Below are 72,089 nucleotides of genomic sequence, written 5' to 3'. Positions count from 1 at the left end.
CATTATTCTATATGGAAGACTATCGAGTGCATTGTACTATATGGAGGACAATGGGGTGAATTATAATACCTCATGAAAGGCAATGTGGGGCCCATTATGCTGTATGGAGGACTATGGGGGATGCATAATACTATATGGATGGCTATGTGGAAGCCATTGTATTGTTTGGAGGGCTATGTGGAGGCCAATATACAATTTGGAGGGCTATGTAGAAGCCTTTATACTTTATGGAGGTTTATTTGAGGGTCATTATACTCTATGCAAGTAAGCAATTATACAGTGTGAAGGTTTATATAGGGTTCATTATACTGTGCGGTGGGCTGTGCTGGGTGCCACTATACTGCTTGGAGGGCTAGTGGGGGCCATTATACAGTGTGAAGAGGTGTGGGGGCCATTATACTGTATGTAGACCTTTTATACTGTATGGGAGCTAAGTGGAGGTCATAGTTGGGGATCATACTGTGTTGGCATTACCATACTTTGCCAAGGTAGTGGAGGGTGGGTACAATAGGGTCATCATGCTATACGTGTGGAGGGTACTATGAAGGTATTCACAGTGTGGGTATCATACAGTGTTTGTGGGCTGTCACTATGTAACTGTATGAAAGGGAGGGACAGTGCCTCCTCTGCTGTCCCTCACACTAGGTTATCTCTGACCTCAGGGTTACCCCTAAGGGTGCGTGCCCACAATCAGTCTTTACAGAGTTTTGGACGCAGCATGCTTCAGCTGCGTCCAAAATACTGCGTTGTACAGCACAAGCATAGTGGATGGGATTTCTAGAAATCCCGTGCTCACTAGACTTTTTTTCTGCAGCAAACACTGACCTGCGGTGCATCTTTCCAGACTGCAGCATGTTAATTGTTTGCTGCAGAATCGCATGCGTATCCGTAGGGAGAACACAAGTGAGAGACTGCAGCGCACTGAACCCTGATCGTGGGTACGGCCAGCTGAAGTCTCCTGCATTCTCCTGCGGAGGAGATGCGTGGCCCCGTAGGTTAGGGTCCACTGCGTCCAGGACATAGTAAGTCCTGATCATGGGCAAATACCCTAACAAACCTCCTTCCATGTTGGAAATCAAGACATCAAGGAATGGTAGGGAGATAGGGTTAGCCTTAAAGGTAAAACGTAGGCCAATGGAATTCAAACGCGCACATGGATTATGCACAATCTTCGTAGATTGTGCGGGGGACGCGGGTTGCATGCATTTACACTGCGGTGCAATACGCAGCGTAAATGCATGAAATTCGGCAACGTGCGCATGAGCCCTTAATTAGGTTTGGAGTTATCACTTTTCGTATGGTGTTATTTTAAAGGGAAGATGTCGCGTTTTTTATTTTTGTATTAAAAATAGTGATTATGAGGCGGTGTGGCTTGCTAATGGCCGGGTAAGAAGCTTGAGCCTGGAGCTCTCTGCAATCTGCTCTGATCTTATGGGCAGACCTCGGAAGCCCTTTACAACCGGCCAGACCGAAAATAAAGCACCGGCACGCATGTGTAACGGGGTGCCAGGGGTGCCTCCGGCCTTGTAGTCGTGGCCCTTGCTGACAGGCTTACCCCTGGCTCCGCCGTCACTATCGGGACGGGAGATGTCTTGGTGGGGCAGAGTGTGGTGGTGCAGGTGTTGTCCGGCGCACAAATACTCTTCAGGCATGGTTCAATGCAAATAACAAACATGTTTTATTCTTCGCAAGTCTCCACACGTGGCAGTAATAAAACACAGTGCTGTGGCGCTTCCTTTAGCTGAGGGAAAGCCTGCCCTAGCGTCCCCTCAAGTGGGTGACTTGCCTGACTACTCCTCTTCGCCCGGCTCCCACTTCTGGCTACCCACAGCCCGGACCCACACCGGGACTGCTTCGCACTATGAGGTTCCGCCCGCTCCTTTTCTCTCCGGCTTCCCTGTTCTTCCAGCTCCCTTCTTTCTTTCTTTCTGCCCACTCAGCTCCACACTCTGCCCCTGGCTGTTTCTTCTCTCCCGTCCCGGACACAACTCCCTTCAGCACACACTTCCTTTCCCCCTAAGCTGCCGGCTCCTCCTCCCTCCTGTACAGTTTCCATGGGGACAGCATTAACCACTTCAGAGAAAACCTGTGCTTCCTTGTAAGGGGTCTGCCCACCCCTTACACATGGAGCGTTTCTTAAATCATAGATCCCCGCTCACCTCACAGAAGACTCCCAGGTCAGTGAAGACAAAGATGGCACCGGCTTCCCATGCTGTGGAGAGTTCTCAGTGGGCACGGAGCAGTCCAGGCAGTATACCTCCAGAAGAATCTCAAGAGGGGCTCATGGAGGGGGCAGAAGACATGGCCCTGTCAGAGTTTAGCAAATATCTAAAATCACTCCCCACTAAGGAAGATCTGGAGGGCTGCATTGGCAGGCTAGAAGCTGCACACAGGAAGGAGCTGCAGTCTCTCACTGCTGCATTTACTGTGAGAGTGGAGGAAGTGGAAAAGACACAGAATGAGGTGCTGTGTGAACTGCAGGCACACAGAGAAGCCATTCTCAGTAACTCCAACAAGCTGGAAGAGCTGGCAGGGGGCCTAGACTAGAGGACATTGAAAACCGCAATAGGCGGAATAATATCCAGATAAGAGGGATACCTGAAACAGTGAGTAATGGTGAACTGGACTGTGTTGCGCAGAATTTATTTAAACAGCTACTGGGAGAGAGAGGGCCTCATTCAGTGGAGCTGGACAGAATACATCGAGCCCTTGGTCCTAGATCAGCTTCAGACTCCAGACCCCGCGACGTCATCAACCTGGTTCATTTTTTCAAAATAAAAGAGTCTATCATGCGTGCTGCACGTGACAATAGTCCAATCACCTTTATGGACACTCAGATCTCCCTCTTCCCAGATTTGGCCAGGCGTACTCTATTACAGAGAAGAGCTTTAAGATCCCTCCTGCACCAGCTGAAGGAAAGAGACATTCCATATACAGTGCCTACAAGTAGTCTTCAACCCCCTGCAGATTTAGCAGGTTTGATAAGATGCAAATAAGTTAGAGCCTGCAAACTTCAAACAAGAGCAGGATTTATTAACAGATGCATAAATCTTACAAACCAACAAGTTATGTTGCTCAGTTAAATTTTAATAAATTTTCAACATAAAAGTGTGGGTCGATTATTATTCAACCCCTAGGTTTAATATTTTGTGGAATAACCCTTGTTTGCAATTACAGCTAATAATCGTCTTTTATAAGACCTGATCAGGCCGGCACAGGTCTCTGGAGTTATCTTGCCCCACTCCTCCATGCAGATCTTCTCCAAGTTATCTAGGTTCTTTGGGTGTCTCATGTGGACTTTAATCTTGAGCTCCTTCCACAAGTTTTCAATTGGGTTAAGGTCAGGAGACTGACTAGGCCACTGCAACACCTTGATTTTTTCCCTCTTGAACCAGGCCTTGGTTTTCTTGGCTGTGTGCTTTGGGTCGTTGTCTTGTTGGAAGATGAAATGACGACCCATCTTAAGATCCTTGATGGAGGAGCGGAGGTTCTTGGCCAAAATCTCCAGGTAGGCCGTGCTATCCATCTTCCCATGGATGCGGACCAGATGGCCAGGCCCCTTGGCTGAGAAACAGCCCCACAGCATGATGCTGCCACCACCATGCTTGACTGTAGGGATGGTATTCTTGGGGTTGTATGCAGTGCCATCCAGTCTCCAAACGTCACGTGTGTGGTTGGCACCAAAGATCTCGATCTTGGTCTCATCAGACCAGAGAACCTTGAACCAGTCTGTCTCAGAGTCCTCCAAGTGATCGTGAGCAAACTGTAGACGAGCCTTGACATGACGCTTTGAAAGTAAAGGTACCTCACGGGTTTGTCTGGAACGGAGACCATTGCGGTGGAGTACGTTACTTATGGTATTGACTGAAACCAATGTCCCCACTGCCATGAGATCTTCCCAGAGCTCCTTCCTTGTTGTCCTTGGGTTAGCCTTGACTCTTTGGACAAGCCTGGCCTCGGCACGGGTGGAAACTTTCAAAGGCTGTCCAGGCCGTGGAAGGCTAACAGTGGTTCCATAAGCTTTCCACTTCCGGATGATGCTCCCAACAGTGGAGACAGGTAGGCCCAACTCCTTGGAAAGGGTTTTGTACCCCTTGCCAGCCTTGTGACCCTCCACGATCTTGTCTCTGAGTGCCTTGGAATGCTCCTTTGTCTTTCCCATGTTGACCAAGTATGAGTGCTGTTCACAAGTTTGGGGAGGGTCTTAATTAGTCAGAAAAGGCTGGAAAAAGAGATAATTAATCCAAACATGTGAAGCTCATTGTTCTTTATGCCTGAAATACTTCTTAATACTTTAGGGGAACCAAACAGAATTTTGGTGGTTTGAGGGGTTGAATAATAAATGACCCTCTAAATAAACTTTTCACAATTTAAAAAAAAAAAAAAAAGAAATAACATTCTTTTTTGCTGCAGTGCATTTCACACTTCCAGGCTGATCTACAGTCCAAATGTCACAATGCCAAGTTAATTCCGAATGTGTAAACCTGCTAAATCTGCAGGGGGTTGAATACTACTTGTAGGCACTGTAGGTGAGGGTTTCCATTCAACCTGACAGCCAGCAAGGAGAGGAAGAAGACTTCTTTCCGTTCGCTGAGTGACCTCGCCAACTTCCTGGGAACCTTTGAAATGTCGATGGTGGATCTCCCAGAGTGGCCCTCGGCTCCCGGGCTTCCTGCCTCCCCTCCAAGATGGATCATGGCTCATCGGAACAAGGAAAACAAGACCCGGACCCAAGCCGATGCGGCAAAAGACACCTGAGGTCTCCAGATCACGTTAGATAGGTATTGCTTAATGAGCGTCTGAGTTTGAATGTTTGATGCTCACCACCTGGTCAATGATGGAGCCCGTCGGGGCTGTAATGTTCGAGAGTGGTTGGGATTCCGGAGAGATCTGGATTGAGACTCTAAAGTTAATGTTATCTATAACTTTTCAAGAAATGTGTTCCTGACTAGTTACTCTAGTAGACTGAGACAGTAACTGTCTCTCCAGCGTTGTGCAGCTGGTCTAGTTCGAGTTTCTGAAATTAAGGTTGAACTGCTCTGTATATAGGTTCTTATTGTGTCAGTGATGATTCTTTCGTTAAACATAGCATAGTTATAATACATAGGCGGCAGAGGAGGGGGGGTGAAGAGCTCCCTAGGCCCTTGGCTTCCACTTCCTCCTTCTTTGGTGCAACAAGTGGCGATACGCCATCTAAACCCAGCACAAATGATTCACAGGGCTTGTCTAGCTTTTCTTTGCCCTGTCACAATCTTCTCTTTCTCTTGCTCTATCTTACTCTTTATCTTCGCTTTCTCTCCTCCATCCTTTCCCTGCGGGTGGCAGATAGCCCCTATTCTCCTAGGCTCAGTCCTGTTTCAGATAGACTATGGATAGGGTTAAATTCTGTTCTTACAATGTTAGAGGTCTGAATGTGCCCAAGAAGAGTCGACAAATAGTTTCTTCATGCCACAAGCAAAAAGTAGCGGTCCTGCTGTTGCAGGAAACTCATTTTCGGGCAGATTCGATCCCCAAATTAAGCACGAGGAATTATCCGACATAGTTCAATAGTACAAACCCAGAATCAAAATCCAGGGGTGTTTCAATAGCCTTCCACAGATCCTTTGTGCCAGAAGTCCTAAAATCTCTTATTGATCCCAAATGGAAGGTACGTCTTTCTCCAGGTGTCCTGGATGAATTCCAGATTTGTGATTGCTAATATATACAGCCCGAACCAAAGCCAGAGGCAATTCCATCTAAAATGTATGCATCTTCTCGAGGATTTTGCAGACTCCTCTCCGGTAATTATGGGAGGTGACTTTAATGCCCCTCTAAATCCAACCTTAGATGTCTCCTCGGGCAGCTCCTCGTATCCCCTCTCCATAAGTAGAGGTTTAAAAGCTTCAGCTCACAGCATGAGATTGGTTGAGGTGTGGAGGATACTCCACCCTGAGGATAAGGACTTCACTTTCTTTTCCCAGGTACATCAGACCTACAGTAGAATAGATTATTTTTTTATTTCTCATTCTCTGCTAGATTTCCAGGTTGAGGCGGAGATTGGATCTATCCTGTGGTCTGACCATGCGCCAGTATACCTGAGCTTGAATTTTGGGTCCCAGGGTGGGCAGGGCCTCACCTGGTGTTTGAATGAAAACCTGTTGCGAGACCCCTTGTGTCAGGCAGAGGTATCTCACGCTATACAAAATTTCATACTGGACCATGGGGGAGACCCTTCTTCGCCATCAATAAAATGAGAGGCATTGAAATGTGTGGTGAGGGGAATCTTTATCTCTCATGGCTCACGACTCAAAAGGGAGAGAGCTGGACAGATAAAGGACTTGTTGTGGTCCATAGCAAATTTAGAAAAAAAAACACAAACAAGGTCTATCGCCCCTGATTTTCAGTCAGCGCTCCACAGCACGTCAAAAACTGTTGAGCATTTTAGATCCGAAATCAAGAGCATGGCGAGATAGAATGAGAAGTAGGTTTTACCACATGGGGGATAGAAGCGGCAAATTACTAGCAAGAGCCCTCCACCCAAAAACAGCGACCACATCCCTTGTGTCAGCAGTGCGGGAGGTCCTAAGGTCCATAGTACAAAAGATATTGTATCTACCTTTACTTCTTACTACGAAGCTTTGTACAATATAAAAGGACATTATGCTGATCTGCCGACAGACATGCTAAAAAAGATAATTGAGGACTACCTCCGACTACATAGACTTTCGTCACTGCCGGCAGAAGTATGGTCTGACTTGGAAAGGGAATTTACCTTGGAGGAGGTAACCGCAGTTATAAAGGAAGCCAAAAAGGGAAAGAGATCTGGCCCAGATGGTTTTACTGCAGGCTATTATAAGGAATTCTCGGAGCTGCTGAGCCCATTATTCCTTACTATGTGTAATTTTGTGTCCTCCGGAGGTAGGTTCCCACAACAGGCTCTCAGAGCTCATATTACTGTAATCCATAAACCTGGGAAAGACCCTCTTCTCTGCAGTAACTATCGGCCGATTTCCCTCTTAAACACAGATATTAAGTTCTATGCAAAACTAACAGCTAATAGGTTGAAACCCATCCTTCCAGCACTGATCAACAACGACCAGGTGGGCTTCGTCTCGGGTAGAGAGGCAAGAGATAATATTATAAAGACGGTCTCTCTGATGGATTGGGCCCGGAGGAGGTGGATTCCTATGTGCGCCCTATCGATAGATGCGGAAAAGGCCTTCGACAGGGTGCATTGGGAGTTTATGTTCCTGGCACTTAAAAGTATTGGACTAGGGGAGAACATGTTAAAAAGAATCTCAGCATTATATGCCACACCAACTGCGCAGGTTAAAATAAATGGTTCCTTGTCTCAGCCTTTTTGCATTAGTAATGGGACAAGGCAGGGTTGTCCACTCTCACCACTGTTATATGTGTTGACCATGGAGTTCCTCGCTGAGGCGTTCAGATCTAACCAGTCTATCAGAGGACTGTCTGTTAGGGGTGTGGAGCATAAGTTGGCTCTTTTTGCTGATGACCTGCTCCTTTACATCACGTCCCCGGTCACCACCATACCAAATCTGAAATTGGAGTTTTCTGGCTTTGGTCGCCTCAGCAATTTCAAGGTGAATTCACATAAATCTGAAATCATTAATGTAACTATGCCGCCAATTGGTGTCGCAACTCCGTAGCTCATTACCATACAAATGGGCCGCGGAATCTCTTACCTATCTGGGTATTAAAATATCTAAGGACCTGGATAGTCTTCCGCGTCTGAACTTCCACAAGGCGATCCATTCTATTGAACTGTATACATCAAAATGGAACAAGCTGAACCTTTCCTGGTTTGGCAGGATCCATGCGGTCAAGATGGACCTTTTGCCCCATTTTTTATACTTTTTTCAGGCTCTTTTTATTTGCATTCCGGCCTCCTTCTTTTCCAGACTTAAGACTCTGATAAATAAATTTGTCTGGGCCAACAAAAGATCCCGCACCTCCTATCAAATTTTGCGTAGAACTAGACTAAATGGAGGGGCAGGTTTACCTGACTTCCGGCTCTACAGTTTTGCAGCCTTGGGAACCTGTATTTTGGATCTCTTCCATAACAGAGGAGATAAGTGTTGGGTGAATATCGAGTATAACAAGACAGACAATGGCCCATTGGCTAAGATTTGGTTGCCAGAAAGCATTCCTAACTCCGTGCGAGAGACATCGTTTCTGGTACAGAATTTGTCGAGGTGGGTCAGGAGAAATTTGGAGGCGATAAAGCTAACCACTATCCCTGGTCTGCACACTCCACTTTGCGGAAACCCGGGGTTTCCAGCTGGTGCATCTGGCCAATCCATATTGCACAAGAAGAAACAAGATCATCCCATGGTGAAAGACTACATAGACAACTCAAAGGTTAGATCTCTATCATCTCTTTTCCGAGAAGCACTGGTTCCTCTGAGGGCTTGGTTTTTATACGAGCAGGTGAAAAGCTATATTAGGTCTTTAACCCCAAGTGACAATCTTTTTAGACCTCCTACTGCTTTTGAACAGCTTTACTTGGATAGGTACCCTCCTGCCCATCCGGTCTCAATGCTGTACAACCTGTTTCTGGACACCGTGACTACTAGAGGTTCACAACTTCTTTGCTTCATCAAATGGGAAAAGGATCTGGGGAGACGCCTTTCTGAGGGTGACCATGCTAAGATTCTACTGTTCACTAAGCACTCTTCTATGTGTGCTCTGACACAGGAGAGAAACTATAAGGTCTTGATACGGTGGTATAGATGCCCGACGACAATTAAAGCTATGTTCCCTGGTTCATCGGACACCTGTTGGAGATGTCTGAGAGAAAGAGGCTCGTACATACATATCTGGTGGCAATGCCCCTCTATTAGGGCATTCTGGAGAGACGTATTCGTTCTATTTAACAAAGTTTTTGGAATGGGGATTCGGCCTACCCCTGAGCTTGCCCATTTGTCTCTAAATGAGCTCTCCATTGCTGAATACAAGAAGAGCATCCTTAGGCATTTTCTGGCAGCCGCCAGGAGGCTGATCCCCAGATGGTGGAAACAGGTAGTGACATCTTCTAAATCTGATCTGGTTTCAGAACTTAGAGATTTTTAGGACGGAGGAACTTATAGGACAGGCAACAGACACTTCAGAAAGGGTGCCGAAGGTGTGGACCCCCTGGATTATGTACCGAGAATCTGTGGAATTTGGACTGTGGATTGCAAGTTAGGCTACTTTCACACATCCGGTTTGAGCCCTGCGGCTCAATCCGGCTGTGAAAACTATGCAACGGATGCGGCGAAAACACCGCATCCTTTGCATAAGTTTTTACATGCGGCCCGCCCGTTTTTTTCCGGTTGCGGCATGCTACTGAGCATGCGCAGTGGAAAAAACCGCATGCGGCGACCGGATGCGGTTTTTTCCGCATCGCGCCGCATCCGGCCTCCATAGGTATGCATTGAAAAATGCGCCGCAGCGGCCGGATGCGGCGCGATGCGGTGTTTTTTGCCGGAGCAAAAAACGTTGCAGGGGACGTTCGATCCGGCCGCCGCATCAGCTAAATCTGCCGCATGCGGCCAAAACCGGACCGAACGCAAGCCCCTGCGGCACAATACGGCACTAATGTAAGTCTATGCAAAAAAAAAACGCCACCGGCGTTTCAAAAGCCGGTGGCGGTTTTTCTGCAGAACGCCGTATTGTGCCGCAGAGCAAAAATCCGGATGTGTGAAAGCACCCTTAGTGAACCATGTCTAGTATGGGGTGACAGAGAGAAGTGAGGCTTGAACCTCTAATGCAGGGCTCTGTTTTCTTTTTCCCTTTTTCCTTACTTAAGGTTTCTATTATATTATATTCTTTTTCTTCTTTTCGCTATTCCTACTAGCTCTTCGATAATGCTTTAATTTGAAAATAGATCAATATCACTGTTTTTACTCATATATTGAGATCCTTGTATGGTTTTACCTACTAGATATGTCATTCTCGGTTTCCTTTTTCTTGGATCTCTATAATAGCCTTATGTAATCACTTAAAAAATGTCTTTGAATGTTTTGTATTGACTACATTTTCTTCAATAAATCTTGATAGTGATTATGAAATGAAGTATTTTTAATACAAAATTAAATTCACTGTTTATTTAGTTTTTATTTAATTCTAATTTTACTGACACACTGGGCACTGCCATCTTGGATTTGCTGTGAGTAACAACAGTTACTCACTCTTTTATGGCAGCGTCCAGGGCACTGACTCTGATAGTCGGACTGCGACCCTATACTTAATACAGAAACAGCGTCTCCTGTGACCTAGGCGCACCACCTGGGCTGTCCAGATCACAGCAAAAGGAGATCAGCGTCATCTTTGTGGAGCACACAGCGTATGCTGTGTGTTCCACTTTCCCCCTGTCACCCGCCGGGATGGATGGGGTGAGTAACGGCGCCGGGCAACGGTGATTGCACCGTAACTGATCCTGCCGCTCACCCAATATATATGGGGGCGCGGGATACAGTGAGGCATTAGGAAACATCGGGGCATTGGGATATAGTCAGCGGGGCATAGAGAAACAGTCAGCAAGGCATAAGGACACAGTCAGCGAGCCATAGGGAAACAGTCAGCGAGGCATAGAGAAACAGTCAGCGAAGCATAGGGAAACAGTCAGCGAGGCATAGGGAAACAGCCAGCGAGGCATTGAGATACAGTGTGGTGCGGGATAGAGTGGAGCACTATGCAGCTGGCCTTAGTGACACTTTAGACATATTAGGATCACTCTGTGGCCACCAACAAAATGGCTCCGCACTGTGATCCTAAACTTCATCTTCCCTTATCCTTTTGGAAACACCCAGATTGGGAGGGGGAGACATGACATCACACATAGGAGAGCAGATTCCACCCACATTTACTGCAGTTGTAATATGAGCTAGTTCTACAGTAGCTCTGCAGCAGGATTTCAGCAGCTGCTCTCCCTAGTGTTTAAGAGTGGAAAATATCAAACTTTTACATTTTTTATTTATTTATTGTTATTGAAATTTATTTTTTACGACACCTTCCCTTCAAATAATTGTTCCAAAGTTATCAAGAGTATTTTATAAAGGAAGTAAATCCAATTTTTTACTGTAATCTACCTAATTTTACAGATTAAAACACAATTTTTAATAGTCTTATATTATAAAAACAAATACTATTACTCCACTCTTTAGACAATTACAAAAACACACAAAAAGGATCAATAGGATATCCTGTATACCCAACTATTAACAAAGGCTATTATCCCATGACAGAAATAGAGGGCAAGTTATTTGTCCCTAAGGGAACCTGTCCACTACCTGTCAATGGAGATATAACAATAAAGTTACACGCACCCTAGGGTTCAAGAGGTGCCCCATTCCACGACGGTTGTCCCTCAAATTACTCCTAAACTCCCTACCAAGTTATACAACCTTACTAGACCAATACAAATACATATATCCAGACAATTATTCAAGGTATGAGTCACTTATCTTATAGGAGTATTTTAGGGTATCATCATTGTGGTTATTTCTCCTTATTGGTGCTTAGTAACACCCGGACATAATATAGTCCTTAGTCAAAAAAAGGGATTATTCCAGGCTCGACGTGTTTCCCCCTAATTATATGTGCTAGGTTTCATCAGGAGACATGTGTGGCACAATCACCATTCCAATCTTAAACTACGCATATCGCAGGGCCTGTCCTCCAACCTGGTACATGTGGCAAGCCAGAGGTTGCGGACATAGGGGTCAGGGCTTCCTATGGTTGTCGGCCTTCTTTGCTAGGACTAGCAGATGAGCCCCTGGGTCAGGAGGCTCCGCCGCATCTGCCGGACAAATGCGAGAGTGTGAAGAAGGCTGATGGAAGGATGAATATGAGTGTATGCTTGAAGAGCACATCCTCCTCTGGAGAAGAGCATATGTCTGGGGGAGGGAAAAAGATTGCTGTCCAACTTGATCACCCATGATGGCGGTACTCATGCCATTGACACTGGCAACCATTAATGTTGCCTGCATAAATTCAGATATGGTTAGATTTACACCTTTCATTTTCTCAGCCATCTTGATGCCGACATTTTGTTTTGCAGGAGACCAGATTGCCTAACTCAACACTGTTGAGGAAGGCAAGAAAGGAGTGGTCGCAACACCTGCGTCAGCACAATACAACTAGAATAAACTTGAAAAATGCGCATGAAAACATCTTGACTAATATATTAGTAATAAAAAATTATCCTAATTAAAAAATGATTAAGTGGACATGAAATCAGCAATAGAAAAAGTAAGGACAAAAGAACACATAAGGGCAGGCATAAATTGATAGATGAAAAATCCATAGAAATAACATCATCACATGGAATCGTTATGAATGAACAAAATCATAATGAAACAGAAAAACCCCATAATACATAGAATTACATAACCAAGTGAGTAGTAAATGGGGTAATACTGCCACCAGATATACAGTTAGGTCCAGAAATATTTGGACAGTGACACAAGTTTTGTTATTTTAGCTGTTTACAAAAACATGTTCAGAAATACAATTATATATATAATATGGGCTGAAAGTGCACACTCCCAGCTGCAATATGAGAGTTTTCACATCCAAATCGGAGAAAGGGTTTAGGAATCATAGCTCTGTAATGCATAGCCTCCTCTTTTTAAAGGGACCAAAAGTAATTGGACAAGGGACTCTAAGGGCTGCAATTAACTCTGAAGGCGTCTCCCTCGTTAACCTGTAATCAATGAAGTAGTTAAAAGGTCTGGGGTTGATTACAGGTGTGTGGTTTTCCAAAAACCATAAAATGCCGCAAAGTTGATCGGACGGCGCTTCATAGTACAGATGGACAATGACCCCAAGCATACAGCCAAAGCTACCCAGGAGTTCATGAGTGCAAAAAAGTGGAACATTCTGCAATGGCCAAGTCAATCACCAGATCTTAACCCAATTGAGCATGCATTTCACTTGCTCAAATCCAGACTTAAGACGGAAAGACCCACAAACAAGCAAGACCTGAAGGCTGCGGCTGTAAAGGCCTGGCAAAGCATTAAGAAGGAGGAAACCCAGCGTTTGGTGATGTCCATGGGTTCCAGACTTAAGGCAGTGATTGCCTCCAAAGGATTCGCAACAAAATATTGAAAATAAAAATATTTTGTTTGGGTTTGGTTTATTTGTCCAATTACTTTTGACCTCCTAAAATGTGGAGTGTTTGTAAAGAAATGTGTACAATTCCTACAATTTCTATCAGATATTTTTGTTCAAACCTTCAAATTAAACGTTACAATCTGCACTTGAATTCTGTTGTAGAGGTTTCATTTCAAATCCAATGTGGTGGCATGCAGAGCCCAACTCGCGAAAATTGTGTCACTGTCCAAATATTTCTGGACCTAACTGTATACAGATCAGGTGGGGGGGCTGGGGGCATACAGATCTGGTGGGGGGGCTGGAGGCATACAGATCTGATAGGGGGGTTGGGGGCATACAGATCTGGTGGTGGCTGGGGGCATACAGATCTGGCGGGGCGGCTAGGGGCATACAGATCTGGTTGGGAGGCTGGGGGCATACAGATCTGGTGGGGGGCTGGAGGCATACAGTTCTGTTGGGATGGACCGGGGGCATACAGATCTGGTGGGGGGCTGGAGGCATACAGTTCTGGTGAGATGGGCTGGGGCATACAGATCTCGTGGTGGGGGGGGCCTGGGGGCATATAGATCTGGTGGTGGGGGGGCTGGGGGCATACAGATCAAGAAGAAGAGGCCCACGTACAGCGATGGACCCGGTGACGTTCCTTGGTGCTGCGGCTCCTCTCCCTCCAGTCTCTTCATCTGTGGGACAGGAGCTCAGCATGTCGCATGGTTGCTCCGCCCACAGATGAACTTCCGTACAGAAGCAGCCAAGTGGTCAGCAGTGCACGCTGGGCTGCAGGTGCCGGGTTTAAAGCGCCGGCAGCCAGGACCTATACGTTAGCAGCAGCACAGAGTCAGAGCTGTTTGAAGTAGCACGCTGGGCTCTGCTCTGCTCACATGGATAGGAGGTAGAGGGAGACAAAGCGAGATGGGAAGCATGACTCATGGCCATGACAACGGGACACCGACCGCAGCTTCCGTTACTTGCGCACACGCAGTTCGTGTCTCGAAGCTGCGGTAACGTGTATGTTCGAACTGCGACTGCGCAACAGTGCTGCGGTGCATGATGGAATAGGAGAACAGACAAAACTGCCAATTATGTATTTAGATTTATTTTTACTGTACAATAGACCCGCAAACCGGGTCTGTGAGTTGTTGCAGTCAGACGCTGTCACACATCGTGGGGGCGTGTCTGACTGCTGCCAATCACAGATGCCAGTGGAAAGCAGTTAATATGCATGAGGCTAATGAGTGGCCCCGGAAGTAGAAGGAGGGGCAGCGGGAGCAGGCACAGCGACGACGGACACTGGTAAAGAATAGTGCGCTTGCTTTACTTTTACTTTTTTTTGTTTTATTAACCAGGTCAATCCCGGCCCATGCTCAGCACTCGGGTACATTTGAACCCCCCCGGGGCTAGACTTGGCCCGCCCATCACAGAAATCCAAAAACATACTGTAAAAATGCCATAAAATCTAAAAACCCTGGCTAAAAATCACAGCAAAAGCACAGAAAACCACTAGGGGACACTCGGGAGACTTCTACCAGAAAATCAGCTTTTGGTCAAGAAAAGAAACACACCAAAAACGCCCTGTGTGAATATAGTGTGACGCCACCTGGCAAAAACAGGTTGTCACAGAAACTGCACAAACCTACCAGGTGCAGGACTCCATCCTCCTTGGCACACCAACACAAACCCACACCCAGGTATGCAACATCAGCCAGCAAAGCCTAGTCACCCCCCATGGCAATAGGGACACACCAGTGGGCGGGGCCAAGTGGATGGTGATGCCCATCTAGGAGTCTTGAGGTGTTCTGGGAGGGAACAAGAAAGAACAGTACTGACAGAGGAAGTGAGAGGAGTGTGAAGTGACAGGGTAGTCAGGGGTTGGAGCCCTTGGACTGCCGGACTACTGACTAGGTGGCAGTCGGCAGACAGGGCCACAGACAGAGATCCGGTCGCGGGAGACCTTAAGTGGACCGGGGCAGGGTTGTAGCCTGCTGGTGCCGACTGCGGGAATCTGGTCCGGAGGCTGTGCACAGTCGGGGTGCCTAGGCCCTAAGGCGAGGACTGCTTCAAGCACCTTGTCAATTAGCCAGCCGGAGACAAGATTCCACGTCTTGTCCCACCAGCAAGACCAGAGAGCGAGAGAGAAGCCCAACGAGGGGGATAGGGCTCCACAATTGCCTGCTAAGATCCCACAGGTCAGTTCTCGCGGGCCACAGCTCCCAACACATAGAATTACCGGGAGTGGACTTCCCCGTTCCAAGCGGAGTAGTCCAACTGAAGACACAAACATTAAATGCAGGAGGAAGGGACCCCTGTTTGCTGTACCAGGGTGTGGGACCTGAATGCACCCGCCGGAGGTTACCGGTCACTGGCAATTTGGTTTACCACTGGACTTTGTGTGTGATTCTTTGAACTGTGAGTACACCATTTACCCCCAGGACAACCCGGCACGTCACCTCCAGCAGCCATTACTCCCGTGTACCTGGGCCCCCGTGACTACGCTTCCCCTTGACTCTGTGTGAATATCTTCAGAACTGTGAGTACACCATCACCACCCGTTCCGGCCCTGCAGAACATGCTCCGCAGCATCCGTTCCCGCACACCTGGGCCCTGGGACTAGACCTCCCCTACCTGTGGAGGGGATACCATCGTCCTGTTCCCGCTCCATCAGCCCCGGGAGTCCCATAAAAAGGCACCATCCATCACCGCAACCCACGGGTGGCGTCACTGACTCTTCCCCTTTAAATACCCCCTTTTTATTGTTATGGGCGACGGGCTGCTGCAAGCGCCCCGGATCCGGCTGCCACTCGAGCCACAGACGCGATCCCGGATCCGAGCATTTCGAGTAGCTACTGCCATGGTCTGAGTCCCCACCTGCGACAATAGCCTTAGGATCTACCATAAGCAGGCTTTGTCAATGTAAAACTAACAGGTCTAATGCACTGTAGTACCGAAGTTGTAAAAATGTAGAAAGAAAAACACACACATGAAGCTCAGAGAAAATGCAAAAAAATGTATCACCACTAGAAAAGTCAATAGTTCCTACTGTCTTTCATCTGAATTTCATTTTTTAAAGACTTTATTGGAAATTGTGATGTAAATGTTCAGTGCAAATCACAGCATAAATGTGAAATCAGCTTATGTAAAATACTTACAAATACTTATATTCCCCACTGTAGGAAAGAATAGTGTAGAGACTAGGGCTGAGCGGATCCAGACTGTAAAAGTCCGGATCAGCGCGGTTTCAATGATATCTAGGTGCCGGACCCGGGTGCGGGATTCCGGGTGCACGACCCGGATTCGGCAAATTAAGAAAAAATAAACAAAACAACAAATGAGTGTCAGTTTCATACTTACCGAGACTCGGTGTCATGGCGGCACACTGCTTCCGGGTCGCGCTTTCACTTCCTGCACTGTGCACGCAATCAAACAGCTTTCTGTGCTTTCCCCGCCCACCGGCCGTCCTCTCATCTGTGATTGGCTACTGGCTGACGCCCCCCCCCCCCACAGCCTGTGACAATCTCTGTGCGGTCATCGCTTACCGCGGCTCACTCATAAGCTACACTCAGAGCTGGCAGTCTTCTCTATGGCTGCTCTCTCTGAGATGTAGCAGAGCTGGATGTGTCGTCGTGGGACATCGTTTGGATCACGGCGGAGCTGGAGGGCTGTGTTGGGGTTAATAAAGAGGTGAAGGAGGGCGTGTTTTGTAATTTATTTCAAATAAAGGATTTTTCTCTGTGTCTTGTTTATTTACATTCATTTACAGGTTTGTGTGATGCAGGTATCTGATAGACGCCTGTGCCACCACAAACCTAAGGTTTAGTAGCAGCTGTGCACTGTTATTAACCCCTGCTATTACCCCGATTGGCACCGCATCAAGCTACCGGGAAGAGCCGGTATTGTACCGAGATTGTCACATCTATTAGATGCGGCAATACCGGGCGGCTGCGGGCTGAGAATATACCAGCCTCCAGCCGGCATCATGGCTGGGGATGAAAACTGGGGGGTGACCGCACGTCGGATTTTTTTTTAATTATTTATTTAAATGAAAAAAAAGCCACATGCGGCTATTCTTAAGCCGCAGTCACACTTGCAAGGGACTTCTGCGAGTCTCACATCGCAACACAGCCGCACACTTCTGACAGGAGCGTGCATGTGTTTCTAGGTACATGCACGCTCATGTTCAGAGAACGGCAGACTGTGCCGGGTGATGTCATGCTTGGCAGACCCGCAAGAGTCTGACATCACCGGCACAGCAGCACTCTTCTGACAGGAGCGTGAATGTGTTTCTAGGTACATGCACGCTCATGTTCAGAAAACGGCAGGCTGTAAAAAAAAGAAAATTCGTGCCAACAGGTGGAAATTTGGTGCTGAAAGCTGGTGCAGACGATTTCAGCACCGAATGTGCACCTACTGGCAAAAAATCGCAAAAAAAAACTGCGTAAAAAAACGCGGGGAAAAAAATGCGTCAAAACACGTTTTTTTGCCAGGAGGTGTAGATTTCATGCAGGAATATGGTGTAAAAATTTTAGCACCAAATTTGCATCCCTAGGCCCAAAAATAAATAATAAAAAATAAACAAATTTCTGCCAGCAGGTGGAAATTTGGTGCTGAAATCTGGTGCTGACGATTTGAGCACCAAATGTGCATCTCCTGGCAAAAAAAGTGGCAAAAATCGTGGAGAAAAAAAGTGGCAAAAAAACGCGGCAAAAAAATGCATCAAAACACCACATTTTTTGCCAGGAGGTGTAGATAGGATGCAGGAATATAGTGTAAAAATTTCAGTACAAAATCTGCATCTCTTGGCCAAAAAAACTGCGATTTTTCTGCTAGGAGATGCAGGTCTGTGAACTCAGTGACCTTCACCTGAGGTCAGGTTACTTGCGAAGGACTGTGGGAACCTGCAGCTGTGACCGAAAATTACCTGAGTGACGTCACCGCTCATTGTGCAGCTCATTCATTCTCTGCAGCTCACAGAGAGTGGTCCTGCTCTATGGCCTCTCTCTGTGATATTCAGATGTAGAAAAGCTGAAGTGGCGTGGGACCTCCTGTGGATTACGTCGGACCTGGAGGGGTGTGTTGGGGGTTAATAAAGTGGTGAAGGAGGTTTTTTTTGTATTTTATTCCAAATAAAGAATTTTTCACTGTGTCTTGTTTATTTACTGTTATTTACAGGTCTGTGATGCAGGTATCCGATAGACGCCTGTGCCATCACAAACCTAGGATTTAGTAGCCGCTGTGCGCTGCTGTTAACCTCTCATTACCCCGATTGGCACTGCACCAGGCCACCGGGAGAGCTGGTATCGCACCGGGTTTGTCACTTCTAATAGATGCGGCAATACCGGGTGGCTGCAGGTTGGAATACCAGCCCCCAGCCGGCATTATCTTGGCTGGGGATGAAAACTAGGGGGAACTGCACGTGTTTTCTTTTTAAATTATTTATTTAAATAAAAATAAAAAAAGCCGCATGCGGTTTCACCGGAATCACAAATGCGAGGGACTCACGCGAGTCTGCCATGGCATCACCCGGCAAAGCCTCGCACGTGTGACTGGATACACAGCACAGATACAGCTGGGGCTGCAGCCACAAGCTATATCTGTGCTGCCGATTGTTTATTTTTTACCACCATGCTGACCCGCACACGCTTGCACTTCTTTCCCCGCCCACCGGCCATCCTGGTGCTTGTGATTGGTTGCAGTCAGCTGACACGCTGACACTCGGGGTGGGGGCGCATCTAGCTGCAACCAATTACACACGCCGGTGTGGGTGGCCAAAACAATGACTATTGAATTGTCTGCACCAGAAGGTAAAAGCGTGACCCGGAAGGAGTGTGCCGCAATGACAGCACCTCGGTGAGTATGCCACGCTCCCGCCTACCCCCCCTATCCCTTCCACAAACGGTTTTAATTTTTTTCATTTTTTTTATTTTTTATTTTTATTTTTTTATTTTTTATTTAATTTTTCCGGTCGCCTATGACTTATATGGGCACCGAACTCCGGAGCGGATCGGACAATCTGGCAGTGATCCGCCGGTCACGGTTTTTTGGGCGTTCGATCAGCTCTAGTAGAGACCATGTACCATAAGCGAAACAGTGTGGGGGTCATTTCTTTTTTGTGCAGGTAGCTCTGCAGTGTGACACTACCCTCTGCTGGAAATAATTGCCTAGCAAAGAAGAATCGCCTAGGAATGAAAATCCAACCCCTAGTTTCAAAGAGGGAGGCTGTTCAGGGAAGGACGAGTTCAGAAGGGAGCAGTGACTCAGTAGCAGGTGATAAAAGCCCTGGAGATGACCAGAAGGGAAGTTTTGGCAGCAAGGGAGAGAAGCGAATAGATGTGCACGCAGGGGTGAGAAAGTTTGCCTCCCTGCAGAAGAGTTGAGTAACCCGATCGCTGCTCCTTAACAGTCCTTGTCAGGTAGCATGCCTAAAGAATAAACTGAACCCAGACGGTGAGGTGAAGCCTCTGACATTGCCTATAAAGACCTTAAGCCCAGACTGCGAGGTCAAGCCACAGACAATGCCTGTTAAGACCTCGAGCCCAATCTGTGAGGTCAAGTCACAGACAACGCCTGTCAAGACCCCCGATATGGACTACTGTCGCGGGCGGAGGAGGGGACGCTGCGCTCTCCCACTGCTCGGGTCCGGCTGCCGCTGCGGCCTCTGCTGCTTGGTGGCTCGAGCGATGGGCCGGATCCCGGGGACTCGAGCGGCGCTCCTCGCCCGTGAGTGAAAAGGGGGATTGGTTTTGGGGATTTATTGTCCGTGACGCCACCCACAGTCGTGGTGATTGTGTGGACACCACCGCTGCTCTGTATGGGGATCCCAGGAGCGGTGACACGGAGCAGCTTTGCTGTTATTTCTCCAATCCGTGGGTAGGGGGTTGATTGTCCTGGGGCCCGGTGATGGGGTAGGGATAGATGGCAGGCTGGGTGCGGGACCTGGTGAGGTGCAGGGTCGCTGGGGCAGCGCTGTGCCGTTCGGCACGGTGGTACTCACTCAGCCTGAGACGTTGACACAGTTCTCGGTAAAACATACGGCTGGAAAGACGGTTCCCACGGACGGCTGCTGTTGCTTTTCCCCGGTAGTTAACGGTGACTGTCTCTTTCCCTGCACCTTGTGAAATGTTGGTAGCGATGGGTTCCCACCGGTTACCCGCTCCCCGACTTGGATATGGGCCGGAGGAGCCCCTCTTTGCCCGCAGGCGCTGGCCCTGAGAAACTGGTGCCTTGGTGGTGGCGGTGTCTCTCTCATACAGTTGGACGGTTGCCTTCAATCGGGACTTAGTTGTTTGGAGACCCGGAGGTCCCCTTCACTGACGGATTTGGCAAATTCACGGCGACTCCTAGCCTTGCCGGGATCCGAAAGGCCCCTGCCAATGGTGCTGGCTTCTCCTTGTGTACCTGTCCGGTACCGCCGGGTCACCACCCATCTACGGTCTTCACGGCACCTCCGATAGGCCACTCCTGCAGACGGTCACCGCCGTCTGCTAATCTTGCTGTCTCCGTCCGGGGCACACACCCGGACCAACTTCAGGCTCTTTGCTGTCACTTTTCTCCTCTTCCTTGCGCCTCTACCACTCAACTCCTCTCACTTCCTCCTCCAAACTCTAACTGCCTGTGTTTTCCTTCCTCCAGGACTGTGAACTCCTTGGTGGGTGGAGACCAACCGCCTGGCTCCACCCCCTGGTGTGGACATCAGCCCCTGGGGAAGGCAACAAGGATTTCTGGTCTAGCTTAGGTGTACCTAACCGGGGTGTAGGGTGTGGTGATGTCAGTACCTGTGACCCCTGGCTTGCCCAGGGCGTCACATTCCCCCTTAGCAAAATGCAGACCGTCCGCGGGCTGCCCGTCCAACACCGGTTTTATTTTTCTGAAAAAAGATAAAAATACATAACAAGTAAAATAACATCATCCCACAACGGGAGGCACTTTTCTTAAACGTTGCAAACGGTTTTAAACGGTTACGGCTTCCGCTCTCTCCCACCCAAGCAACCTGGCCCTGATGCTGCCCCTAAGAAACAGGCAGCACCCCTTGACCCCAGTCCTGCACCAAGTTACTCGAGCGGGATCTGTCCTTTCCAGGGGACCCACGTCCATGGGGAGCCCCTGAAACCCCCAGAGGATAGCCACCGGTTCCTGTGGTGGCTGGGCCCCAGCCTGCTGTACTGCGGGCCCTCCCTCCAATCTGCCTCTCCGGAGGCGGCAACGGTGGAAGCTGCAACAAAACATTTTTATTTACATTCCACAAGTTTGTGGTTGCCCTGCAAGTTCACGGGCTTGTCCGTAAGGAGTCCCTTACGCAACTTTTCAATCGGTCCCCTCGGGGACAACGGTGCCAGCAACGACCGGTTCAAATCACAGTAGCAGACAATCAGGTTACTCTTCGGTAATCATTTGCTTATTATTCATTTTCAAATCTTTCAAAACTTTTAAAACTTTTAACACATACAGGTAGTCCCAACGGGGACGGTGCAACGGTGCTCCGCTGCCCTACTCAGAGTCCTCGGCATCACTGTGGGGAAGGGGCACGGTGCTCACACGGGCCTCCTGGCTTCCCCTCAGCTTCGCATCCAGCGCAAACCACCCCCTCTCCCCGCAGTGCCGGGTGTACTGCACCAGGTCCCCTGGCATCAGGTTGCGGCCTGGGTGCTCCTCTGGCAGGTGAGCATTAACATCCCGCTGGGCTATAAATACTTCGGCCTCCAGGCCCGGTTCATAAATGAATCCATAGCCCCGGCGGACATCAAACCGCCTCACCTGCCCCTCATACAGCGGGCCCCGGACACGGAAGGTCGCTTGTCTCAGGCTCTCCTTCTCCCGGATTGTACGGGCCACCATCTCTGCCTTCTTTCTTTCCCTCTCCTCGATTTCCAGGCCCAATGGTACCGGCTCCCTGTCCCAGTATGGCGCTGCTGCGAGCTTCGGCGCACGGGTCGGGCCCCGCAAGACCTTTTGGACGCTACCCACCACTGGTGATCTGGGTGGCAGATCCCGCGGTGACTTGGCCTTGGACGCCACCTTACAGCGGCAACCCGGCGCAACCTCAGCCGAGGTGTGGGGAATGGGCACAGGGGCTTTCCTCTGCTGGGCCTTCGGCACGGAGCGGGCTATCGGCTCCGGCTCGGGGAACTTCTCGGGGGACGCCTCTGGTTCAGGCTTCAGGGCTTTCCACGGCAGCACCTCCGGTTGGCTACGGGCTCCGGCTACAGGTCGGCCCGCCGGGGCGGGCATGCTGGGTATCACTACCGGATGGCGGTGGCAGCGGGCCTAGTGGCGGGGTCACGGCTTCCGGGATGGGTGGCGAGGGAGACAGCAGGGTGAGAGGGTTTAGACCGGGTCCCGCAGCCGCGATGACCGGCCCTTCAAGGGCATCGGGGCGTGGGTCACTCACCCTCCCTTCCGCAGCTTCCTCCTCGCGTCTCCGCACGGCCGCTACGACCTCCGCCATGTCGGTCTCCCACTCCTCCATGAGGAGCTGCATTTTGACCTGCAGCCTCTGGTAGAGCTGCGCGGTCCGGATCTCCACCCACGCTGCGGTTCCAGGCGCAGGGGCTATGGTGCTTCGGGACGGCATCCACATGTTGCTGGCGGCCTCTCCCAGGAACAAGATGGCTGCAGAGTCCTGGCGTCCCTGCCTTTATAGCCATTTTGTCCCCCTTAGCCTCTTTCCGGCTCCTCCTCTATCGGGGCGGGGTTTTGGCCTTCGCGCCTCCACTACTCGAGGAGACGCTCGAGCGGGAACTTTTCGCGCCAAAGATGGCGGCTTCTGAAATTTTCTGGCCGGACACCTCCGGCGGTAACAAGGTGCACCTCCACCAGACGGCAGAGCGGTAAGATCCTGTTCGTGACGCCAAGTTGTCGCGGGCGGAGGAGGGGACGCTGCGCTCTCCCACTGCTCGGGTCCGGCTGCCGCTGCTGCTGCGGCCTCTGCTGCTCGGTGGCTCGAGTGATGGGCCGGATCCCGGGGACTCGAGCGGCGTTCCTCGCCCGTGAGTGAAAAGGGGGATTGGTTTTGGGGATTTATTGTCCGTGACGCCACCCACGGTTGTGGTGATTGTGTGCACACCACCGCTGCTCTGTATAGGGATCCCGGGAGCGGTGACAGGGAGCAGCTTTGTTGTTATTTCTCCCCTCCGTGGGTAGGGGGTTGATTGTCCCAGGGCCCGGTGATGGGGTAGGGGTGGATGGCAGGCCGGGTGCGGGACCTGGTGAGGTGCAGGGTCACGGGGGCAGCGCTGTGCCGTACGGCACGGTGGTACACACTCAGCCTGAGACGTTGACACAGTTCTCGGTAAAACACACGACTGGAAAGACGGTTCCCACGGACGGCTGCTGTTGCTTTTCCCCGGTAGTTAACGGTGACTGTCTCTTTCCCTGCACCTTGTGAAATGTTGGTAGCGATGGGTTCCCATCGGTTACCCGCTCCCCAACTTGGATATGGGCCGGAGGAGCCCCTCTTTGCCCGCAGGCGCTGGCCCTGAGAAACTGGTGCCTTGGCGGTAGCGGTGTCTCTCTCATACGGTTGGACGGTTGCCTTCAATCGGGACTTAGTTGTTTGGAGTCCCGAAGGTCCCCTTCACTGACGGATTTGGCAAATTCACGGCAACTCCTAGCCTTGCCGGGATCCGAAAGGCCCCTGCCAATGGTGCTGGCTTCTCCTTGTGTACCGGTCCGGTACCGCCGGGTCACCACCCGTCCACGGTCCTCACGGCACCTCCGATAGGCCACTCCTGCAGACGGTCACCGCCGTCTGCTAACCTTGCTGTCTCCGTCCGGGGCACACACCCGGACCAACTTCAGGCTCTTTGCTGTCACTTTTCTCCTCTTCCTTGCTCCTCTACCACTCAACTCCCCTCACTTCCTCCTCCAAACTCTAACTGCCTGTGTTTTCCTTCCTCCAGGACTGTGAACTCCTTGGTGGGTGGAGTCCAACCACCTGGCTCCACCCCCTGGTGTGGACATCAGCCCCTGGGGAAGGCAACAAGGATTTCTGGTCTAGTTTAGGTGTACCTAACCGGGGTGTAGGGTGTGGTGATGTCAGTACCTGTGACCCCTGGCTTGCCCAGGGCGTCACACTACGTGGTCAAGCCGCAGATGTCGCCTGTCAAGATAGTTGTCCGTGGGTGACCCGAGTGCGCCGGGCTGTTGCTTCCTGGTTGGCCAAGCGGTACTTAATGCAGGGACTGTAATGATAGTGTCTCGGGTTTAATCCATTATACAAGTTTTTGACTGTTCTCCTGAGAGACTAAAGGCCGCTTTACACGCTACAACATCGCTAAAGCGATGTCGTTGGGGTCACGGAATTTGTGACGCACATCCGGCCGTGTTAGCGATGTCGTTGCGTGTGACACCTATGAGCGATTTTGAATTGTCGCAAAAACGTTCAAAATCGCTAATCGATGACATGCCCCCTAATTTCGATTATCGTTGCTGCTGCAGGTACGATGTTGTTTGTCGTTCCTGCGGCATCACACATCGCTATGTGTGGCACCGCAGGAACGAGGAAACTCACCTTACCTGCGGCCGCCGGCAATGAGGAAGGAAGGAGGTGGGCGGGATGTTACGTCCCGCTCATCTCCGCCCCTCCGCTTCTATTGGGTGGCTGCTTAGTGACGTTGCTATGACTCCGATGAACAGCCCCCTTAGAAAGGAGGCGGTTCGCCGGTCACAACGACGTCGTTAAGCAGGTAAGTACGTGTGACGGGTCCGCGCGATTTTTTGCGCCACGGGCAGCGATTTGCCCGTGACGCACAAACATTGGGGGCGGGTACGCACGCTAATGATCTCGCTAGCGAGATTGCAGCGTGTAAAGCCTTTAGGATATAATATTGTGTTGACTATAGGCAGTGGCCCTGACATACATACTCCCTTCATAGTGATTGATTTGGGTTAATAATGGTTTAGTGGTGGTGTTCCTTTTGTGGCCAGCTAAACTAAATGTGTATAAACAAATGTCATGTTTATTGCATGTGTAATCTGAATAGACTGTGATCAATTTTTCTTATATAGCAAATACCTGTATTAGCTCTATCCCAGTTTATGTAATAATATAGTGTGAGTCACCACTGTGTCTTCCTTCACTGTGTGCTGCATCCTGGGTATGCTGTTACACAGGCATGCACACAATGTGACTACAGGCACGCACACAATGTGACTACAGGCACACTTGCTTGGTGGACGCCTGTTTTAGGCTGCGGATTTAATGAGGCGCAAAGGTGTTGAAGTGAACAGACAGCACATTACACTGCCTTGTCCCCCTCCTCACCGAAGTTGTTCGCTTCTTCTACTTCCAAGTGCATCAAGTGGCAGCTGCAGATAGACAGAACCCAGGCTTTAAAAAGGGCCCACAACCACGTTGTGTTTATACTGACACTTGGAGCTTTCTGCTGTGGTCCTCCAGTGTGGGTGTATGTTGCGGACGGGGGCCGCTGCAGGGGCTGCTCGGATCCGGGTTCGTTACTGCGGCTTGAGTGGTGACTGGACCCGGGCTCGTACGGCCGTCCGTCCTCACAACCATAGGAAGGGAGTATTTACAGGGGATTAATTTGTCTGTGACGCCACCCATGGGCTGCGGTGACAATTGGTAGCACCGCCGCTGCCTGGTGATTGGGCACCCGGGGCTGATGAAGCGGGGCAGTAGGATGGAATCCCCTCCACGGGTAGGGGAGGCGTAGTCCCGGGGGCCCAGGTACACGGGAGTAATGGCTGGTAGAGGTGACATGCCGAGTTTGACCGGGGGTAAATGGTGTACTCACAGTTAAAAGAATCACACACAAAGTCCAGTGGTAAACTAAACCAAATTGCCAGTGACCGGTCGCCTCCGGCGGGTGTGTACGGGTCCCACACCCAGGTGTAGCAAAAAGGAGTCCCTTCCTCCTGCACTCAGTGTCTGTGTCTTTTCTGGGACAACTCCACTTGGAACGGGGAAATCCACTCCCGGTACTGTGTATGTTTGGGAGCTGTGGCCCGCAAAATCTGACCCTTGGGATTTCTGTGGGTTCTGACGGACACCCTATCCCACCCGTTAGGCTTCCGTTTCACTCTGGGCTTCTGTAGAACAAGGCCTGAAACCTTCTCCCCAGCTGGTCAATTAACAAGGGGCTTGCAACCTTCTTCATCCTAGGGTCCAGGTACCCCGACTGTGCACGGCCTCCGGACCGGATTCCCGCTGTTGGCACCGGCGGGCTTCAACCGTGCCCCGGTCCACTTAAGGTCTCCCGCGACCGAATCTCCGTCGCCTATAGTCCTGCTTGCCGTCTGCCACCTAGTCCGGTAATCCAGGGGCCCCAACCCCTGACTCCACTGCCAACCAACCTCTCCAGAGGCGTTACAGTCCTGGTGGTGGGGCAACAAGAAGGTAGATGGGGGTTATGTACGAGGCCCAAGAAAGTTTTTGGGTGGCCACTTCCAGTCCAGAGGCCATGGTCCATAGTAACTTTAAAACAGGGGAAGCATGTTAACTGGGAAAGGGCTAGCCGGAATCCGCTACCTTACTCCTTTTCAAACAAATGACGGTGGGAGGCGAGACATGGTTTTTCGTCAACCACGATCCACTTTTTAACATCCAGGGCAAACCACCCTCGCTCTCCACAATGCTGGGTGTAGCTCACCATTTCCCCGGGTTCCAGATTTCGGTCTGGGTGGCCAGTTGGCAAGTGAGGGGTCACATCCCTCCGGGACACAAAGATTTTGTACTCCAGTGCCGGCTCAAAGATGAAACCCCATCCTTTCTGGGGGTCAAAGTATTGGACCTGTCCTCTGTATGTCAGGCCCCGGACCCGGAAGGTAGCTTGGCGCAGGCAATCCTTTTCCTTGTAGGTGCGAGCAAACACCTCAGCCTTGCGCTTCTCTCTGGCAGATATCTTCCAGCGTAACTGCTGTTGCTGCCACTCCCAGTACAGGGCATGGGTTCCATGCTCCGCCTCCTGCTCGGGAGCCAGGCCCACTCGGATGCCCTCAGCGCTGGCGACGACAGGCCTCTCACTCTGCCCTGGGCCCCATCGATCAGCGGCCTGCTCCGCCTCTCTGCAGGTGCACCCTGGCTACTCCACAGCCGAGACGGGGTACTTGGGAGCGGCTGGTACCGCAGCTGGGGTAGACTTCCGGTCAGGTGCCGCCTCCGTTGCGGCCGGGCGGACTGCCGGAGCCGACGTCATCACTGGTGCGGCCAGGCTCGGGGCCGGACAGCATGTCATCTGGGTTGCGGCCTGGCTCGGGGCCAGGACGGGTGCCGAGGCAGTCGTACAAACGAGGCCCGAGGTCCCTGTTGCTGGGTCCTTCCACTGCCACAGGTTAAGGTAGCGGGGCAATCGGGGCACTGGCCGCGACCATGGGCGAGGAGGGAGGCGACGTGGAGGATGGGGGTAGGCCGGACCCCTCAGCCGGGACGGCCGCTTCCTGGGGAACATAGGTGCATGGGTCACTGCTTACCCGCTCCTCCGAGGCCATCTCCATCTCGCGCGCCTGGACAGAGGCAGCCAGGCCCTTCATCTCGGTCGTCCACCTCGTCAGGATGAAGTGGGCTTGGGCCTGGATCCTTCGGCACATCTTCTCCGTCTGCTCCTCAATCCAGTCGGTGGTTCTGGGAACGGAACTCTCCGCACGCTGGTTGCCGGACCGCTGAGTCATCTTGCCACGTTGGTGTCCAGGAGCGGGTTTCTGCAGAGTCCTGGTGTCCCTGCCCTTTATCTTCTGTGATCACATGCCGCTCTTTCCTGCCATCCCCCTTGGTTTTCGACAGCAGTCTCGCGGGACCCACTGTGCTTTGCAACTTCCTGCTTTGGGAGTCACCAGGTTCCGCCTGCGTTCTTAGGGGGTGGGGCTTCAGCTTCGTGCCCTTTTCGAGGAAGAAGATGGCAATGTTGTTGTTTTTGGTGCCAAAAATGGCGGGCAAGATGGCGGCAGTCCAAAAGTTGTAGCGTTTCACGGTCTATAGTTCAGAAAGAGGCGCACTTCATCCAGGTTTGTAGATGGGGTAGGAATCCTGTTCGTGACTCCAGGTTCGGGTTGTTGTGGACAGGGGCCACTGCAGGGGCTACTCAGATCCGGGTTCGTTACTGCGGCTCGAGTGGTAACCAGACCCAGGCTCATACAGCCGTCCGTCCTCACAACCATAGGAAGGGAGTATTTACAGGGGATTGATTTCTCTGTGACGCCACCCGTGGGTTGCGGTGAGAATTGGTAGCACCGCCGCTGCCTAGTGATGGGGCACGCGGGGCAGCAGGATGGAATCCCCTCCACGGGTAGGGGAGGGATAGTCCTGGGGGCCCAGATACTGTTAGGTCAAGGAGGTGGATCCACTGGACCGTGCACCCCACCGGAGGCCTGGGTGCACAGTAGCCGGAGCACTAACGGGGCAGGGACAGCGTCCCACAGGGGACGGGTAGGACAAAGTCACTTGGGCCTCAGAGATCCTGAAAACGGAGACAGTACAGGATTCCGGTACATGTATCGGGTAGGAACGTCAGGCAATGGTACTGGTAACGGGACACGGCACAAGGGGACCTGAGCACCTAGCTTCAAAGACAAGGCTCACAGGACACGTTGATCAGGTGCCGCCCACATGGAAAGGCCAGTCTTATATACCCAGCACAGCATCATGTCATATCCTGCTTCAGCAGTGCTGGGCCTATAAGACCAGGTGAGTGGGCGCGGCCCGACCCTATACAGAAGCATGAATTCAGCACTGAGAGTCAGACACATGAGACTGGGGACAGGACACAGGAGAGCACGAGCGGGAGCGGTAGCCATGACCGGTGAACACGTGGACTGGATCAGTAGTTAAGGAGCGGTGCTGCGACGGCGAGACCGGACCAGTGGGTACAGAGCGGTGCAGCGACGGTGAGACCGGATCAGTGGTTATGGAGCGGTAATGGGATAGTGCGACCGGATCAGTGGGTACGGAGCAGTGACGGGATGGTGCCATCGGATCAGTGGGTAAGGAGCGCTGCTGGGACACCGGGAGCGTGACAGTACCCCCCCTTTATCCTCCCCTCCCCATGGCCGGGACATGAAGTCGCGCAGGAGAGGAGCAGCAATGTACTTCCGGGACAGCCAGGACCGGGCCTCAGGACCGCAACCCACCCAATCGACAAGGAAGGACTGCCTACCCCGTACCGTTTTCATGGCCACAATATCCCTTACCAGAGAACCCTGGTCAGCAGCAACGGGGAGAAGGAGAGTACTGGCAGCAGGAGAGGGGGAATCGTGGACGACCGCCTCGGCAGTACAGGCGGTAGAAGAGAGGGTATCGAGGACGACCGGCTCGGGTGTCTCGGGCCGGGCACAGGACGAACAATCAGAGACAAAAGAGGCGACATCCTGAGGAAGAGACGGCCACCAATGGGCCCGACCAATAGCACTCAGGGTGTCCTCCTGACTGGCGTGTTCGGTCGTCTCCGATGAAATCCCCCACTGAAGGATCATGGGTCTGTCGGACTCCGCGACGAAGGACTTCCCATTAGGAACCTGTGCCAGGGGGGATGTAGTCACCGGAACAACTCCATTGTGACCGACGCCAGACTGGTTTGTCTCATCTTCTGGATTAGGTGGTATCAAAGACTCTAATGCTAGGGACTGTGGAACGATGCTGGACTGCGTCGTCTCTTCTTCTTCCGGCGGCTTGACAGACTCAGGTGCCAGGAACTGAGGAATGGGCTGCAAACATGTTTTGTGGCACAACGGACCCCAGCGAGTGATTGCGCCAGAGCGCCAACTGATGTCAGGGTCATGGAGTTGCAACCAGGGCAGACCCAGCAGAAGCGCGGGAGCTATTCTCGGGATGACATACAAAGCAATAGTCTCAGTGTGCAGAGCACCAACACGGAGTCTCACGGGTTCAGTTGTATATAAGACGGGTTTGTATAAGGGTTTACCGTCCACGGAGGCGAACCAGAGGGGTTTAGCAAGCGGGATGACAGGTATCCTATAACGGTCCACTGTAGCTTGTAGGATGAAATTATCCGCTGCCCCCGAATCAATGTGAGCCTCTGCCGTGAACCAGGTCTTCTCAGTTGTTACCTGGACAGTCTGTGTAACTGGGACTGAGGGGATTCCGGTACCAAGGGTGGCGGTTCCCACCATCCCTTGGACTCGGGGTCTTTCTGGTCTCTCAGGGCAAGAGCGGAGCAGATGTGAACCGCTTCCACAATAGAAACACAGGCCCCGGGCGAGCCGCTCTGTACGGCGTTGCTCGGCTCGGCTGAGCCAGTCTATTTGCATGGGTTCGGGAGTAGAATCGCAGGACGGCAGTGGCGGGGGAACGGTAGACCTCTGCGGAATGGAGATGTGACGGATTGGTCGCTTTTCCCGGGATACTTCCTTGGTTCGCTCCTGAAAATGAAGATCAATCGGGGAACATCACGACCGGCTAATTTGTCCTTGATGCGACCGGAGAGCCGCTCCCAGAAGGCGGCAGTCAATGCCTCATTGTTCCAGCCTAGCTCAGAGGCAAGCGTGAGGAACTGGATGGCGTACTGGCCCACAGTCAGGGTTCCTTGGCGTAGCCGGAGGAGCGAGGAGGTAACCGCGGTAGTGAGTCCCGGTTCATCAAAGGTACTTCAAAAAGCCTGAAGGAATTCCAGGATGTCGGTCGTCACCGGATCCTCGTTCTCCCACAAAGGATTTATCCAGGCCAACGCTTCGCCTTCCAGGTGGGACATCAGAAATGCCAGTTTTGCTTGGTCCGAAACAAACAGGTGCGGAAGCAACTGGAAATGCAGGGAACACTGGTTCAAGAAGCCTCTGCGGGTCTTGGGGTCCCCCTGCATAGCGAGGCGGTGCAGCGAGGCGGAGTTGCGAGGCCGAGGAGACAACGGGTTCGGACGTAGTCGCTGTTCGCTGCGACGAGGTCGAGGTGGCGGTCTGTAGCGTAAACAAACGGTGGTCCACAGACGTCAAGAAATTCAATATACGGGTTAGGGTCTCTCATTGTCGCACCAGTTCCTGTCGCAGTTCGTCCAGTTCGGACGGTTGTGCTCCGGCGGAATCCATGGCGTGATCAAACTGTTAGGTTCAGGAGGTGGATCAACTGGACCGTGCACCCCACCGGAGGCCTGGGTGCATGGTAGCCGGAGCACTAACGGGGCAGGGACAGCGTCCCACAGGGGACGGGTAGGACAAAGTCACTGGGGCCTCACAGATCCTGAAAACGGTATGTGTGATGGGGGTTTACAACTTTGTGCGACACGGGCAACAAATTGCCCGTGCCGCACAAACGATGGGGGCGGGTGGATCGAACATGTGATCGCACGAGAAATTGACGCGTGTAAAGCGGCTTAATAATTGCTGCGTGACGTTGCATTTTCAAGAGTTAAAATGAGATCCAACGTCAAGGTTCAAGTTTTTGATACCCCTTTACAAGGACAGTTGCTTATAGATAGTCAAAAAGGTATTCACAAGAAATGTGGTGTTCAAAAATATTTTAGGTTTGATATTGTTAACTGATATATTATAGTGTCGATGTACTTCTTCAATCCAATGATTTATTTAAATACAGTTAGATATTCATGTAATAGTTTATATATTTTGATGATCTGTTTAATAATTTTGTTGATTTGTATTAATGTCTATGAACAATAACATTTAATGATCATGTATATATTTTACCCTGTATATTCATTGCATTATTATTAAATCTTCATTAATAAACTACATTTATATTCTAGAATACCCGATGAGCTAGAATCGGGCCACCATCTAGTATAATTCAGTCATATGAAAAAGTTTGGGCACCCCTATTAATGTTAACCTTTTTTTCTTTATAACAATTTGGGTTTTTGCAACAGCTATTTCAGTTTCATATATCTAATAACTGATGGACTTAGTAATATTTCTGGATTGAAATGAGGTCTATTGTACTAACAGAAAATGTGCAATCCGCATTTAAACAAAATTTGACCGGTGCAAAAGTATGGGCACCTCAACATAAAAGTGACATTAATATTTTGTAGATCCTCCTTTTGCAAAAATAACAGCCTCTAGTCGCTTCCTGTAGCTTTTAATGAGTTCCTGGATCCTGGATGAAGGTATATTAGACCATTCCTGTTTACAAAACAATTCCAGTTCAGTTAAGTTTGATGGTCGCCGAGCATGGACAGCACGCTTCAAATCATCCCACAGATTTTCAATGATATTCAGGTCTGGGGACTGGGATGGCCATTCCAGAACATTGTAATTGTTCCTCTGCATGAATGCCTGAGTAGATTTGGAGAGGTGTTTTGGATCATTGTCTTGCTGAAATATCCATCCCCTGCGTAACTTCAATTTCATCACTGATTCTTGCACATTATTGTCAAGAATCTGCTGATACTGAGTTGAATCCATGCGACCCTCAACTTTAACAAGATTCCCGATGCCGGCATTGGCCACACATCCCCAAAGCATGATGGAACCTCCACCAAATTTTACTGTGGGTAGCAAGTGCTTTTCTTGGAATGCCGTGTCTTTTTGCTCCATGCATAACGCCTTTTTGTATGACCAAAAAACTCAATCTTTGTTTCATCAGTCCACAGGACCTTCTTCCAAAATGTAACTGAGGTTGAACAGAGGCAGCAGGGACAGAAGAGGTGATCCTGGGGGAGCGTCTGCCCTCCTGGGCTGGGAATGCCGATGGCGTAACATAGATATACCCTGATGGTTGACATATATTAAAATGGTGTACATATATACCAGGATGGGCCTAGGATAGGGAAATATAGATAAGGATTGAGGACATATTTAAAAGGAAGGGGGACTAGTACAGAATAGTGCACATTACTTCATAATGAAGGTGGAGGGGTGGGGTAACTTCTATGTCTTTTTAGGATTTAGAACTCTACAGGGGAACATACATCTGACCAATATGCGGGCAAGAGAAGGTAGATCCAAAGTTTGCATCAGGGCCCATTGGACTCTAGTTATGCTATTCTGCACACCTCGGTCAGTTGGCCATGATTAGGAAAGAGGTACACAGCATGCAAAAAGGAATATTTCCATTCGCTGACAAAAAGCAGAAATCTTTAAATAAAGACTGCATGTAGCGCTGTCGTTATTTACAGCATCACTATTCTTTACTCGTAGAGATCACTAGATGGTGCTGCATCATCAGCCATAATACTCTTGGCCTTTGAATGAAAAGCTCAATTTTGATGCTAAAAGCTTTTCTGGCAAGTGATAAATGTACTTTGTAGTCAATGAATACAAGAGGGAATCACTGTTACAAGCTGGTGAGATGATGCATTTTAAGGCGGAAATGAATTCAGCCATATTAAGTACGCCATGCAATCTCAAGTCACAATAAACCGTTTATAGATTTTATTGTGAATGAGAAAGGCAATACATGCCTCATTTCTCACTACCAGCAAGTTAACTTTATAAAAAAAAATAAAAAATAAAATTGTGGTTAATATTTTGTACTTTCTGTCCTGACTACAAATGATTTTTTTTCTTTTATTCCACTTGATTTTGCAATTCTTGAGGGTAAATGGTGTAATTATATTTATGAACTGATGTAGGCACCAACGTGTTATATAATGTAATTATAGAACTTGTAAAGATAGGACTATACCTGGCCTTGATAAAATATGATAGATGTTATTATTCAGTTTGTAAAGTGTCAGTTTTGGAATTGTAGCTTGCAATTATTAAAGGATTTGTCCAGATTTGGCATGAAAGTCTGCAGTCACTCTATGTGACTGCAGACTTGGGAATCCTCACAGTGCGCATAGCGTGCACTGTCAGGATTCTCCACATACGTCCATGCACAGTCTGACTAGATCTACATAGTTTGATTCAATTTACTTGTTTTGAGCAAAGTCAAGCACATCTAGTCAGAATGTGGCTGGCAGTATACAGTACATATTGGTCTTTTCTTCAGGTAGCGGAGAATCCTGACAGTGCGCTCTGTGAGGATTTACAAGTGACTACAGGCTTATGCGTCAAACATGGGCAGCCCCTTTCACTCCATAGGCTGTTGCTGCAGTGATGCACACAGACATGGCTAGACTTAACTGCAACAGGCTTTACCCAGCATGAGTTAACTTAGCATAATAATGTTCTCAATAAATCTCTCAATGAGGGTACAGTCTTAGAAGAATCATGATGGTTAAACATCACATCTGAGGGACAGAGTTAGATGTCTCAAAAGTGACACACAGATTTTAGTATTTACTAAGGATACCAGGAATGCTCTTTCTTAATATGGTTCACAAGTAGCTCACATCAGTTGGTTGGCTTAGTATTCTTTGGAACCAATGTGATAAAATTCATAGTACAGCTTACTTTGTATGCATAGTAAACCATTTTCATTGGTACAGTCTACTGTGTAATGAGCTACAGGTAGTTGCAGGGAAGGCAGGTCTAGTGTGGATACATTTGCAGAACTGTGGCACTCTGTTTTTCTGCCAAAAAGCAGAAGTTACATCACAAGCTCTCAATTCAACTCTACGAGAGCAAGAACAAGGCTCTCATAGACTTACCGAGTTGTGATCTCCAGCGCACTCCATGAAACACTGAAGCAGCCATCAGGTCGCAAAGTGGTGGTGACCTGGTATGTATGTAAGTGAGCTAGTATATTCGTGAATCCACTTGATGAAAAGAGGTTCCTTATTACTGTGGAGGAGAAAAAAAACTAGGTTGGAGGCATGGAGCTGTTCACAAGGAAAGGGCCTGAAGAAACAGGAGCCTCAGGGGTCTATGAAGATGTTCCAACTATGAGTGACAATAGACAATAATGACAATGGACTGCTGGACAGGCAATGGACAAGTTCATGGAATGTATGATGTACAGTAGGTGGAGAGGACTATTTATATGTATGCTTTATTTTGTGAACAAGTTATTGTTGTTGTGATATATTCTGTATATCTGATATAAATATATTGTGTTGTACTTGGAGACACTGCACCCTTCTCTTCCAGTTAATAGTGGAATGGCTTATTGTGGTACTCAGCGCGCCTTTTCCTCTCTGCAGGAGGAAGTGATGTTTGCTGGGCTCTCTTATGAATTTAATACAGATATAGGTAGGAGTGCTGCAGCACAGCATTGTAATATCGGGCACTGAAAACACAACAGTAGTTTTGGTGCCAAGAGGAGAATGTGTGTTTAGACCTTGTGATGAAACTTGAAAATCAGATGTTAGTCTATGTAGCAATATGTTTGTGGCGCCCTGGACTAGCCAGGTCGTCACAGGTACTACAACACACACCCCCACCCTGAGACAGGCACATCAGCCACACACAAAATCCTTGTTGCCTCCCTCCAGGGGCTGATGTCCACACCAGGTGGGGTAGAGCCAGGCGGTTGGCCCCACCCACTGAGGAGTTCACAGTCCTGGAGGCGGGAAAGGAGTCAGTTCAGTTAGGGAAGTGAAGGAGAGAGGAGTGAAGTGGAAGTGGAGGAGAAACTGACCGTGTCCGGGTGTGTGGCCCGGGCACCAAGAGCAAGGTTGGCAGACGGTGGTGGCTGTCTGCAGGAGAGGCAGATCAACGCGGAACCGTAGGACCGGGGTCGGGCGGTGGCCCGCCGGTACCGAACTGGGGAGCGAAGTGAAGCCAGCACACTCAGGCAGGACCTGCGGACCCCGACCAGGCTTGGAGCCACCATTAGAGGTCAAATCCGTCAGTGACCGGAACGCCAGGGGTTTCCTAACAGCCAAGACCCGATTGAAGGCAACCATCCAACCAGCAAAAGGAAATACAGCTACCGCCACAGCTAGAGTTCCAAGGGCCAGAGCCTGCGGGCAAAAGGGCTCCCCCGGCACATATTTACGCTGGGGAGCGGGTTACCGGTGGGAATCCATCAGGACCGAATATACACACAGGTGCAGGGAAAGGTAGCCACCACCAACCGTCCGGGAGAAACTACAGCAGCCGGCTGCAGGACCCGTCCATCCAGCCGTTTGGTTTACCAGAGACTTTGCGTACATTTGTGGCTGAGTGACTACTACCGTGCCATCCGGCACCGCGTTGTGCAGTCCAAGCGACCCTGCACCTTCCCGACCCTGCCTCCCCGTCACCTCACCGGGCCCCGGGACAACCAACCCCTACCCACGGAGGGGGAAACAACATCCCAGCTGCTCCCTGCCATCGCTCCCGGGATCCCCGTCACCAGCAGCGGTGGTGCCCCAACCTCACCACTAACCGTGGGTGGCGTCATGGACCAAATCCCCAAACCCAAACCGCCCCTTTCACTCACGGGCGAGGAGTGCCGCTTGAGTCCCCGGATCCGGCCCACAGCTCGAGCCACCGAGCAGCCATCGCAGCAGCGCCGGACCCGAGCGTTAGCGAGCGCAGCGGCGGCGCCCTCCCCGCCCGCGACATGTTATATGCTGTATGGCCTCTAGGGGTCTCACTACTTGTATGTGTGCACCACAGAGAAGAGGCACTTCGCTGGTACTGAAGGCAGGGTGCAGGCAGCAGACAGATGTAATGGCTGACAACAGCACTTGTATTAAAGAGCCTTAAGATATCCACTGAGAGTGATACTTGAGAGACACAACAAACAGAATAGCCTATTTAACTGTTAGGCCTGGCCTTATTCGTTTCAGTACTGAGTGTAGCCACCCAGAATTGTAATCCTCACCAGCCCTCCAATGAATAAACTGCTTTAATCACAGACAAATATTTAACATTGACTCATCAGTCAAGAGCACTTTTTGCCATTTTTCTGCTCCCTAGGTGCTAAGTATTTGTGGATAGTTAAGTCTTTTGGCTTGTTTGCATTATGCAAGATATGGCTTTTTCGCCACAATTCTTCTATGAAGACCACTTATGGTCAGATTTCTCTGAAGTGTAGATAGTTGTAGCTGGGTTTCACTGGTTGCTGGAGGTTTTGAGGTCATGGAACTGCTGGACAGCTTTCAATTTTGAAGCCAAGTAAGAGTAGGAGGGTGTATAGAGTTATGCCTGTAGTGATGACATTTGACCAATAGATAGAAAATAACTCCGGCACACTCCAAAGAATTATGTTCAAACAAATATCTTTTTATTGTAGTATAGTCCGTGGTGAAAATTGGTATTTTACAGAGTGTCACGAAACGTTTTCGGCAAGCTATGCCTTTCTCAAAGAACTGTCAGTAGAAACTATCTAACTGTATTTAAATAAATCATTGGATGGAAGAAGTACATCGACACTATAATATATCAGTTAACAATATCAAACCTAAAATATTTTTGAACACCACATTTCTTGTGAAAACCTTTTTGACTATCTATAAGCAACTGTCCTTGTGAAGGGGTATCAAAAACTTGAACCTTGACGTTGGATCTCATTTTAACTCTTGAAAATGCAACGTCACGCAGCAATTATTAAGGCTGCTTTACACGCGTCAATTTCTCGTGCGATCGCATGTGCACCCGCTCCCATCGTTTGTGCGGCACGGGCAATTTGATGTCCGTATCGCACAAAGTTGTAAATCCCCGTCACACGTACTTACCTTCCAAACGACCTCACTGTGGGCGGCGAACATTCACTTCCTGAAGGGGGAGGGACGTTTGGTGTCACAGCTATGTCACAGTGGCCGCCCAATAGAAGCGGAAGGGCGGAGATGAGCGGGATGTAACATCCCACCCACCTCCTTCCTTCCGCATTGCCGGCGGGACGCAGGTAAGCTGCAGTTCATTGTTCCTAGGGTGTCACACGGAGCGATGTGTGTTGCCTCGGGAACAATGAACAACCGGCGAGCAGAAGGGCGTTCGAATTTTAGGAAATGAGCGACGTGTCAATGAGCAACGATAAGGTGAATATTTTTGCTCGATCACAGACGCTCGTAGCTGTCACACGCTACGATATGTCAAACGATGCCAGATGTGCGTCACTAACGACGTGACCCCGACGACATATCGTTTGATATATCGTAGCGTGTAATGTGCCCTTTATTTTCCTCTGCATTTGCTAATTTTCCTCTCTCCCCTCCATGGCTGCTGGGGTGTATATAGAGGCTTTGGCTTGTGGGGTGTATATAAAGGCTGCTGGTGTGTATATGCTGGAGTGTATATAAAGGCTGCTGGGGTGTATGTAGAGGCTGCTGGGGTGTATATAGAGGCTTCTATGTGTGGCGGTGTCTGTGTACGGCGGTGTTTGTGTGCGGCAGTGTCTGTGTGCGGCGGTGTCTGTGTGCGGCGGTGTCTGTGTGTGGCGGTGTCTGTGTGCGACAAATCATTGAAGCGTGGTTCAAATCCCACACCAATTCGCGGCCGGACTGCACCTGTCGCTTATTGGTCGTGGGCGGCTGGCGTGACGAATCAGCGCCGCGAGATTTCTGTTACAGACAGACAGAATTAGACAATCTAATATGTAAAGCTGAGTGTATGTTTGTATGTTTGTATGTGTGTATGTATGTGTGTGTGTGTCCGCTAAAGGAATACGCACCGTCGCATTTGCAATCACGAAATTTTGCACAGATGCCTCATGTGACCGAGGGAACATCATAGACTATGTTTGAACGGGAAAATTTAACCCCGTGCTTTACAGTTAGTCTCCAAAATCCTGCCTCCATTAATCTGAATGGAGCTGGGAGATACGGGCTATTAATAGCAACTGTCAGTGGTTGCTATAGGAACAAAATAAACTGTTAGTATAAAAGCCGATGTGTGAGGTAATAAGATGGGGAGACGGATAGAGAGACAGAGACAGAGACAGAAAAAGACAGACAGACAGAGATAGACAGACAGGGAAAGAGACAGAGAGATAGAGACAGAGACAAACGGGCAAGGAGACAAACGGGCAAAGAGACAGACTGGGAAAGAGACAGACTGGGAAAGAGACAGAAGGGGAAAGAGACAAATGGGGAAAGAGACAAGGAAAGAGACAGCCCTGGAAAGAGACAGCTGGGCAAAGAGACAGACTGGGAAAGAGACAGACTGGGAAAGAGACAGACGGGGAAAGAGACAGACGGGGAAAAAGACAGCCCTGGAAAGAGACAGACGGGCAAAGAGACAGACGGGCAAAGAGACAGATGGGCAAAGAGACAGACCTGGAAAGAGACAGATGGGGAAATAGACAGACGGGAAAGAGACAGCCCTGGAAAGAGACAGCCGGGCAAGGAGACAGCCGGGCAAAGAGACAGCCGGGCAAAGAGACAGACAGGCAGAAACAGACAGGCAAAGAGACAGATGGGCAAAGAGACAGACCTGGAAAGAGACAGACGGGGAAAGAGACAGACGGGGAAAGAGACAGCCCTGGAAGGAGACAGACAGGGAACGAGACAGACAGGGAACGAGACAGACAGGGAACGAGACAGACAGATAGAGAGAGACAGACACAGAGAAAGAGAGAGACACAGAGATAGAGACACAGAGATAGAGAGAGAGAGAGACAGACAGATTGACTGATACAGAGACAGACAGAGAAACTGATACAGACAGAGACAGACACACAGAGACAGACAGACAGCGACAGAAAGAAACTCGAAGAGAGATAGTTACTATCCCGGGCAACGCCCGGGTACTACAGCTAGTTTAATATATAAAGCTGAGTGTATGTGTGTATGTATGTGTGTGTGTGTGTGTGTGTTTGTGTGTGTGTATGTATGTATATATCTCCGCTAAAGGAATCTGCACCGTCGCATTTACAATCACAAAATTTTGCACAGATACCTCATGTGACTCAGGGAACGTCATAGACTATGTTTTGACAGGAAAATTTAACCCCGCACTTTACAGTTACTCTCCAAAAAAAACAGCCTCCATTACACTGAATGGCTGTGGGAGCTACAGGCTATTAATAGTAACTGTCAGTGGTTGCTATAGGAACAAAATAAACTGTTAGTATAAGAAGCTTATGTGAAAGGTAATAAGATGTCAGTGGGGAGACGGATAGAGAGAGACAGAAAGAGACAGAGACAGAAGACAGAGATAGACAGAGAGAGGGAGAGACAGGGAAAGAGAGGACAGACAGACAGGGAAAGAGACAGAGAGAGAGACAGACAGTCAAAGAGACAGACAGAGGCAGACAGACAGAGACAGACAGGGAAAAAGACAGAGACAAGGAAAGAGACAGGGAAAGAGACAAAAACAGGGAAAGAGACAGACAGGGAAAGAGACAGAGACAGGAAAAGAGACAGAGACAGATGGGGAAAGAGGCAGACTGGGAAATAGACAGACAAGGAAAGAGACAGGGAAAGAGACATAGACAGGGAAAGAGACAGAGACAGACAGGGAAAGAGACAGATGGGGAAAGAGACAGACAGGGAAAGAGACGGACAGGGAAAGAGACAGATGGGGAAAGAGACTGACAGACAGACACAGAGATAAAGAGAGACAGACAAACACAGAGATAGAGAGAGACAGACAGAGAGACTGATACAGATACAGAGAGATAGACACAGAAAGAGAAATAGACACAGACAGACAGACATGGATAGAGAGAGACACACATGGATAGAGACAGACACATGGACAGACAGAGAAAGGGACAGATAGACAGACACACAGAGACAGACAGGGAAAGAGACAGAGACAGAGAGACAGACAGACACAGACACACAGACAGAGACAGAAACAGACACACAGTGACAGACACACAGAGACAGAGACAGACAGAAACAGACAGACACAGACGAACAGAGACAGACAAACAGACAGAGACAGACACACACAAACAGACACTGAGACAGACAGGGACAGACAGATAGACAGACAGAGACAGACAAACAGACAGAGACACAAACAGAGACAGACAAACAGAGACAGATGGACAGAGACAGACGGACAGAGACAGACGAAGATAGGAGACAGAGACAGTTACTATCTCGGGCAACACCCGGGTACTACAGCTAGTCTAATATATAAAGCTGACTGCATGTATGTATGTATGCGTGTATGTATGTCTGCTAAAGGAATCCGCACCGTCGCATTTACAATCACGAAATTTTGCACAGACACTCCATGTGACGCAGGGAACGTCATAGACTATGTTTGGGCAGGAAAATTTCACCCTGCGCTTTACAGTTACTCTCTAAAAATCCTACCTCCATTGAACTGAATGGAGTTGGGAGCAAAAGGCTATATACAGCAACTGTCAGTGGTTGCTATAGGAACAAAATAAGCTGTTAGTATAAGAAGCTTATGTGTGAGGTAATATGATGTCGGGGTGAGACGGATAGAGAGAGACAGAAAGAGACAGAGACAGACAGTCACAGACAGAGACAGACAGGGAAAGAGACAGAGAGATAGAGACAGATGTGGAAAGACACAGACAGAAACAGACCTGGAAAGAGACAGACCTAGAAAGAGACAGCCGGGAAAAAAGACAGTCCTGGAAAGAGACAGCCCTGGAAAGAGACAGCCATGGAAAGAGACAGACGGGCAAAGAGACAGACCTGGAAAGAGACAGATGGGCAAAGAGACATACCTGAGAAGAGACAGACGGGCAAAGAGACAGGCAGACAAAAAGACAGACAGGCAAAGAGACAGACCTGGAAAGAGACAGACTAGAAAAGAGACAGACAGGGAATGAGACAGACGGGGAATGAGACAGACGGGGAAAGAGACAGACCTGGAAATAGACAGTCCTGGAAAGAGAGAGCCCTGGAAGAGAGAGACCTAGAAATAGACAGACCTAGAAAGAGACAGCCCTGGAAAGAGACAGATGGGTGCAGAGACAGACGGGCAAAGAGACAGACGGGCAAAGAGACAGACGGGCAAAGAGACAGACGGGCAAAGAGACAGACCTGGAAAGAGACAGACCGGGAAAGAGACAGACCGGGAAAGAGACAGACCGGGAAAGAGACAGACGAGCAAAGAGACAGCCCTGGAAAGAGGCATACGGGCAAAGAGACAGGCGGACAAAGAGACAGACTGGTAAAGAGACAGACCTGGAAAGAGACAGACTGGAAAAGAGACAGACAGGGAATGAGACAGACAGGGAATGAGACAGACGAGGAAAGAGACAGACCTGGAAAGAGACAGTCTTGGAAAGCGAGAGCCCTGGAAAGAGACAGACCGGGAAAGAGACAGACCTAGAAAGAGACAGCCCTGGAAAGAGACGTACGGGCACAGAGACAGATGGGCAAAGAGACAGACGGCAAAGAGACAGATGGGCAAAGAGACAGACGCCCAAAGAGACAGATGGGTAAAGAGACAGACGAGTAAAGAGACAGACGGGCAAAGAGACAGACCTGGAAAGAGACAGCCCTGGAAAGAGACAGCCAGGCAAAGAGACAGATGCCCAAAGAGACAGACGGGCAAGGAGACAGACGGCAAAGAGACAGATGGGCAAAGAGACAGACCTGGAAAGAGAGAGCCCTGGAAAGAGACAGACCGGGAAAGAGACAGACGCAGAAAGAGACAGCCCTGGAAAGAGACATACGGGCACAGAGACAGACGGGCAAAGAGAAAGACGGCAAAGAGACAGATGGGCAAAGAGACAGACCTGGAAAGAGACAGACTTGGAAAGAGACAGACCGGGAAATAGACAGACCGGGAAAGAGACATTTGGGGAAAGAGACATTTGGGGAAAGAGACATTTGGGGAAAGAGACATTTGGGGAATGAGACAGACAAGCAAAGAGACTGACCTGGAAAGAGGCAGCCCTGGAAAAAGACAGCCCTGGAAAGAGACAGCCGTGCAAAGAGACAGACGCCCAAAGAGACAGACGCCCAAAGAAACAGATGCCGAAAGAGACTGACCTGGAAAGAGACAGCCATGGAAAAAGACAGCCCTGGAAAGAGACAGCCGGGCAAAGAGACAGATGCCCAAAGAGACAGACGCCCAAAGAGACAGACGGGCAAAGAGACAGATGGGCAAAGAGACAGACGGGCAAAGAGACAGACCAGGAAAGAGACAGACAAGGAAAGAGACAGACGAGGAAAGAGGCAGACAAGGAAAGAGAAGGATGGGGAAAGAGACAGATGGGGAAATTGACAGACCTGGAAAGAAACAGCCCTGGAAAGAGACAGCCCTGTCTCCATTAAAGTCAATGGAGATAGGAACTACAGCTTATTAATAGCAGCTGTGAGTGGTTGCTATGGGAACAAAATAAACTGTTAGTATAAGAAGCTTATGTGTGAGGTAATAAGATGTCGGTGAGGAGACAGATAGAGAGAGACAGACAGACAGACATAAGCACAGACAGAGACTGACAGACAGGGAAAGAAACAGAGAGAGACAGAGCCAATCAAAGAGAGAAACAGAGGCAGGCAGACAGGGAAAGAGATAGAAAGAGGGGGAAAAAGACAGAGGGGGAAAGAGACAGAGGGGGAAAAGAGACAGAGGGGGAAAAGAGACAGATTGGGAAAAGAAACAGAGCGGGAAAAGAGACAGACAGTGTGGGAAATAGACAGAGGGGAAAAAAGACAGAAGGGAAAAGAGACAAAGGGGGGAAGAGTCATAGAGGAAAAGAGACAGACCGGGAAAAGAGACAGAGACAGAGGGGGAAAGAGACAGAGGGGGAAAGAGACAGAGGGGAAAGAGACAGAGGGGAAAGAGACAGAGGGGGAAAGAGACAGAGAGGGAAAAGAGACAGAGGGGAAAAAGAGACAGAGGGGGAAAAGAGACAGAGGGGGAAAAGAGACAAAGGGGGAAAAAGAGATAAAGGGGGAAAAAGAGACAGAAGGGGAAAAAGAGACAAAGGGGGAAAAAGAGACAGAGGGGGAAAAAGAGACAAAGGGGGAAAAGAGACAGACAGAGGGGGAAAAGAGACAGACAGAGGGGGAAAAGAGATAGGCAGAGGGATAGAGAGACAGACAGAGGGATAGACACAAACAGACAGATATGGATAGAGACAGACACAGACAGAGCCACACACACAGAGACAGACTCACATACAGAAAGAGATAGACAGACAGTCACAGACAGACAGACTGGGAGAGAGACAAAGAGACAGTTACTATCCCGGGCAGCGCCCGGGTACTACAGCTAGTTATATATATAGATGTTATTTCTGGTTAGGAGAATTTAGGTTGTTATTCACTTATATGTACACCTGAAAAAACGTCATAGTGAGGTCCAAGAAGGTTTATAGATTGGGAATAGTGTTGAGACTGTGAACTGGAAGAAGAGACACATATTACGGCCTTCCTTTGGGAATTAATCCTGTTTAACTCTGGACATATTTAGGGGAGGGGGTGACATTATTGGCTAAGAAGAAGATATTTCTTTATTGGGAGCAGAGATATGTGGCTGTTCTTCTGCTAGGAAAAACAAGATCTATATATATATATATATATATATATTTTTTGTTTGTACGAATTGTTGAGTAAAGGATTGAACTGTTTATTTTATTCATTTTTTTCCTTCTCATATAAACAGGGGTGAGATTTGTTATAATATATTGGTTATTGTTTTACTTTCGTACTGAAGGCTCATTTTCCCTGCCAGTGGCATCACTGTATAAAAACAAATTCAAGTTCCCGCTGTTGCCGGGGGCGTTACATAAGCATGATGTGTCCAGCACCTACGTAACTAAGTTTCCTTGGCCATCCATTTGGTCTATTGCCTTAATCATTGAGCACTTCTTTGTGCTTCTTCAAAACAACTTGAAAACCCCAGTCTGCTTTAAAAGTTTGGCTAGAAGAAACATTGCTGATATTTGTGTGTTGTTGCTGTGCTTAGTCTTGCAAAGGTGTGTGATTCTTGACATAATGCTAAATTCCACGACATAGCACCTGGGCTGTATGTGGCTAGGACAGTATTGTCTTTCCTTTCTTGAAGAAGAAGGTTGTAATGGCTTTTAAATGCATGGAATAAAGTCCCATCTCTACTGGTGTGCCCTAGATTTTCTTTTGGAAAGTCTTCAGCATCAGCAGTGTGGAGTGAACACATCTGTCCTTTTTCTCCCTCCAGGAAAAGGAAATCATCAGGAGTGGTGCTGCAGTCACTTACTAAAGTTTCTTGCATTACTGCCCACTAAAGCTATCCTGGAGACAGCATGGACAACCTGTGTAGCCAAACAGTGGCCTAAGAGATAATAGGGCTCATTTTCACCTCCTCGGCAAACTGTCCCAACTTTGCTGTGGCCTCACACTGTTCCCGCATGATGCCGCCTCTCTATACCACCCCCCCCACACTACTCAGTCTCTATTCTCATATTTTTCTCAACCCATACTGTCTCCTACTATCTCCGCACTCATCCCCTTTCACTCCCCATACTGTGTCCTCAAAATTTTCCCCCCATTTGCTAACCATGCTGTATCCTCAAATTCCCGTTCCTGTTTGCTCCCCATACTGTGCCCATATACACACCCCCTTGCTCCCCATACTGTGTCTATATACATTCCCCATGCTCTCTCCCCATACTGTGAGTTAGGATGTTTTCCTCTCCATTTGCTTTCCATATGTGACGCCCTGGACCCAAGGGGTCACAGAATAACATCACACACATACACACCCCCTCCCCTGGTAGGGAACACCCGTCAACAAAACCCTTGTTGCCTCCTCCAGGGTCTGATGTCCACACCAGGTGGGGCGGAGCCAGAGGTTGGCCCCACCCACCGAGGAGTTCACAGGCCTGGAACTGGCGGGAAAAAGCAGACAGTTGAGTGAAGTAGTTAAGTTCAGGAGTGAAGGAGTAGAGGAGTCGTGTGGAGGAGTAGTGAGTTGGAGGTTGAAGTGGAGAGACTGTGTGTGTCTGGGTTGGAGCCCAGGCACAGTCAGCAAGGTCGGCAGATGGTGGTGGCCGTCTGCAGGAGTTAGTGGAGGTCTGCGGAACCGTAGGACCGGGGTCGGGCGGTGGCCCGCCGGTACTGAACCGGGGAGCGGAGTGAAGCTAAGCACCAAGGCAGGGTACTCAGACCCCGACTTGGCTCGGAAGTCGCCATAACGGTTAAGTTCTCTGATTGTGGTCTGGACCTCAGGGGTTCATTCCCACCCAAGTCCCGTCAGAAGGCAACAGCCCAACCCGTCCGGATAAGTGCCACCGCCAACGGCCAGAGATCCAAGGGCCAGCGCCTGCGGGCAAAACGGGCTCTCCCGACACGTACACGCCGGGGAGCGGACCACCCGTGGGATTCCATAGGGGTCAAACACTTACACGCAGGTGCAGGGAAAGACAGCCGCCATCAACCCGTCTGGGGAGAGTGAAGACGCCGCAGCCGACTGCGGGCCCTGTCCATCCAGCCTTTTGGTTTACCAGAGACTCTGTTATTGACTACCTGAGTGAGTACACCAGTGCCATCCGGCACCGCGCTGCACCGTAACGCTGACCCCGCATCCGCGCTGCCTCCCCGCATCGGCACCTGCACCTATCACCTGCCCACCAACAACCAAACCTCTCTCCCAACCGGGGCCCTGGGACCAACAGCCCCTACCCACGGAGGGGCCAACATCTCAGCTGCTCCCCGCCATCGCTCCCGGGAACCCCCGTCACCAGCAGCGGTGGCGCCCACCATCACCACAACCCCGTGGGTGGCATCACAACCAACATCCCACCACCAAACCTCCCCCCTTTTCACTCGTGGATGAGGAGGCGCTGCTCGAGCCCCCGGTCCGGCACCCGTGCTCGAGCCACCGAGGAGCAGAAGCACCGGAGCCGAGCGCCAGAGATGCCTCAGGCGAGCGGCGTTCCCCGAAAACCCCTCTCCGCCCGCAACAACTTGGCGTCACGAACAGGATCCTACCCATCTACTTACCAGTAGAAGTGCGCCTTGCAGTACCCGCCGGTGGTGTAAAGCCGAAAATTTTGAAATTCCGCCATTTTGGGCTCGAAAAGTTCCCGCTCGAGCCGTCTTCCCCGAGCAGGGAAGGCGCGAAAGTGAAGCCCCGCCCCCTGAAGAGGGAAGTGCCAGAGAGAACTAAGGGGGGCGGGTGGAGGCCTGCCTGATGTCACCAAAGGGATAAAGGGCAGGGACGCCAGAACTCTGCTAGTCATCCGGTTCCTGGAAAGCACTTGCGCAAGATGTCTATTCTGTCCGGCGCCCCGGAGGTTCCCGAGCCCAAGCCTGGAACAGCGGCATGGCTGCCGCCTGCAGGCCCAAGTCCGGTTTCTAATGGAGCGATGGGCAGCCGAAATGGAGGAGGTGGCGGCGGCCGTACGGAAACGCGAGGTGGAGACAGTGCTGGAGGAGCGGGTAAGCGACCCACGCCCCTGTGTCCCAAAAGGACCAGTCGCTGCGGCTGAGGGGCCCGGTTTGTGTCCGTTCACCCTGCTGCCTCCCCAGCCATCCATACCGGTTGTCGCTGCCCCGCCAATCGGCTCGCTGCCCCCACCACCGGCAGCGGAATCCAACACGCCCGCCCCAGAGGACAAGCCTGTAGGTGCCGCCCGCGGACGGCCCTACGAACAACCCGCACCGATCCCGTTACCGTGGAAGGTTTCCCGGGGGGAGTCCATCCGTGAGGTGATGCCATCGGTCCCGGAAGTGGCCGCACTTGAGAGAATCCCGGCTCCGGCAGTCCATCCGGCCACGGAAGTAGTGGAGGCTGCCAGCAAAAAGGCCCAGCAGAGGAGGCTTGCCGTCCCTGCCACCCACGCCTCGGCTGAGGCAGCATCGGGTCGCCGCTGTAAGGCAGCATCCCAGGCCGCGTCACCGCAGGACTTCCCAGAGAAGGTATCGGTCGTAGCCGGTACGGGGGACATCTGGTGGGGCCCGACCCGCGCGCAGCAGGGGTATGCAAATGCCTCCTTTTGGGATAGGCAGTTGAGCCAGCTGGGCCGTGAGATTGCCGCTAGAGAGCAACGGAGAGCTGAAGTGCTGGCCCCCACAATCAAAGAGAAAGACAATCTCCGGAATGCTACATACCGGGTGCGGGGCCCGATCTACGAGGGTCAGGTCAGGCGGTTCGATCCCCAGAGGGTATACGGATTTATTTATGAGCCGGGCCTGGAGGCTGAAATCTTTGTAGCCCGCAGAGACATAAATTCGCATCTCCCGACGGGGCCATCCTGGCCGTGACCTGCAACCGGGTGACCTGGTGACGTACACCCGACACTGCGGGGAGAGGGGCTGGTTCGCCCTTGATGTGAAGGAAAGAGGAAGCCGAGGCGTTCCTAGGCGGCCCCAGTCCCCTCCCCCACCGGACCGTCCCGAGGTCGAGCTAGAGGAGGAGTACGATGATGGCGACCTCAAATGATCAGAAAAAAGTCCCCGTTGGGACCCACAGTTTGGTAGCCCGTTGGCTATGAAGAATTTGGCCCCCGTTGGGACCTTAAGTCACGTGTCTCTTTAAATACCCAAGCCCACATGAGAAACTACTCATGAACAAGGCCGAGAACTCGCAGGCCACCCACGAACTAGTGGGTTTGTAAATAATTGTGGGCAGGAGTCCCGTTGACCACCTCCAGAGAGGCAGGTTGGATGAGGGACCCGCAGCAGAGCAGGCTGGGGTCCGGTCACCACCGGGACCGGTGACCATCCTCCGGGGTCAGGGGTCCCCCTGGATGTGGGGCCCCCTGTATGACAGTCGGGTGCGAGACACCGTACCAGTTCCCGCTTGGGCAACCTGGACTTGGTTCTGTTTTCCGGACTGGGGAAAGGGGTGCTGCCCGTTTCTTAGGGGCAGCATCAAGGTTCAGGTTGTTTGGGTGGGAAAGCGGAAGAAATGGGACTCGTACGTTATTATTAAAAATGTTTTTATTTATGTTTGCAACTTTTAAGTGACATGCCTCCCGTAAGGGAAGATTTGAAAATGCGTATTGCTTTTGTTATTTATATTTTTCAGGAAAATAAAACCAGTGGTGGACGGGCAGCCCGCGGACGGTCTGCGTTTTACCAAGGGGGAGTGTGACGCCCTGGACCCCAGGGGTCACAGAATAACATCACACACATACACACCCCCTCCCCTGGTAGGGAACACCCGTCAACAAAACCCTTGTTGCCTCCTCCAGGGTCTGATGTCCACACCATGTGGGGCGGAGCCAGGAGGTTCGCCCCACCCACCGAGGAGTTCCCAGGCCTGGAACTGGCGGGAAAAAGCAGACAGTTGAGTGAAGTAGTTAAGTTCAGGAGTGAAGGAGTAGAGGAGTCATGTGGAGGAGTAGTGAGTTGGAGGTTGAAGTGGAGAGACTGTGTGTGTCTGGGTCAGAACCTAGGCACAGTCAGCAAGGTCGGCAGATGGTGGTGGCCGTCTGCAGGAGTTAGTGCAGGAGTTAGAACCGTAAAGAACCGTGGTCGGGCGGTGGCCCGCCGGTACCGAACCGGGGAGCGGAGTGAAGCTAAGCACCAAGGCAGGGTACTCAGACCCCGACTAGGCTCGGAAGCCGCCGTAATGGTCAAATTCTCTGATTGTGGTCTGGACCTCAGGGGTTCATTCCCACCCAAGTCCCATGAGAAGGCAACAGCCCAACCCGTCCGGATAAGAGCCACCGCCGACGGCCAGAGATCCAAGGGCCGGCGCCTGCGGGCAAAACGGGCTCTCCCGACACGTACACGCCGGGGAGCGGACCACCCGTGGGAATCCATAGGGGTCAAACACTTACACACAGGTGCAGGGAAAGACAGCCGCCATCAACCCGTCCGGGGAGAGTGAAGATGCCGCAGCCGCCTGCGGGCCCCGTCCATTCAGCCGTTTGGTTTGCCAGAGACTCTGTTATTGACTAACTGAGTGAGTACACCAGTGCCATCCGGAACAGCGCTGCACCGTAATGCTGACCCCGCATCCGTGCTGCCTCCCCGCATCGGCACCTGCACCTATCCCCTACCAACCAACAACCAAACCTCTCTCCCAGCCGGGGCCCCGGGACCAACAGCCCCTACCCACGGAGGGGCCAACATCTCAGCTGCTCCCCGCCATCGCTCCCGGGAACCCCCGTCACCAGCAGCGGTGGTGCCCACCATCACTACAACCCCGTGGGTGGCGTCACAACCGACATCCCACCACCAAATCTACCCCCTTTTCACTTGTGGGCGAGGAGGCGCTGCTCGAGCCCCTGGGTCCGGCCCCGTGCTCGAGCCACCGAGGAGCGGAGGCACCGGACCCGAGCACCAGAGATTCCCCAGGCGAGCGGCGTTCCCCAAAAACACCTCTCCGCCTGCGACACATACTCTGTCCTTAAATTTCTTTCCCTCCTGTTTGCTCCCCATACTATGTTCACATAGAGTCCCCTCTCACTCCCCATACTGTGTCCACATACATTCCCTCCCATCCTTTCACCCCATACTTTGTACTTAAATTTTTCCCTCCCTCTCCCTATTTACAATAACTATTCAGTGTCTTCAACTCCACTGGAGCATTTGCCAAACCAAATTTCTGTGTACCTTACAGCTGGCTCAGAGAATGGCTGACTCCTATCTCCATGGCAGTAAAATACAACCAACAGAGAGACACCTCAGGCCATCTCATCAGGTTGCCTGATGGCACCCCCCTGCCGGCTCCGTCTGGGGCAAATGCCCCGCCTTACACCTGCCTCCAGATATTTCACTGCCCACAGCCTCTATTAGTGTCATAGATTCAGGAAATCTTCAGAGGGTGGTGATGAAAGAATCTGTAGTAAGGCCTAAGCCACATGGCGAGAAAAACGGTGCTAGTGGAGTGTGATAAAACATCGCATTCCACACGGACCAATTCTAGGCTGTGTGTCAGCGCACATGAGCGATTATTTTCTCAGCCCTAATCGGACCGAGAAAACAATCGCCGAATGCTGCGACTGTAATGCGAGACTCTTTGTCTCGCACCCATTCAAGTGTATGGGGCGAGAGAAAAATCGCACTGCACTCGCGGTACACCAGTGTACCGTACGTGCAGAGCGAGAATTTCAATAGCCGGCTACGGAGGAGCGAGGGAGAGAAATCCCTCCCTCCCCTCCTCAGTGCCGGCCCGCGCCCCGCAGGTGAGGTCCGTTTGCACAGTCGGCCCTCAGTAGCAGGGACACTCGCATGACACTTGGCTCCTGCTGTGCTGCCAGCGGGAGCCGAGTGTCATGCGAGGATCACACCAGTGCCCCGGTGTGGCCCCGGCCTAAGTAACTGAAGCGCTGCTCCCTGATGATGTGCTGTTCTGGGCGGGGTGATGGACCCTGCGGTGCAGTGAGGGCAGCCTCAGCCTCCTGATGACTCCTCACATCACAGGAAGGGAAGTATAAAAACCACATTTAGAGATTAGCTAGTTAGGGAGAAGTGTAGAATATTTTATAATAAAGCTAATTACAAAAATGCTTAAGGTGTAAAAATAAATATTTAGAAAGGACATTTTAGGTATCGAACCATCCCTTTAATATTTCTATTTTTTAAACATTCTTACATTGCAGCATTTACCACACTTGCCTAAAACATTTGCACAATGCTATATATATTATATATGTGTCGCCCCAATTTTGATGAATGTTCTTCAATTTATCAACACTATGGTCTTTTCCCATCTTCCCTGTTTTGCATAATATTTGCTAGATTCATACACATGAAAGGTAATTCTGCTTCTGGTTTAAGCACATGAACTGGTAGTTGGCAGAGAGGGAGATATTTGGCAGGTGTACAGAAACCTGGCTTACTTCTCATTTGAGACAGAGATATCCATTCTGCGCCATGCAGTGTGGATAATGCTGGATTGATGCCAGCTGTCTAATTAAGGATAGATGGATGTGCTGCGCAGACCTTCTGGTGGCAGGCAAAACTGCTGCGGACATGCAAGCGCGCGCCAGGTGTTGGGTTAAACACTCTGTTTGCTTAAAGTCACTAACTGCTTTTCTCCTGTTACACTCAGCAGTATATTTTTACTAACCTCAGACACCTTTGAGTGTTGCAAATGCTTTTTCCCCCGGTCTTAACTCAATGATCAGCTCGTTTTAGGTTACTTATAACAATCTGCTTTTTCCTGTTGTTGCAGTTAAGTACATTCTACCATTTAGGTCATTTTCTCAATGGGCAAGAGATAGTGTTTTTTCCATGAGGGCTGTAAGTATCCTGAGAATTGTGTTTGAACACAGAACTATGATCATTCTAACAATACCTAAAACTAAAGCAATAGAGGTGGAAAGAGTTTTAACTACTCATCTGCGCCCGAGTTTTCCCCACTTCTCTATAATATTGGCTGATTGCAGCATCTTGTGATTGTTTTATTATCCAAACCTATAGCCAGGAGCAGTCACTATCATAAAAGCTTATTTTTTTCCCAGATATGAAGGGCACTTAGTAACTATTGTACATTCCAGCTGCAGCAGAATGAGAGAGCTCAGCCATGAATTTCAATCTTTACTCTTTGTAAAGCTTTACCAACATGTAATATAGCCTAATAGGTTTGTCCATTCATGGTTTAATGAGATCAACACAAAGACTAATGATAATTGCAAGAACTGCTAAACAAAAAGCTTTTATGAAGGTCACACGTAGAGGGCATTGCCAACTAAATGTGCGTTCTCCACAACCTGAAAGATAATGATATTGACAAACGAAATAGACCATGGAATCCTTTAAAGCTCTGCTGAAATTGAAATTTAGCTCAGGATGACTGTGAATATATCACCATTCCACTTTTTCAGGGCATCTCACTTGCACCCATGGATAATTCACATTTTATTGATTCCGTATATTGTCCAGAGATCTGCAGAATATTTATCTTTGTCAAAACACAGAGTTTCTGGTGAAGTAACTTACTCTATTTTGACCATAGCGATAAGCTATGTATCTCACATTTTTAAAGGGAATCTGTCAGCCATCCTAAGCCGTCTATGGGCATGCAGGTCATAGAAAGTTAAATAGATATCTTGATATCTGCAATCCGATGTCTTATTCCAGGGAAATACTCATTTTTCTTAAAATATAGATTCAGTCGGTCATTACATGTCTCACATTTGTAATGCCCCTTTTATAAATGAAAATGGGCATTATCACTGTGAAGCATGTAGGACTGTCAGTCATTATGTGTATCACACTTGTAATGTCCCTTTTATAAATGAAAATGGGCGTTATCACTGTGAGACATGAACGGCAGACTGTCAGTCATTACGTGTCCCACACTTGTAATGCTCTTTTTCTTTAAAACAAGCTCTGGAGGATAAAATAACAAGCTATAATTTCATTAAATTTTCTATGACCTACAAACCCATATTTGGTTTAGGGTACATGCAAACAATGATTTTTTTTATTGTGTTTTTGATGCTGTGTATATTTGTTTCTTCAGAAATACAGCATTTTACGCTACAAGCAAAGTAGATGCAATTAATTGAAATCTCATGTACACTGTGCTCCTTTTTACGCTGTGTAAATTCACCTGCGATTAATTTTTTCAAACCCACATCATGTCAACTTCTCTTGTGGGTACGCTGAATCTTCTGTGTGGAATTTCCCCACAGACTTCCATTAGATGCGGAAATCCCACAAGTACAATAACGTATATTCATGTTTGGTGCACTTAGGTGGAAACACATCAAAAACGCATGTAAACCACATCTATGATGTCAATACCAAGAAGTTTCAAAAACAGAACAGCTTTATTTTAGGTCTCTTATACACGTTCGTGAAAATCAGTCAAACGAGCATATTGCCCTCGGTGTGCTATGTGTATGGCCTACGTGTGTTCTCCGTGTGTTATCCATGACAACACACGGGGAACGGGAACTTTCTGCTCACCTGTCCCTGGCGTCGCTGTCCGTGGTGCTGAACTTCAGTTTCTGGTCCTGCCGACTCTCCACTGCTGCTGCTTCCGGCCGCAGTGAGGTGAATATGCAATTAGCATAATGAGCAGCGGTCGTCAGCAAGTGACAGCAGCCGCAGAGACAGTTAGGCAGGGATTAGCAATATGTACCCAGAACCTCTCGTTTTTCTGGGTGCATATTGGACCTGACAAGTTCTCTTTAAGGTCTGTAGCCACAGCGGAGTTCATATACTCATTAATTGCAGAGTGAATAGTCTTTGTATATTTGTCTATATTGCAGCCACAATGTACATGCACCTACATATTAATTTAATATTCTACAATGTATATAGTTTCTATTTATCTTTATCAGTCACTTTTTTCAACAAATAGCTATTGACGTGTTCAGCAGAGTTATTCTCATGGACAGGGGGTCAGGAATCAATATTGATTTGTGTGAATTACATTACAATAAAGGCATTGCTAAGTCTAACATCAATATGTGTATACATAGTCCTGAGAGGGTCTGGAGGAGGGGGAGATGCAGTAATGAAGAAGCTGTAAGCAGCTAAATGAATGATTTTGAATATTTTGTACAGAACTACCTACAAGGCTGTGTTATAGGGGAAGGTACTGTAGGGTTCTGATATTGGGAAAGGTATGACTTAGAGATAAAAGTGCATTTTTTTAAATTAATGGTATAGATTTTACGGTGACACATCAACTACATTTTTTAAATATGAATTTCAAGTATTAATACTAACAACAAATGCAGGATTTAATTGCCACATAGTGCGTACCTAGCAAACAGTGGCTTGAAACATTGTTCTACAGCTAAATTGGTTCAGAGACTTGACCAGCTGAGGGAGGATTCTCCGGTCGTGATGTCTGTGTTACCAAACCCCTTATCCTCTAAGAATAAACACACGGACTGCATGCGACTTGGTTCAAAATGGCCACAGCAGCCTTTTATTGCCTATTGTTTACAAACTAACACCTTAGGGACGCCGTCCAACGGGCGACCCAAAACAACAACATAAAGTTAACAATAGACAATAACATTTACAAGCCCCCCCGGGGTAGGCCCAGTCCAATAACTACTACTCCCCCTGTCCCTGACCGCAACACACCAACCCAGAGATGAGGTGCCAATCACCTATGGATTGACACCCCACACTTTGGCAGAACCCCGTGCCTGCCACATCCCGGAACAGAGAGCCACCATACCAAGACAATGACTCCCGGTCCAGCCACCAATCACTTCCAAACTTCTGGACCAGACCTCCCCCCCCGCTGCTGTGACATATAGCATCCCAACTACCCAAAACAGCATCCCCCAGATAACAACACAAAGGGAGGGTGGGCGGGGATCGATCGGCGTCCGGAAGCAGAAGAGGAGGTAACTCTTCACTCTCCTAGACTAACCCTTTCCCTACTCCTCCTCTTCCTCCCAGGCTAAGACCATCCCCTAATGCCATATTAGGCATACCTACAACTGTCCCTATTAACCCCATCACTCCCTACCTCCCCTTTGGCCATGTCGCCCCTCCCCCCAAGTGGGTCCGTGGCTTTCTGAAACAGTTGAACTCAACTAATTTTGTTGTGCTGAAAACAAATGTGATGTTTAAATTTGCCGATTGGTTCTAATTTTTAAGGTCCAGAGGAGGTTGTAATTACTTATGACATCTATCATGCAAGCTTCTCGAAAAACGGCATCTTTATTATTTCATCATCATCATAATTGCAGTTTTAGTAGCTAGTCTAATGCATCATCTATTTATTCTATTGAGCTTTCAGTATTCTATCATCTTAGGGTGACCAATCAAAAAACGCCAACTCAGCTCCAAAGATGTAATCCTATTTACAGTTGCATCATCAAATTTTATAAATGCTCTCTGTGTAAGATATACAATTTTAGGATTTCTTGGCTTAGATTCTTAGCATATTGACATATTTCTACATTTTTTTTAAGTTATGGCCTCGTTCTTGCATTAACAAAGAGGATACGCTATGCTACATATGCCGAGGTCAGTTTTAAGTCACAATGGCAAAGCTTGACTACCATGATAAAGAAAACCTCCAACCTATATTCTGGCTGCAGAATAGGAGATCAGTACAAGAGTTGGGCTCCACACATATGCTGCAATAGACGTGCATCCCATCTTACTCAGTGGTTGCAAGGGAAGAGGAAATCTATTCTTTTTGCAGTCCCAATGATCTGGAGAGAGCCAACCAATCACACTACCAATTGCTGATTCTGTATGGTGCTCCCATTGGGAAAGGAATTTCAATGAAGAAGTGGATTTTACAGTATCCAAACATTCCATTTACAATACATCCAATACCACACACAGAAGAGCTGCCAGTTCCAAAAGCACCAGAAATATGTTCAGTTGAGTCAGGTGAGGAAGAAGAGGGCTGTTTTGCTTGCGGGGTAAGCACAGGATTGGTGGGCCACAGCACACAGAAAACCCAGAGGGACTTGACTGCGGGACCACACCTGGTTTTCCCAAGAGTCTCTAATGGTGAAGGTGTTGCGCGACAGGTATTAGACCGGGTGTCACTTGTGAAGACTGATGGTGCAACAGCTGGCCCAAGGGTATGAACTCAGATAGTCTCTGATGATAGGAACAGCAGCAGCAGCCAGTGTCGTGGATTTGTCCGGGATGGATAGATGTGGCAGCAGTGGCTGATGTGGATATTTGCAGCAGCGGGTATCATGGTAGGCGGCCGGCGTGGACACTTGCAGCAGTGGATGTCGTGGTAGCTGGCCGACGTGAATGGTTGCAGCAGCAACAGACTTGTAATGTACTGAAACATAGATACGAATCATCAGCAGAATACAGCATACAGCATATAGGCAGCAGCAGCAGCACTGAAGACATGAAAACTAGCAACATATAGCACTCATTGCCCAGGCACTTCCCTTACGGAGAAGGTGACTTAAATACCTGCAGCATCTTAGAGGAGCTGAGAGATCACTTCTGGGTCAGGGCGTACTGGCCATTTAAGAAAAGAGGGGTTTCCAAGCGCACCCTACGGTCATTCCCAGAAGGCCTGTGCAGCATATGCAGGGCCTGTGAGGAGATGCTAGTATGGGCCTTACAAAAGTGCTTAGAGTCATGAAGCATCTTCCTCTTACGATCCAGACTTTCTGTCAGCAACCTCAACTGAACCCCACCTTATATCACAAACTGAACCGAACGATCTTGTTAGAGATTTGGATCTGCCCAAGAGTAAAGGCCAATTTACACACAACGATATCGCTAACGATATGTCGTCGGGGTCACGGAATTCGTGACGTACATCCGGCGTCGTTAGCGACGTCGTTGCATGTAACAGCTCCGAGCGAGTGTTAACGATCAAAAATACTCAACTAATCGTTGATCGTTGACACGTCGTTCATTTTTAAAATCTCGGTGGTCATTGTGGATGTAGGTTGTTCGTCGTTCCTGAGGCAGCACACATCGCTACGTGTGACACCCCGGGAATGACGAACAACAGCTTACCTGCGTCCTCCGGCAACGAGGTGGGCGTGTCGTTAATGCGACTAGTCTCTGCCCCTTGGTCGGCCGCTGTGTGACGTCGCTGTGACGGCGCACGAACCTCTCCTGGAAGCTCTAAAGATAAGTCAGAATTCAGAGGAATGAAGGCTCTCCATCTATTCGACCAAAACAAGCCTAAAATTTATCTTACTGCATAATCGCTTTTTGTAATTTGTCAAAAGAAAAAGATGAAAATAATTTTTTTTGCCTAAAATACAAAGGAAATGTGTCATCTTTAACTTTATACCTTTTAGAGATCGTTTAATCTTTAACTTGCAAAACTGTTCACAATAACAGTAACAGTAAAAGGAAAACTCTTTAATATCCTAGAAACGAGAACCAACTAACATTTTTCATTGTCAGATTTGAATTCAGGAGGTCAAATCATAAAGAAATGGCTCATTTCATAGATGACCCTGACAATTTTTGAAGATATGTAGAACATTGAAATCTAAGAGGTTAATGGCAATGCTTCCTACCCTCTCCCATGGTTAGGGTACCTGTCATTCTCTTTCATAGCTTTTTCATTTACACAGCACAGCAAAAGGTAATTTACTTTTCTATGAAAAATAATAGTCCTGCCGAGCTTGCGTGGGAAAGTCAAAGGCCTGAATGCCGCCAGGCCTCAATTATCCTCCAAAATCTCTCACTCCGAGACAGCAGCCATGCTTTCACGATTTCCAAAGAGCTGTCTGCCTCTCAGAAAGCCACCACTGTTAAGGTAATGACAGGTTGTACTTATATACACATACACACTTACACACGTGTGAGCAGAAAGGCACAGTCAAGTTTAGGCTAACGTAGCCATTAAGAAGAAGGAAATAGCTGGGAACAGGTAGCAGTGCAGCAGGGAATGCACAAACAGCAAGCATTATTCCTGAAAAAAATAAAATAAAAGTAGAAGACAGGCCCAAGACTGGCATCAGTAAAAGTTTGAGCTTCTCGTTTTATTTTTCTATGTTTTTTTTTTTTTTTTCTAAGCTGGTATACGTGACGATAGAAATTTTCCTAAAATATAATAATAATATTTATTCATTTATATAGCGCTATTAATTCCACAGCGCTTTACATACATACATACAACCATGCACAAACTAACTACAAAATATTCAAAAGCATTAGAAATATGAATGGCAATGTATCTATATCTATATCTTCGTGTTCATCATGTGCTTGAAGGGTGACCTGACCTACAGTCGATATAAAATGTCTACACAACCCTGGTAAAATGTCAGATCTGTGTCATGTAAAAAAATAATGCCAAGAAGAAACATTTCAGAACTGTATCAGCTTTTACTATCACCTATAATCTGTATTGAAAAATAAACTAAACTCTTTTTGGGTGACAAAGCAAAATGATTCAAATTGTCTCTCCAGGAAAGGAGACAAACTCTAGCGCCACTTATTGGAAGCAGTAAAAATGAAGAACTAAAATAATGCAGTTGCATAAGTATGCAAGGCCTCCATCTAATACTTTCTTCATCTACCCTTTTAATTTGTGACACTATTTAGTTTTTTTGAGTATTGGTCTTTCAGAATGGTACTTCTAGAATTGGCAATCTTTACTCACTTTTGCTTGCAGTAGTGCTTCCAATCTGTCAAATTAAGAAGGCATCTCTCGTATACAGCCCTCTTCAGGTCACCCACATATTTTCAAATGAATTCAGGTCTGGGCTCTGCCTGAGAAATTGTAAAAGTTTGATCCTCTTCTGGCAAAGCCATTTCTTTGATGATTTGGAGTTATGATAAGGGTCGTTGTTGTGCTGAAGTTCAAATTCATCTTCAACTTCAGCTTTTTTAGAAGAGGCCTGGAGGTTTGGAGGTTCTCTTGCAAAATTGACTAATATGTTCATAATTAGAGAGGAGCAAACTTAAGGTTCTATGTTTGGAGTTCGGGTTTGGAAAATGACTTCCATAAAAACCATAAAAATAAAAATGACTTCCAAGTTCAGGTTTGAAGTTCAAGTACGTTATGAGTGCAAACCACTAAAGCAAGCAGTGTTGTGCTTGGGTATGATTGATGCTCAGTCCTATGCGAGCCGCTTGCAGTGTTTGAACGGCTCGCACTTGGGGTAAAATCAGAATATCAGATGCAGTCTGCACACACACACACACACACACACACACACACACAACCCCCCCAAAAATTTGAAAACTCTACCCAGTCTTCTCCAGAATTGTTCTGCTTATGGATGGCAGCATGTGGGTGGAGCCACAAAATGTCCAATTACTGACTTCCATTGAGATTTGAATCACGTCAAGGTCAAATATACGTAATGAATCAAAGTTCCAAAGGTTCGCTCATCTCTGTTCATAATTCCCTAAACCTTTACTAAAGTTCAATTTCCAGCTGGTAAAAAACAAACTCAAACCATCATGCTGTCTCAAACATGCTTCACTGTGGGTATGGAGTTCTTTTGGTGATGCACAATGTTGGCTTATTGACAAATATATACGTTTTGGAATTATGGCCAAAAAAGTTCGATTTTGGTCTCATCAGACAATAACATGTTTTTATACATGCTTTTGGTAGACTTTATGTAGGTTTTAGCAAAACATAGCTAGGGCTAGGCTTGGATATTTTTCTTTCTAAGAAAAGGCTTTTGTCTTACCCTGAAGGCCAAACAATAGAGATGAGCTGGTCCAGCTGAACTTTTTTTAATCTTTGGTTGTGGACTTGGACTTTACAGGAAATTCATTTGAAGTCATTGATTGGCAGTTCAGGTCTCCACCTACATGCAGCCAGCAATAAACACAATATTTCCAGGGGAGTGTGGGCTAGGTTTTTACATTTTTGGGTGCACCCTGCATCTGATCATTCTATTGTTACCCTAGTGCAATGCATTCAAACACTGAAAGCAGCTCGCACATGGCTGAGCACCGACTGTACCCGAGCACAGTAATGCTTCCGCAAGTGGTTTGCATTTGTAAAGTACCTGAACTTTGTTGTTCTTGAAAAAGTCTGAGGTCGTACTGAATATGAAACATTGAACTTCAGATTCACTCATCTCTACCACACATATGCAGAAAACAGGAGATTATTGTTATTTGCAGTACACAGCCAGTACTTGCAAGAAATTCCTCCAGCTTTCTCAAGGTTACTCTATGCCACCTGACAGTCTCCTGGACTATTTTTTACTTGTCTTTTCATCAATTTTTGAGGGATATTCAGTTCTAGGTAATTTCAGAGTTCTGTCAAATGTTTTTAATGACCTTTGTTGTGTTGACACACACACACACACACACACACACACACACACACACACACACACACACACACACACACACACCCTACTCCCAGAGGAATGTGCCTAACCGGCTAATACAGAGCACAGGGAACGATAGCCGCTGGAGCGGCAGTATGGAATCACCAGTGTATAGGTAGCAATTCACTATGGTAGTTTATCAGGAGAGCACATACATGGGCGGCTACCTCATGCATGCACAAGAACAACTGATATTATTCACAGAAGAGAATAGTTTAAAGTGAACGAACCAAACAGTATTTCACAGAAAAAGTCACTCTCTAAAATATCGATTCTTTATTATACAAAATTTTTATTTTAAATTTTTACATATAAATCCTTAAGGATACACATAGACAGAAAAAACAAACAGCCAAATATGAAAGACTCCAGCTAGTCAAACAATCTAAATTACCTCCATGTATGGCCTTTATGTGTCTAGCGATAGGAGTATCTCTCTCATTACGAATGTCGCCTATATGATCACCTATGCGTTTGCGAAATTCTCTTTTTGTTTTGCCGATATATTCTAATCTGCAGATACATTTAAATAGATAGATCACACCACTAGTTCTGCAGTTTGCAAAATGTCGTATAGCAAATGTTTTTTTCAAAGTTTCACTAACAAAGGTTTTTGTGACAAAAACGAATTGGCAAAAGCTACACTTGCCGCAACGGAAAGTAGCAAAGTCTCTCCTATCCAGCCAGGTCCCTATAGGTTTTGGAGTCTTGAATTCACTATGTACCAGTTGGTCTCGGATGCTGCAGCCTCGTCGGTAAGTTATTTTAGTTACATGGGGTAAGAGATCTTTGAGGTCAGGGTCCGCTGTAAGTAGTCTCCAATGTTTTTGGGTAATGCTACGGACGGAATATGCATGACTATCAAATTTTCCAATAATACGGAGTTCTGAATTCCCTTCCCTATTTTTTGGGGTCAAAAGACCACTCCTAGGAGTCAGGATGGCATTACTGAAGGCATAACTGAGCACAGTGAGACTTTGAAAAAAACATTGCTAATGGATGGTTACGTATATTTTTTTAGGTTGAAACCTCTAGTAAAAACTGAAGAAATTCAATTTTGCCTTCATAAAAGATTCGGATTAAAAATCTAGAGAACGGCTGACATAAAAAATCTTCAGTGACGAGGTTTTCCAAATAAAATCTGTGGTATCCATATGTGCTTATTGTCTTTCTCCTCATTTTTCTCATTAAATGTATTATGACATATTATAAACACCCCTGATGAACCTCCTGTGTAGGAGGAGAAACGCGTTTGGTGAAAAGTATTGAATGTAAATTAATCAGGAGTTTGGAAATAATGTCATGTAAATACTTCTGTGACTTCAGGGACAGTTTGGTCTAGGCGAATGTATTCTGGACACTCCCAATTTTCTTACCTTGGATTTGTGAGAGCCTCAGAATATAGAGATACCTGGACTAAATTTTTACAATCGCATATATTGTAGGTCGATTGGCACAGTGATATACTTACCCCCATTTTTTGGGGGGTATATCACTGGTCTTTCTGCTGTATGACTAGCTGGAGTCTTTCATATTTGGCTGCTTGTTTTTTCTGTCTATGTGTATCCTTAAGGATTTATATGTAAAAATTTTAATTTTTTTTTATATAATAAAGAATCGATATTTTAGAAAGTGACTTTTTCTGTGAAATACTACAAGAACGACTGAGCGGCGTGCAGCGTGCTCCAGGGTCTTTTATTAACAAAGACCCACCCATAAGATGGTTACGCCCAGGGCAAGACCGAACCTGGACCAATAGGGTGGCAGAGCGTCATCAGTGATATCACCACAACCAGACGCCAGCGCGTCATCGGTGATGTCACCCGCGACCAATCAGGCAATGCCAGAACCATGTGATCCCCGCATCATCTGTGATTTCAACCACAGCCCATGAATGGCTGTCACGTGGTAGACATGCTCAGAACGGATTAAACCACACTTAGTGCAAAACTCCGTTACTTTATTTAACGCATGCGCAGTTGCCCTGTTCTTTGGACTTAGTCCCAAAACCACACAGAATTCATCCCAAAGACTGAGAAACAGACTGACGAGTGGCACGCCGCGACTGGGAAGCAGACGGGGAGGAATCCGGCCGAGGCAAGGCAGTATCTCGGCCCGTAAAAGTTTGTTTCTAAATGGATTTGTACAGACTATGTAAAGATTATTGGTGACATTAAAGGACTAAATAGTTCTTAAATGACAAAAATCTTGCTTTTTAACAGTGCTATGTAGACTTTTTATATCCAACTGCATTAGGCTGTTTGCTTCACCATAGTTTACTTATGTTATAGTCCCCTGAGTCCTCAGAAATTCTGCCACGATCCCTTTCAAATTGTGTATTCCTCTTATGCTAAGATATGCAGTTTTTTTTATTTTGAGCTGTTGATCATTATCTTATATGTTTGCACCTTGTCTACAGTTTTACTAATTGTGTATATTTTATCAACTAGAGCCCAGACAGCCTGTATTATACCTGTTGATGCTATGCTAATGGTAATTGGATCCTTTCTGGTTAATAGACTACTCAGTCTGACACAGGTATATCATATAATTAGCTATGCCCTAACCACTATATGAATGTGTGTGCTCAGAATCCTATTTGAGGGGCCAACATGTGGCAAATAGAAACTACTTAGCCATTAGCTGAGCATCTCTTGAAAGGGGTTTTATGAGAATTATTTCAACTGGTGTCCCTGATATAATACAAACTGCAGTCCATCCTAGCTTTGTGTCCGGCTTGCAGAATGAAGATATATGTGACGCCCTGGACCCCAGGGGTCACAGGTTACAACATCACCACATACACCCCCACACTAGAAAGGTACCATCAGTCAACCATAAAGACCTGATTGCCTCCCTCAGTGTTATACAGGCACACCAGGTGGGCGGAGTCAGGCAGAAAGACACGCCCCCCGAGGAGTCTGCTGGCCTGATGCAGGAAAACACAAACAGTTCAGAGTTGAGTGCAGTTCAGTGCAGAGAGGAGTTGAGTAGAGTGCAGCACAGTGGAGTGGAGTGAAACAGTCAGGCAGGCAGACAGCAGTGACCGCCTGCAGGAGACCGGGAACACGACCAGCGGAACCGTAAGGGACCGGGACAGGGTAGTGGCCCGCCGGAACCGAACCGGGGAGCTAACAGGATACCGGAGCACCAGGCGGGGTACTCAGACCCCGAACTAGGCTATATGCCACCACCATAGTCGAATTAACTGATTGCGATCTGGACCTAAGGGGTTCATTCCCACCAAAGTCCCGTTAGAAGGCAACAGCCCAACCCGTCAGGATAGTAGCCACTGCCAAAGGCCAGAGATTCAAGGGCCAGCGCCTGCGGGCAAAGGAGCTCCTCCGACATCTACAAGCCGGGGAGCGGACTACCAGTGCTCAGGCACAGTGGTCAAACTACTACATAGGTGCAGGAGAAAGGTGGACATTGCCAACCCGACTAGGAAGCTGCAGCCGGCTGTGGGCCCCGTTCATACCTTCGTTTGGTTTACCAAGGACTCTGTGTGGTTTAATCGTGAGTACACCAGTGCCCTCAGGCACCGCACCGCACTACACCGCAACCATGTGCCCTGCACCCCGGCCCTCACACCACCGGGCCCCGGGACCCACATCCCCTACCGACGGAGGGGTCAACACCTAGCTGCGCCACTACACCACTCCCGGGAGTCCCCATACCTTCACCGTAGCAGTGGTGTCCTCCATCACCACAACCCATGGGTGGCGTCACGAACAATCATCCCAAAACCAAATACCCGCATTCCCCCATGTGCAGCGCCAACCCCTTTGCAGAGCGACGTGACCCCTGGGTCCGTGAGAGGCTCGATCCACCACCCGTAGAACGTCAGCACGGATCCGAGCGGCTCAGCGGCCGCAGCCGAGGCAGCGGAGCGGTACATATACAGAACCTGTGATTCAATTCACAAGAGCTGTATCACACATACATCAGTCAGTTGCCGCCTCTGATGTGTTAAAGGGAACCTGTAAGGTGCAATATGTGTGACGCCCTGGACCCCTAGGGGTCACAGTACACTAACACCACACACACACCCCCTCCCCTGGTTAGGTGACACCAGTCAATCAAAATCCTTGTTGCCACACTCCAGGCTTGATGTCCACACCAGGTGGGGCAGAGCCAGGCTGTTGACCCCACCCACCGAGGAGTTCACAGGCCTGTAGGCGGGAAAAGACAGTAGATTGTGTTAGGCAGTGAAAGTGAGAGGAGTGAAAACTGTTGGTGTCTGGGTTGGAGCCCAGACACGTTCAGCAAGGTCGGCAGATGGTGGTGGCCGTCTGCAGGAGTTGGTGTAGGTCAGCGGAACCATATGACCGGGGTCGGGCGGTGGCCCGCCGGTACCGAACCGGGGAGCAGATTGAAGCTAAGCACCAAGGCAGGGTACTCAGACCCCGACCAGGCTAGGAGCCGCCGTAAAGGTCAAATTATCTGATTGTGGTCTGGATCTCAGGGGTTCATTCCCACCTAAGTCCCATCAGAAGGCAACAGCCCAACCCGTCCGGATAAGTGCCACCGCCAAGGGCCAGAGATCCAAGGGCCAGCGCCTGCGGGCTCTCCCGACATGTACACGCCGTGGAGCGGACTACCCGTGGGAAGCCATAGGAGTCAAATACATTTACACAGGTGCAGGAAAACGACAGCCGCCATCAACCCGTCCGGGGAGAGTGAGAACAGCGCAGCCGGCTGTGGGCCCTGTCCATCCAGCCATTTGGTTTGCCAGAGACTCTGTCCTTCTGTGTCTGAGTGAGTACAACATTGCCATCCAGCACCGCGCTGCACCGCAACGTTGCACCCGCGCCCACGCTACCTCCCCGCCTCGGTACCTGCACCTATACCTCCTCCCTACCTCCCCAACCGAGGCCCCGGGACCAACGGCCCCTACCCATGGAGGGGTCGACACCTCGGCTGCTCTCCACCATCGCTCCCAGGATTCGCCGTCACTGGCAGCATTGGTGCCCACCATTGCCACAACCCGTGGGTGGCGTCACGACCAACATCCCAAACATCCACCAAAAACCTCCCCTTTTCACTCGTGGGCGAGGAGGCGCTGCTCGACCCCTGGGTCCGGCCCCGTGCTCGAGCCACCGAGGAGCAGAAGCACCGGACCCAAGCGCCAGCGATTCCAGGCGAGCGGCGTTCCCCACCCCTCCGCCCGCGACAACTTGGCATCACGAACAGGATCCTACCCGTCTACTTACCAGTAGAAGTGCGCCTTGCAGTCCCTGCCGGCGGTGTCCGGCCGAAAAATTTGAAATTCCGCCATCTTGGGCGCGAAAGTTCCCGCTCAAGTTGTCTTCCCCGAGCTGGGAAGGCGCAAGGTGAAGCCCCGCCCCCGAGAAAAGGAGGTGCCAGAGAGAACCAAGGGGGGCGGGTGAAGGCCTGCCTCATGTAACCGAAGGGATATAGGGCAGGGACGCCAGGACTCTGCCATTCATCCGGTTCCTGGAAGCACACGTGCAAGATGTCCGTCCCGTCCGGCAACCCTGAGATCCCGGAGCCCGCACCAGGAACAGCGGCGTGGGTGGTGGCCCGGACAGCGCAGATGTGCTGCCGCCTGCAGGCCCAAGTCCGGTTCCTGATGGAGCGATGGGTGGCCGAAATGGAGGAGGTGGCGGCAGCCATGCGGAAACACGAGGCGGAGGCAGTGCTGGAGCAGCGGGTAAGCGACCCACGCCCCTGTGTCCCGGAGGGACCGGTCGCTGCAGCTGAGGGGCCTGGTCTGTGCCCGTTCACCCTGCTGCCTCCCCAGCCAACCGTATTGGTTGTCGCTGCCCCGCCAATCGGTCCGCTGCCCCCAACACTGGCAGCGGAGTCTAACTCACCGGCCCCAGAGGACAAGCCTGTAGGCACTGCCCGCGGACGACCCTATGAACAACCCGCACTAATCCCGTTACCGTGGAAGGTTCCTCGAGAGGTGTCCATCCGTGAGGTGAAGCCGCCGGTCCCAGAAGTGACCGCGCACAAGGGAGTCCCGGCCCCGGCAGTCCGCCCGGCCACGGAAGTAGTGGAAGCCGCCAGCAGGAGGGCCCAGCAGGTGAGGCCTGTCATCCCTGAACCCCACGCCTCGGCTGAGGCAGCGCCAGGTCGCCGCTGTAAGGCAGCTGTCACGCTGTACTCTAAGATGTACAATAGCAGTACAGCACAGTAATGTGGGACTGAGAGGATTCCTGAAACTATCTAAGAAGGTAGTTAACTGGTAAACCACTAGGGGGCGTAAAAGTGGAGGAAACGTATGAGCAGGGAGTTCCCTAGCAGAGGTAAAATAGTCAAGCCCACCAGATGGCAGTAGAATCATCAGAAAGCCGTGTCACAACATGAGGTCTTGTAAGTACACAAGGGCAAAGTCTAAACGTAGTCAGAGGGAAGCAAATAGTCAGTAGCCGGGAAATCAGAGCCTAGAAGCGAGGGGGAGTGGGAAGACAAGACAGAATTAAGGTGAACAGATAAGGAACGAACAGGGAGACAGCGGGAGAGACACTGATGGAAACAGACAACAGAGGAGGTTAACAGGTCAGGTGAACACGGAGGTCAGGAGGGGGCAAGGCAGACAACAGGTCACTCAAGAGCAGAACACAGCAGAGCCAGAAGTATCACTGGCGAAGTCCAAGAGAAACAGTGCCCTAATAAATCAGCTTGACCTCCAGAACGAGGCAGAAAGGATTAACCCCTAACGTGACTTGCATCAGAAGTGAAACTAAAAAAAAGGCTCAGCTCCAGCTGAGCCAGGAGTCAATCATAACAGTACCCCCTGCTCAAGGGGGGCCACCGGACCCCCATGTTTCCCAGGAAACCTTCTATGAAGGGCACGAGTAAGTCGGTCAGCATGGACAGATCGTGCCGGAACCCAGGATCGCTCCTCCGGTCCGTAACCCCTCCAATGTACCAAGTACTGAAGCGAACTTCGGACCCGCCGAGAATCGATGATGCGCTCAATCTCGTGTTCCATCTGACCATCCACCGAAACGGTGGGAGGGGATGAGAACACTCGGAAACAGAAGGAACAAAAGGCTTGAGCAGAGATTTGTGAAACACATTAGAAATGCGAAAGGACTGCGGTAACCGCAGACGAAAAGCCACTGGGTTGACAATCTCGATGATCTCATACGGACCAATAAATTTTGGACCCAACTTAGCGGAAGGAAGTCTCAGACGAATGTTTTTGGTAGACAACCAAACTTTATTCCCCACCTGAAAATTAAATCCTACCGATCGTCTCTTGTCAGCAGAGCGCTTTTGCCGCCCTAAAGCCACCTCAACATTATGCCGGTCCTCCCTCCAAACCTCCTCCAACTGCTGAACTGCAGAATCAGCCCCAGGACACCCAGAATCAAGTCTGGAAAATTCACCGAAATGGGGATGGTATCCATAGTTACAAAAAAATGGAGTAGCACCCGTGGACTGATGGACCCGGTTATTGAAAGCAAACTCAGCCATAGGCAGTGAGGAACACCAATCGTCCTGCTGAGACGTAGCCAGACACCGCAGAATTTGTTCCAATGACTGATTAGTTCTCTCAGTCTGCCCATTGGTCTCGGGATGGTAAGATGAAGAAAAGGACAACTCAATACCCAGCCGTACTGAAGACCCCTATCAGACACAATGTTAACAGGGATGCCATGGAATCTAACCACCTGTTCAATAAACAATTTGGACAGAGTCTCAGCATTAGGTAATCCCGATAAGGGAACAAAATGTGCCTGTTTGCTGAATCTGTCCACCACCACCCAAACAACAGTCTTGCCAGCGGAATCAGGTAAATTAGTGATAAAATCCATGGACAAATGAGTCCAGGGCCTATCCAGAATTGGTAAGGGCACTAATTCCCCGGCCGGCCGGTCATGGGGAACTTTAGCACGTGCACACGCATCACAAGCAGACACAAACACGGCGACATCGGAGTACATAGAGGGCCACCAAAACAACCTGGCAATAGCCTTACGAGTAGCTGAGACCCCCGGATGACCACCAAGCACAGAGTCATGAAATTCCTGGAGAACCCGTAATCGAAACTGGACAGGAACAAACAATTTGGCATTGGGCAATGAAGGAGGGGCCAATGCCTGTGCAACACGAATCTCAGCCTCCAATCCAGAGGATAAAACAGCAGCGACTACCCCATGAGGAAGAATGGAGGAAGGAGGTTCAGGAGGCGAAAACGGATCCAAACTGCGAAATAACGCATCTGCCTTAACATTCTTAGAACCGGGCCGAAAAGTAATGGAAAAGTGAAAACGGGAAAAAAAAAGTGACCACCTAGCCTGTCTAGGAGTCAACCGTTTAGCAGACTCAATGTAAGACAGGTTTTTATGGTCCGTAATAACAGTGATCCGATGAACAGCCCCCTCCAAAAAATGCCTCCATTCTTCGAAGACCAACTTTATGGCCAACAACTCTCTTGATTCCCCACATCATAATTCTTCTCAGCAGAAGAAATTTTTTTGGAGAAGAAGGCACACGGTCTCAAATTAGTTAAAGTAGCGGGTCCTTGGGAGAGCACCGCCCCCACACTCACCTCTGAAGCATCAACCTCCACAATAAACGGCTGAGAGAGGTCAGGTTGAACAAGTACAGGAGCAGTCATAAAACATTCCTTTAACCTCAGAAATGCTTCTATCGCCTGCGGTGACCACTCCCTAAGATCAGCCCCCTTGCGGGTGAGATCCATGAGTGGCTTGACCACTTGAGAAAACCCTTTATTAAATTTCCTGTAATAATTGGCAAAACCCAGAAAACGCTGCAGACCCTTGAGGTCTCTGGGTTGCACCCAATTATAAATGACTTGTACTTTTCTGGGATCCATCCGAAAACCATCAGCAGACAGAATAAAACCTAGAAAGGTGATTTCTTGGACACAAAAAGTACATTTTTCAGGTTTAGCAAATAGGGAATTCTCCCGTAACCTATGAAGTATTGTACGTACATGATCAATATGAGACTCTTTGTTGGACGAGAAGACAAGAATATCATCTAGGTACACAACCATAAAATGGCCAATAAATTCAGAGAAAATATCATTCATAAAATTCTGAAACACTGCAGGAGCATTAGTAAGGCCGAAAGGCATGACCAAGTTTTCAAAAAGGCCCTCTGAGGTAAGGAATGCCGTTTTCCACTCATCCCCTTCCTGAATGCGAATGAGGTTATAGGCTCCCCTGAGATCAAGCTTGGAGAACCATTTAGCTCCAGATAACTGATTATAGAGGTCCAGGATGAGTGGAAGTGGATAGGTATTTCTCACCGTGATCTTATTAAGTTCCCGAAAATCGAGGCAAGGGCGTAGGCCACCATCCTTCTTCTTAACAAAAAAGAACCCAGCAGCAACAGGCGAGACAGAAGGACGGATGTGTCCCTTACGTAAACTATCGGATAAGTAATTTTTCATGGCAGTGCGTTCCGGGCCAGAAAGATTATACAAACGGGCCTTGGGTAATTTGGCACCTGGAACCAGGTTAATAGCACAATCGTAAGGACGGTGGGGTGGCAGGACCTCAGCCTCTTTTTCAGAGAACACGTCTCCAAAATCCTTCAGGTACTCCGGAATACCCTCCAGATTAGTTGAAGACACCTGAACAGTGATAAGACAACCATTAGAACATTTAGGACATTTAACAATATCGCGAGAGTCCCAGTCAATTACAGTGTTATGCATGTGCAACCAGGGGAATCCCAGCACCAGTCCTGCAGGGAGATTATCCATGATATAACATGAAATAAGTTCCTGATGAAGGGATCCCACTTTAAGCAAAAATTCCTCACAGACAAATTCAACCACATTTCGTGACAATGGTGTCCTATCAATAGCAATAATGTGAACCGGAGTCTCTAGCCTAACTGTCCCTATCTTAGCTTTGGAAACCAGAATGGAGTCAATTAAGTTCATGGAGGAACCACAGTCCACGAAAGCAGAGGCTGGAATACAACAGTCTCCTATTACAAGTTCCACCTCAAGCAAAATTTTTTGGAAAGAGGAAAAGGGTACCTGTCTGAGGGTCTGGGTAACCTCCTCGAACATCACCCAGACCTAAGCGTTTCCCGACGGTTTAGTAGCAGGAGGACAGGTAGGACAGTCCTTCCTCCAATGTCCTGGACTTCCACAGTAGAAACACAATTTCCTCTCCCGTCGTCGTCTCCTCTCCTTCTCCTTGAAATCTGTGGCACTGACCTCCATGGGCTCCACAAGTGAAACAACCTCAGCTTTGACCGGGCATAATGAGGTTTCCCGCAGGGTCACTCCTCTCTCCCGCAACCTCCGATCCATCCGTACTGCCTGGGTCATGGCCTCCTCCAAAGAACTGGGTGGAGGATGAAGGGCCAGAGCATCCTTGAGATGATCAGAGAGTCCTCTCCTAAACTGGCATCTCAGAGCAGAATCATTCCAGGAAACCGTCGTAGACCTCTGCCTGAACTCAGAACAATACCACTCTGCAGTGCGTCTACCCTGAGAGAGACCCATGATCCTGTCCTCTGCCACCATGACCCGGTCCGGTTCATCATAAATTAGTTCTAGGGAGTCAAAAAACCTATCCACAGACATACGCTCAGGGGCTGTCGGAGGTAAAGAAAAGGCCCAAGTCTGAGGTCCCTCCCTAAGCAAGGAAATTATTATCCCCACCCGCTGACTATCATCCCCAGAGGAACGGGGTCTAAGAGAAAAAAGTAATTTACAGCTCTCCCGAAACGTGTGAAACCTCTCCTTCTCTCTGGAAAACTTATCCGGGAGCATGACCGTGGGCTCTGGAGAATTGAATGATACATCTACGGGACCGTACTGTGATTGAGTCATGGAACCCTGGAAAGTCTTTACTGCAGCAGCAAGCTCCCCCTGGAGTTGAGTATGGGAAGAGGCTAGGGCTCTATGCTCAATGGATAAGTCCTGGATCATTTGAGTCAAATTAGACATCTGATCCGTAAGGATACGTAACGGATCCATAGGGGTAAAAATGTAAGGGCCAGTGATAATGTCACGCTGTGCTCTAAGATGTACAATAGCAGTACAGCGCAGTAATGTGGGACTGAGAGGATTCCTGAAACTATCTGAGAAGGTAGTTAACTGGTAAACCACTAGGGGGCGTAAAAGTGGAGGAAACGTATGAGCAGGGAATTCCCTAGCAGAGGTAATACTAGTCAAGCCCACCAGATGGCAGTAGAATCGTCAGAAAGCCGTGTCACAACATGAGGTCTTGTAAGTACACAAGGGCAAAGTCTAAACGTAGTCAGAGGGAAGCAAATAGTCAGTAGCCGGGAAATCAGAGCCTAGAAGCGAGTGGGAGTGGGAAGACAAGACAGAATTAAGGTAAACAGACAAGGAACGAACAGGGAGACAGCGGGAGAGACACTGATGGAAACAGACAACAGAGGAGGTTAACAGGTCAGGTGAACACGGAGGTCAGGAGGGGGCAAGGCAGACAACAGGTCACTCAAGAGCAGAACACAGCAGAGCCAGAAGTATCACTGGCGAAGTCCAAGAGAAACAGTGCCCTAATAAAGCAGCCTGACCTCCAGAACGAGGCAGAAAGGATTAACCCCTAACGTGACTTGCATCAGAAGTGAAACTAAATAAAAAGGCTCAGCTCCAGCTGAGCCAGGAGTCAATCATGACAGTAGCATCCCAGGCTGCGTCACCACAGGACTTCCCAGCAAGGGTATCGGTCGTAGCCGGTACGGGGGAGAACCGGCGGGGCCCGACCTGTGCGCAGCAGGGGTACGCAGGTGCCCCCTTATGGGATCAGCAGCCGAGCCAGCTGGGCCATGAAATTGCCGC

Source organism: Anomaloglossus baeobatrachus, chromosome 4, assembly GCF_048569485.1.
Source record: "Anomaloglossus baeobatrachus isolate aAnoBae1 chromosome 4, aAnoBae1.hap1, whole genome shotgun sequence".
Classification (NCBI taxonomy): domain Eukaryota; kingdom Metazoa; phylum Chordata; class Amphibia; order Anura; family Aromobatidae; genus Anomaloglossus; species Anomaloglossus baeobatrachus.
The sequence above is the reverse complement of the archived record's forward strand: the minus strand, read 5'-3'. Positions refer to the sequence as shown.